Below are 72,089 nucleotides of genomic sequence, written 5' to 3' on the forward strand. Positions count from 1 at the left end.
TCTCTCTTTTCTTTTGGATTAGTGTGGCCAATGGTTTATCAATCTTATTGATTCTTTCAAAAAACCAGCTTCTAGTTTCATTGATACGTTCTACTGTATCTCTGGTTTCTACCTCATTGTTCTCAGCTCTAATCTTGATTATTTCCTTTCTTATATTTGGAGGAGTTGGTTTGATTTGTTGTTGGTTCTCCAGCTTTTTAACGTGTAGAGACAGCTGCTGTGTTCTGGATTTTTCAGTTTTTTTGAGGGAGGTTTGGATGGCTATGTACTTCCCCCTTAGGACCGCCTTTGCTGTATCCCATAGGTTTTGGACCAAAGTGTCTTCATTCTCATTGGTTTCCATGAATTGCTTCAGTTCTTCTTTGATCTCCTGGTTGATCCAAGCATTCTTAAGCAAGGTGGTCTTTAGCTTCCAGGTGTTTGAGTTCCTTCCAAACTTTTCCTTGTGAATGAGCTCTAGTTTCAAAGCATTGTGATCTGAGAATGTGCAGGGAATAATCTCAGTCTTTTGGTATCAGCTGAGTCCTTATTTGTGACCCAGTATGTGGTCTATTCTGGAGAAGATTCCATGTGTACTTGAGAAGAATGAATATTCTGTTGTTTTCGGGTGGAATGCTCTGTATATATTTATGAGGTCTACCTGGTCCAATGTGTCATTCAATGCTCTTGTTTCTTTATTGATTTTCTGCTTCTATGATCTGTCTATTTCTGAGAGAGGCGTGTTAAGATGTCCTACTATTAGTGTATTCATATCAATATGACTCTTTATCTTGATTAACAGTTTTCTTATGTAATTGGCTGCTCTCATATTGGGGGCATAGATATTTACAATTGTTAGATCATCTTGGTGGATAGTCCCTTTAAGAATGATGTAGTGTCCTTCTGGATCTCTGACTACAGTCTTTAGTTTATAATCTAATTTATCTGATATGAGAATTGCTATCCCGGCCTTCTTTTGAGGACCATTGGCATGAAAGATGCTTCTCCATCCCTTCACTTTCAGTCTGGGTGTATCTTTAGGTTCAAAATAGGTCTCTTGTAGACAACATATGGATGGGTCCTGTCGTTTTATCCAGTCTGCAACCCTGTGCCCTTTTATGGGAGTATTTAGGCCATTCACATTGAGAGTAATTATTGATAGATACGTTTTTATGACATCGTGTTACCTTTGAAGCCTTTCTTTCTGTAGATTGTCCCTATATTTCTGTTCAATGCTATTCTTAGGATTTTTCCTCTTTTATAGAACCCCCCTTAATATTTCCTGCAGTGTCACCTTGGTGGTTGCATAGTCTTTTAAGCCTTGCCGGTCTTGGAAACTCTTTATCTCTCCATCCATTTTGAATGTTATTCTTGCTGGATAAAGTATTCTTGGCTGCATGTTCTTCTCATTCAGTGCCCTGAATATATCTTGCCAGCCCTTTCAGGCTTTCCAGGTCTCTGTGGATAGGTCTGACGTTATTCTGATGGGCTTTCCTCTGTAAGTAAGGAACCTCTTTGTCCTAGAAGCTTTCAAGAGATTATATCTACAATTATGACTCCTCAATTTGACTATCAGGTGCCTTGATGTTTTTCTGGAATCTATAATCTTGCGTGGAGACCATTCGGCCTCTAGTACATGAACGCTGGTCCCATTCACAAGATTGGGAAATTTTTCATGAAGAACTTGTTCCACTATATCTTCTAGATTTCTTTCTTTCCCCTTCCCTTCAGGAATTCCAATAATTCTGACCTTGGAATGTTTCATGGCATCATTTATTTCCCTGATTCTGTTTTTGTGGTTTCTAAGCTGTTTGTTCCAGGCTTCCTCTTGATCCTTTCTCTCTATCTGTTTGTCCTTCAGATCACTAATTCTGTCTTCTGTCTCAGTTACCCTAGTTTTGAGAGAATTTAGATTAGATTGGAACTCATTGAGAGCATTGTGAACCTCATCCCTGGTAGCTTTTAGCTCTGCCCTAACATTGTGAACATCCTGTCTGGTCGCTTTCAGCTCGACCCTAATCAATTCCATCGGGTCATCCATGGCTTTCTCCAACCTAGCTGTTGCCTGTTTAATTGTTAGCCTGAATTATCTTTCTGACATTTTGTCTATGTTGATAGCCATTAGCTCTGTTGCAGAAGGTCCATCCTCTGTATTTTTCTTCTGTTGGGCATTCCTCCTCCTAGTCATTTTGGTGAGATGACTGAACAGATGTAGCTGGATGTATCAACCTTGGTGCAGTCAGGGTGCACCCTGGAACACTTCTGAGCAATCAGGATTCCCCACCCAAACGAGAGAAAAAGAAAAGAAAAAGAAAAAGAGAGAGAGAGATAGAGGGACAGGAAAGAAAGGGAAGATGAAAGAGAAGGTTCAGCCCAAATGGGTCCCAAGGTAAAATTTATGAAGTACACAAACAAAAACAGACCAACAAAAAGACTGATAAAAGTATGCAAATAAAAGAAGAACCTCATCAAAAAGAATCCCAAGTTTAAGATTTATATACTATCAGGACAAACACAAAAACACAGAAACAGTGGTGGAAGAAAAAGATGGAAGAGTGGTTATAAATTCTCAGTGTGGGCGAGGAAGGTTGTTTTGATTCTTCCTGGATGTATCTTGATATATTTGTTAAAGGACTCAACTTTCCTAAGATAAAGGGGGATTAAAAATTGGTTTACCTATAGGAGTAGTATTGATTGGGGAAAGGGGATTACTTTGAAGTTTAACTCTATATGAATATTAGAAAATAAAAATAAAAAAGGAATAAACTAGACTAAACTAAACTAAAATTAAAAAAAAGAAATTCAAAAAATAGAAATGCAACAGAGAAACACAGGTGTATGTATCAAAAAGTTCAGGTTAGAAGGCTCTTATGGAATTTGATGTACTGGACAGCTCACTGCGATGGTAAATAGGTTAAAAAATTATCTATATAATCTCACAAAACAAACTGAGGGTTGCCGGGGGGAGGGGGTTGGGGAGAAGGGGGTGGGATTATGGACATTGGGGAGGGTATGTGATTTGGTGAGTGCTGTGAAGTGTGTAAACCTGGTGATTCACAGACCTGGGGATAAAAATATATGTATATAAAAAATATATGTTTATAAAAAATAAAAATTAAAAAAAAAAACAAAAAAAAAAAAAAAAAAAAAAAAAATGAGCGAGAATAGTGGGAACAAATTAAAAATAAAAGTTGTCCTATGAAGTAGTGGTGGTGGTTCTCTTGTAGTCTTTTTTTTTTTTTTTTTTTTTCTTGGTTTGTTTTCTGGGGGAGGGGCCTGCCACGTGGGTTTTCTGTCAATGATGTTCCCTGAGTTAAGTCCTTCCGTTCCTCTCAAGGGGGCGGGCTCTGAGGAAACTTTTTTTTCAGGCTTTTGTTCTCTGGAGGTTTTTATGTTTGTTCACTTTTTTTGTTTTCTCTCGCCTTGACCGCTTTTGATGGTTTTTGTAGGTTTAGAGGAAAGCAAATGGCACCTTGACCTCCCTCTCAGAGAGAAGCCTCAGTCTATTCTTCTTTGGGTGTTTCAGACCCCATATAAATTTCCCCTTGGCCGCTGGTAGAGCAGGTTCCGAGTCGTGGTCCCTGGGGATGCAGTATCTTCTGCTTGTACCCAAAACCAGGGCAGCAACAGCTATCTGGGCAGCTCCAGACTGCCAGAGAGGTTCCAAGCAGCAATCACACACTGAGATTTTCCCGCTGGCCTGGGCTGGGAGTGCCTGGTCTTCTGGGTCTAAGAGCACCCCGCTTGAGCGCACCTCTTTCAGGGGAGGCTGTGGGTCATGGGCGGTCTCAGGCTTTGAGAATGGGCTTAGGTCCGAAAGCACCAGGATGGGCCTTTGTGCACCTCTCTCAGGGTAGATTTTGGGGCGCATGTCTTAGGCTCTGAACCAATGGCACGAGTCAAAGAGCACCAGGTGGGCCTTTGTACCTCTCTCAGGGGAGCATGAGGGGCGTGCGCATCTCCGGCTCTATTGCAGGGCTCACAAGTTCTACCATCTGGTGTGCCTCCCAAACCCTCACAGGAGCCAGAGGCCACACAATCTCGTGCCTGCTGGCGGCTAAGGGACCAATCTGGTTTCTCCGCCACACTCTCTCTGGCTCAGCACCAGGGGAGGCTGTCCTGGGACCAGGGACTTAAGCCCCTGTCCCTAGCCGGCTGGATTCCCACAATTTCCCCCTGCGATCCTTTGTTCTTTTGGAGTGTTTCAGTCAGTCTCCAAGTTAATGCTGGTCCCCAGACGCAGGGCACTCTCGCTCGTATTAGGGGTATTACTTTCCAACTGGTCACCTCTGGTGGTTCCCTCCCCCTTTTGTTTATCTTCCAGTCTCATTCTGCCATTCCCACTCCACTTTACCTGCCCACTGGCGTCTTCTGCCCCTGTAGAGATCCAGATGTGTATAATTCTGATCTCAGGCTGATTTCATAGGTGATCAGAGTTCTTTGGTAGGTAATCTTTAGGGTACAGGTTGAAAAGGCACCTCCTTCTACTTCCCCGCCATCTTGTCCCCAAGGCATGACAATTTTTGATAATAATCCAAACATTTCTGGTAGTCTAGAAGGCTGTCTGTGTCCTTGATATAGTGCTTGGGAGAGTCAAGAGGAGGTCCTAGTGGAGCACCTGGTTGGTTTAGTTGGTTAAGCATCTGACTTCAGCTCATGTTGTGATCTCTGGCTCCTGTGTTGGAGCCCTGAATCAGGCTTCCTACTCACTGCTTGTCTAGTTCTATCATTTCTTTATCAATGTTTTATCATTTTCATTGTGCAAATTTTGGTTAAATGTGTTTCTGAGTATGTTATTCTTTTAATGTTAATATAAAGGGAATTGTTTTTTACTTTTTGTATTCCCCATTGAGAGTGTTTAGAAATATATTTATTGGTTTTGTGTGTTTCATTTTTTCTTGAAATTTTGCTGAATATTTTATTATAGATAAATATGAATATGTTAATGTGGCCATTCACTCTAATGGATTTTTTGTACGTATTGGTAATTGCTCTGGCTAGAACTTTCAGTACTATGTTGAATACCAAGAATGAGAACAAGCATTCTGTTCTCATTCTTGGTATTCCTGTTCCTAATGTTAGGGGAAAACTATTCAGCCTTTTATCCCTGAATACATTAGCTGTGGAATTTTCATAAATGTCCTTTATGGTCCTTTATGGTCCTAGTTTGCTGAGCATTTTATTATGAAAGGGTGGCCTGTGCTCTTTAAAAAATACTGACACTACACTCATCAAAAAGTGTCTGATTCTTCTCTCTCTGAGTTTGAGGAGGCAGATGGCTGTTTAAAACAATACAGTATGGTGAAGGCAGTGCTATGTAATTTGTCAGAATTGGTTTTAATAGACCATGAAACTTCCATCTTATGCTACTGAGAAAACTACTTGTTTGGACCTTTGAAAGAAAGGAGATCCTTAGACCACCATACTGAAGAAACCACATGTAGATTCTCTGGACAAGAGTCCTAGTTGAGCCCTCCAACTATCCTGGCCTAGAAGCCAGACAGACATGAGAGTTGAAATTACTTGAAAACCCTCTAGTTTTAGCTACCAGTCATATGGGTCACTTTCAGAAATCTGAATGATTAAATCTGAGATCCTAAACAGTATGAAGCAGGGAACAGCCCAAGATTAACCTTTCTGAGTTCCCAGTCAATAAAACTTATGAGATGAGTTAGCTTATTTCCTTTTATTTTTTATTTTTAATAAACATATAAGATATTTTTTACAACGTTATTTTTTTAATTTTTTATTTTTTATAAACATATATTTTCATCCCCAGGGGTACAGTTCTGTGAATCACCAAGTTTACACACTTCACAGCACTCACCATAGCACATACCCTCCCCAATGTCCATAACCCCACCCCCCTTCTTCCAAACCCTCTCCCCCTGGCAACATGTGGGCTTAAGGGGGTAGGAGAAGAATAAATGAAACAAGAGTTAGCTTATTTCATGCCTTCATGCCTCTAAACAGAAAGTTGATTAAACAGTAATAAGTAACCAAGCCGCTTTGTCTCATGTGAGATAAGGAAATGGAAAATGATATAGAAGCAGTATTTTAAAGGATTTCTGTTACATATTTATTTTCATAATATGGAGTATTATGCCTCCATCAGAAAGGATGAATACCCAACTTTTGTAGCAACATGGACGGGACTGGAAGAGATTATGCTGAGTGTAATAAGTCAAGCAGAGAGAGTCAATTATCATATGGTTTCACTTATTTGTGGAGCATAACAAATATCATGGAGGACAAGGGAGGAGAAGGGAGTTGGGGTAAATTAGAAGGGGAGGTGAATCATGAGAGTCTATGGACTCTGAAAAACAATATGAGAGATTTGAAGTGGTGGGGATGTGGGACGTTGGGGTACCAGGTGGTGGGTATTATAGAGGGTAGAGGGCATGGATTGCATGGAGTACTGGTTGTGGTGAAAAAATAATGAATACTGTTTTTCTGAAAATAAATAAATTTTAAAAAATTAAAAAGATATAGAAAGACTAATTTCATTTAAAAAAGACATAATCTCATTCAAACTACATGGTTTCCTTTACTATGCAAAAGCTTTTTATTTTGATGCAATCTCAAAGATTTACTTTCTGGTTTTGTTTCCCTTCTCTTAGGAGACATATCTAGAAAAATGTTGTTATAGCCAATGTCAAAGAAATTACTGCCTATGGTCTTGTCTAAGAGTTTTTGGGTTTTAATTTTCACATTTAGGTGTTCACCCACTTTGTTTATTTTTGTGTATGGTGTCAGAAAGTGGTCCAGTCTCATTCTTTTTTATAATTTTCCCAGCACCATTTATTTAAGCAAGCAAAAGAAACCATCAATAAAACAAAAAGGCAACCTACTGGATGGGATGCAAATGATATATCCCATAAGAGTCAAATATCCAAAATATATAAAAAAGCTATACAACTCAACACATACACACACAAAAATTCAATTTAAGAATGGGCAGAAAATACAGACATTTATCCAAAGAAGAACACATACAAATGGACAATAACCACATGAAAAGATACTCATCATAGCTTATCATTAGAGAAATGCAAATGAAAACCACAATGAGATATCACCTCACAACCTCCAGAATGGTTAGAATCAACAATACAGGAAACAATAGGTACCACAACTTCTTTATCCATTAATAAATTAATGGACATATGGGCTCTTTCCATAATTTGGTTACTGTAGATAATGTTGCTATAAACATCAAGGCGCCTGTATCACAGAAATAGACTCTTATCTATAGAGAACAAAGTAATGGTTACCAAAAGGTAGATGGGTGGGGGTATGGGCTAAATAGGTTATGGGGAGTAAGTAGCAGGGCACAGTTTGTTGTATGGACATGTTAAATCACTATATTATACACCTGAAACAAATATTACAATGTATATTAAGTAATTGGAATTTAAGTAAAAACTTTAAAAAATAAAAATAAAGCTACCAAGGAAAGATATAAGCAAACTAGCATGCTGGGCCCATAAGCATTTGTAAACTATGTGTAGTAGCATGTGGGAGTAGCTTTATGCTTAACTCATTAAAACTGCAGTGGAAATTTTTAAAAAGTCCAGACAGAAATATAAAACAAAACAGAAACCAGTAAAAAACAAAACAAAGAAACAAACAAAAAAGGGCAAACTGAAAATATAAAGCATGACACAAAAATATTGAAAATACATTAAAAAATAAATATCTTTGTCAACTTGTTTCAAATAGCTTCTGAGATGGAGAGTTTCATATAGAAGATACACTGAGAAGTACTCTCAGGAAATACGCCTTTAAGGAAGTTTGTATAGGGCAGGGAGAGGGGCTGACGTTCAACACTATGGTTTTAATATTCATATCCATAGTGATGAATTATAAAGCATTTTAAGGTACTTACTGACTAGTTATTTATGTTTTAACAAATGTATGTATTTTTTATTTAAAGCAAGTAATTTGACACTTATAATTGAATTACAAAAGTTATTAGTATATCTTTATACAAGCCCTTTATCATCCACAAGAGGTGTAAAAATTTTCTCTCATCTTATGGCTTCCTTTTTCATTCTATTGCTAGTATCTTTCAAAGAAAAAAAAAAAAAAAATATATATATATATATATATATATTATTTTAATTTTAGTGAAGCCCAATCAATCATTTAAAAATATTTCTTGCTTTTGTTGTCAGATCTAAAATTTTATGTGAGCAATATTACAAATAATTTTAATTTTGGTTTTTGTACTTTAGCTCTCTGGTCCATTATAGGTTAATTTTTCTATGGCGCAATGTAAGGATCTAAATTAATCTTTTTGCATGTGGATATCCAATTGTCCCGATCTGATATTATCAACCTACATATTATTAACTTTAAATATAAAACCTGCCATTCAATGATAATGATACTTCTCTCAACACCCCTGCTCAATTTTTCCTCTTTACTACTGGGTTAAACATAAGGTAACTCTACTTTTTATAGTGCAGGAAACAGGAAATCTAACACAGACCTTCCAAGACCTCTGACTGGTTAGCTCTCTGTCTTGTTGAGGAAAACCCTCAGGACTCGCTCCCTAATCTGCTTGGTCCGGACCCCATAGATTACAGGATTCAGGGCCGGTGGAACAACCACATATTGGTGGGCCAAAAAAATGTGGATATATTGAGGAATATTGTGGCCAAATCGGTGTGTCAAGAAAGAGAAAAATGCTGGTGTGAACAAAGCTAAGATAACACCAATGTGGGAGCCACAGGTGTTGAGAGCTTTGAGTCGAGCCTCCCTGGAAGGCAGGCAGAACACAGCATGGAGAATCCTGACATAGGAGAGAATTATAAGCAGCACATCCAATAATAAGAGAGAAATGTTGCCACGGCCAAACAGAATGTTCACTTTGATGCTGGCACAGGCCAGACGGGCAATGCCCATGTGTTCACAGTAGGTATGAGGGATGATACGGTGGCCACAGAAGGGCAGCCTCAGGAGGAGAACCACCGGTGGGGCCACCATGTACAGGCTCCGCAGAATAGCAATGGCTCCAATGATGCTGATAATTTTGCTGGTGAGGATCATGGTATACTGAAGGGGTTTACAAATGGCTATGTAGCGGTCAAAGGCCATGGCCACCCACACAATGCTTTCCATGGCAGTGAAGAAATGGATGAAGAACGTCTGGGAAAGGCAGCCTTCAAAAGATATATCCCTGATCCTGAACCAGAAGATGCCCAGCATTTTGGGGATGGTGGCTGTGGACAAACCCAGGTCGATGGAGTCCAACATGGCCAGAAAATAGTACATGGGCTCATGGAGACTCTGTTCAGTCTGGATCACAAACAGGACAGCGGCATTCCCCAGTATTGCAACAAGATATACAAAGAAAAAGGGAAATCCAATCCAAATGTGCACACCTTCCAAACCTGGGATACCCAAGAGGAGGAATGAAGAAGGAAGGAACTGGGTGTCGCTAAGTATAGCCATTCTTTCTGACACAATATTTGCACACTTCTGTTGTGGATACAATTATTGACTTCACATTAGTGAGTTTTTCTCCTCTTCTCCCTAAGCCCAGATTTCTGATAAAATGCAAAAGAACATTTTTTTAAACTTTCTATTATTATGTTCAATTTTGATTCTCTCATTCTAGCTCAGAAAGAAGTAATTATTTTAGTCAACAGTACAATATTATATACTTTGAAATTGCTAAAAGACTATATCTTAAGTGTTCTCATCCCCCCCAAAATTGATAATTATGTAATGTGATAGGAAAAAACTATGGTCATACTGTAATATATAAATGCATCAAATCAACACACCATATACCTTGACCTAAAAAGAGACTGACATAAAAGGAAAAATTGGGGAATGTATTGACCATACAGAGTTTTTCGACGTTCTCAAATACTCCTAAACTATAAAGCCACATACATGCAATGACCATGTACATGTCCAGGAAGGACCTGAGAAATCCCTAATCTGTCATCTCTGCCTGACCTTGAAGAAATAATATTAAAATACAGAATACAGTTCATTATACTAGAAAATACCTGATGCATTCAAGAAGCCATTTCCACCCCCCCCCCAATCTCTTTCCTCTGTCTCTCTCTCACGCACACACACACACACACACACACACACATACAAAAGTAAGGGGTGTTTGGGGTTGACGTTACATTGCAGAATGTAATTTTTCTCACAAAAGAACAACAGAAAAATATCACTAAGAATATAGATTTTTTTTAAAAAATCAACAAACTAGTGAAATAAATCAAGCAGAGAGAGTCAATTATCATATGGTTTCACTTATTTGTGGAGCATAACAAATAACATGGAGGACATGGGGAGTTAGAGAGGAGAAGGGAGCTGGGGGAAATTGGAAGGGGAAGTCAACCATGAGAGACTATGGACTCTGAAAAACAATCTGAGGGGTTTGAAGTGGCGGGGGGTGGGAGGTTGGGGTACCAGGTGGTGGGTATTATAGAGGGCACGGATTGCATGGAGCACTGGGTGTGGTGAAAAAAATAATGAATACTGTTATGCTGAAAATAAATTTTTAAAAATCAGCAAACTACTAGCAAATGAAAGGCAACAGCATGGTAAAAGGATCATATACCATGACTAATTGTAGTTTATCGCAGAAATGCAAGGTGGTTCAGGATAATCAATAAATATATTACCTAACATTAATGAAATAAAGAAAAAGGCACATAAACCTCTCAACTGATGCAGAAAAACAAATGACAAAACCTAGAAACCTTTCAAATACTCAATAAACTAAGAATAAAAGAAAATTTCCTTAAATGATAAAGGGCATTCATTGGGGGGGAAAACAACAAACTACAGTTTGTATCATACTAATGATGAAAGACTGAAAACATTCTCCCTAAGATCATACCAAGACAAGAATGCCTGCTTTCAACATTACTATCTAACATTGTACTGGGAGTTCTAGCTAGAGAAATTAGGCAAGAAAAGCTCATTCAAATATGAAAGGAAGGAGTAAACTATGTCTATTTATAAATGATATAATCTTATGTGAAGAATATTGTAAAGAATACACCCAAAAAATGTATTAGAGGTAATAAATAAATTCAACAAAGTTACACAATATAGTTTTAACATACAGAAATCAGATGTATTTCCATATACTAGCAATGAATAATCTAAATAAGAAATTGAGAACTAAATTCCATTTATGACACCATCAAAAAATAATAACATATATATTAAGGAATAAACTTAACCAAGGAAGTGTGATATTTTTATATTAAAAGCTATGACATACTGCTAAAGGAGAGCAAACTCTATCCCCTTACTATATCAGGAGTTTAGAAATGAAAATACATATTGGAAATACACAGGATTAATAAATTATACTGAGATTGTTCTGAACTTGATATCAAGACTGCCTTTGTGCTTAACCAAGGAATGATTCTGATTTCTATTTCCAAATTTTCTGAAATCTTTATGCGTGAGGATCATGGTGTACTGGAGGGGGTTGCAGATGGCGACAAAGCGGTCATAAGCCATGGCCACCAGGAGAACAGTCTCCATGCCTGTGAACATGTGGATAAAGAACATTTGAGCAAGGCAGCCCCCAAAGCTGATATCTTGGATCTTGAACCAGAAGATGCCCAGCATTTTGGGGATGGTGGATGTGGACAGACCCAGATCGATCATAGACAACACGGCCAGGAAGTAGAACATGTTGGAGACTGTGTTCGGTCTTGTTCACAAAAAGAATGGGGATGTTCCCCACGAGGGCAATCAGGTACACGATATAGAATGGGAAAGCAATCCAGATGTGGACAGTTTCCAGTCCTGGGATTCCTAGCAGGTGAAAGAAGGGGGGACGGAACTGGGTGTCATTGGTGGAAGTCATGCTCTGAGGAAGTGTCGCTGAATTCCTGTCAAAGTGTTGGGATCTTATTCTCTTTATGGTCTTTTTCTTATTAAGCTCCTAAGAAATGAAAAGAACTTTAATTCATATGCTAGAGGCAAGGCAGAAGAGTTTGGTTACAAACATTAGACAGTCTCTTCTTTCCAGAGGGTAACTCAACAAAGTAGTGCTCTTCATACACATTGTAGTTCTGAGATTTTTTATTGGCAATATTATCTGTGCCTTAAATTAATCATAATATGAGATATTTGTAGGAACTGAAAATACTTCACACTGCAGTACATATCTACTCTCCTTCAATACCAGGTCCTCCATGATAGTCTTCTGTATGAAACATTCAGATATGATCTCTACATCTCTTGTAGTTTCATATAACATACATATTTTTCCTTTCCATTTTTCCCATTTTTTTCAATTTTTATTATGATAGACTACACATAACATAAAATATACTATCTTCACCATTTTTAAGTCTAAGTTTCAGTAGTATTAAAGATATTCTTGTTTTGTACACCATAACCACTACCTCCAGACTTTCTTCATTTTGCAAAAGCTGAAAATCTGTACTCATTTACAGTAATTTCTCCATGGTCCCCTCTCACCATCTCTAGACACTACCAATATACATTTTTTGAAAACTATCCCCTTTTCACACATGTTCCAAGTTCTGGTACCCACCATTCTACTTTGTTACTGTTAGTTTTGTCTTTTTTTTTTTTTTTTGAGATTCCACATAAAACTGAGATCATGCAATATTTATCTATGTTACTCGCTTATTTTACTTTAGTATGATGTCCTTAGATTCATCCATGTTGTTGGAATGGCAGGATTTCCTTCTTTTTTAAGGCTGGATAATATCCTATGGTATGCATAGTGTACAATTTTAAATTTTCTATCCCCAAATAGGAATTTAAGTGGGCAAAAGTAAATGTTAAGCTGTGAAGTTTCTTCCCCATAGCTGTTGACTTCTGCAACCAATGAGACATATGAGACAGCAAATCTGATCTGATGCCTGGAGCTGGAAGAATGGGAAGTAATTATTTAATGCACACAGGATTTCATTCTGGAGTGATGACATTTTATACAACTAGATAGTGGTAACAGTTGCACAGTGTTGTAAATGTACTAAGTGCTGCTGAGTTGTAAACTTTAAAATGACTAAAATGCTAACTTTTATGTATATTTCACAATAAAAAAGAGTTGCTGGAGATATATATATAGCTATATCTATATCTAGATTGATCTATATATATAGATCTATCTATAGATAGATCTATCTATATCTAGATTGATCTATCTATAGATAGATCTATCTATATATAGATTGATCTATCTATATCTAGATCTATCTATAGATAGATCTATATATATAGATTGATCTATCTATATCTAGCAACTTTATATATATATATATATATATATATATATATATATATATATATACCTATCTTCCAAAGAATTAGACCAAACATTTCATAGACTGAAAACAGAATGAGAGTTGCTGGAGATATAGATATAGAGAGATAGATTATAGATATAGATATAGATATAGATATAGATATAGATATAGATTAGATAGATATAGATAGATACAGATATATTCCAAAGAATTAGTCCAAGCATTTCATAGACTGAAAACAAAATAAGGAAGAAGGAAGGAGAGAAAAAGAGAAAATATTAATGATTATAAATATTATGTGAAATAACAAAAACTGGCAATTGACTGAGTAGCAGACAGCAAGGTTCACTGAAATTTCCCTAGAGCTTTCTCTTTGTCTGGTGTAATGACCAAAGGGAATCCCTATTCATTTTCATTTCAATGTCTCAGACTACCTGGCACCTGAAGACTTCATTACAAATCCCCTCAACATACACAACAACATTTTGTTAATACTTCTTAGTATTAAGTATATATATATATATAAATTTCAGCATCTGAATTCAGAATTGTTAAATGACTCCCTAAGATGGAAGATAGGGAACTTGGTAAGTTTTTCTGATCAGTGAATCTGCAATATATGCTTAAGATTGCAATATATACTTAAGATTGCAACTGGTTTCATAGAAATTGAGTTAAGACGGTGAATATTGGGGCAGGGAATGAAATGGCACAGATCACTGGTCTGGGGAGATGTAGGAAGAAGACTAAGTTGGGAAAAATTTGGAAAGGAAATATCTGCTAGGCACCGACACTCTTTCAGACACATAAAACCTCATCCGGCAAGAATAGAATCAGAATCCATTCCATACCACAGTGCCAGTGATATTAAATGCTATTACTTTTGCTTCTTTTTCCTATACATATTACCTTCATAGTGAGTGAGATACAAAGAAAAAAAAGTCATAGTAAGCAATTAAGGATAGAGTAATGAGCTTGAACTCCCTTATATTATAGTTAGACTGATTCCACACATATCCTTGATATAAAAAAGGATACAATATGCTGATCAGCTGTTGGTCTCTCTCTATACTTTACATTTCAAAAGGATTAAACTGAATTCAACCTTGATTATTAGGAGACCTGACTTTACAACTGATACCATGACCGAAGAGAAGAGAAGAGGTGAAAATCATAGCTACAGCAAAAACAAAAAATGTCTTTGGAACTAAATAAATAGATGTATAGTAAGGAATTTTGCTTTACCTAAGAGAGGTCTGGCCTTTGTTCTTGGCTTCTAGGAAGTAATCTGTCATATCTGATAGGAGTTTAGGGGGGGGTGCTGCTCAAACCAGATCTTAGTGTGAAGGGACTGGCCATACCATAAATAACAACAATATAACTTAGGAGTAAGACTTTGGGTCATGTGGCATCAGTCTGAAGATTGAGTTCAACCATCTGTGCAATTAATCAATCATGTATACATAATGAAGATCCAGTAAAAACTATGGACACCAAAGCTAAGGTGATCTTCCCTGGTTGGCAGTACGACTCTATACATATTGTCACACATTAATGCCAGGAGGGTAACTCATCCTGACTCCATGCAGAAGGACAACGGATGCTTCATATTTACAAACATCACACTCTGCCCTGAGCATCTCTTCCTTTGTCTGATTTTAATTTTTCCCTATAATAAACTGTAACCATGAGTGTAATAGTTTTCAGGGAGTTCTGGGAGCCCTTCTAGTAGATTACTAAACTTGGGGGTAGTTTGGGAAACTTCGTGAACTGGCAGTTGATGTCAGAAGTGAAGACTGTATCAGGAACTATGCCTTCAAAGTTTGCTGTGTAGCCAGCTCCAGAGCGCAGATCAGATTTAATTATCACATTGTCCTCTCAACAGCTATAGAAGTCAACAGGTTCTTCAGAAAGAACTTCATCTGGGAAAGATTATCATTCCTCCTTGACAATTTATCTTAATTTCCTACTTGGGAATATCTTAATTTTGGATATCTGAACCCTAAGAATTTTGTGGGTCTGCTGCTAGATTCTCAGTTCTGTTCCATTGTCTCTTTTTCTTTTTCTTCTTTTAACGGTAACACTGCCATAATCATCACAGTTTTGTAGAAAATTTCAATAGATGATATGGCAGATCTTCCCAATTCTTAGCTCTGAGGTAGTTTGGTTATTCTAGGTCCTTTGTTTCCCTACTCCTTATTTTTCCTTCTCCCTCCTTTCACTATTTCAATGAACAAGTTTGCAAAGACAGATCCACATCAGTGTCACAAAGCTTAGTTTCACCTAATTTCACATCTTGATTCTGCTGCATATTAGTGTAGTAAGTAATGGGAAGTTAATGAACCTGGCAAAATCTCACTCTTCCATAAACCAGACACCAGCAGAACTTGTGCTATGGAACTGTGGGGTAGAACTAAATGAGATAATATTGGAAATAATGACAACAACAATGCCAAATTAATGATAGCCATGACTATTGTGGCAGTTTTTATTATTCCCAATTTTATTATATCCTAATATTGTTTATTTAGTTCGTTTAATTCCTCTGAACCCATAATTTCAAAAAAGACATAGTGTTAGCCTCTACCTGGCTCATTAGCTTATCTCACTTGTGGTGCACATCAGGAGTGATACTGGAATTACTTATGGAGAGCTGAAAAGGGCGAAAGAATCAAAGGTTTTTAGAAAAACTTATTTCCAAAATTAATCTTTTGTTAGGAAATATTTTTATTTTTAATTTTTGTAGATCTCAGTTCAACGTGAATGCATTGTCCAATGGGAAACAGCAATAACTTTTGAAAATCATGCTATCGTCAGCCCACAGAAGAATGTCTTCTTTCAACGTCACTGACTCTCACCCTTCTTCATTCCTATTGCTGGGGATTCCAGGGTTGGAAATTGCACAAATCTGGCTTGGATTTCCCTTCTGTGCTGTGTATTTAATTGCTCTTGTTGGAAATGTTATCATTCTGGTTGTTATCTGGATTGAACGTAGCCTTCACCAACCCATGTTCTACTTTCTGGCCATGCTGTCAGTGATTGACCTAAGTCTCTCTACTACTACTATCCCCAAGATGCTGGGTATCTTCTGGTTCAACCTTCAGGAGCTGTGCTTTGGGTGCTGTGTTGCTCAAGTCTTTTTTGTCCACTTTTTTACAGTCATGGAGAGCATTGTACTTCTTGCCATGGGTTTTGATCGCTATGTGGCTATTTGCAACCCCCTCAGGTACAGTATGATCCTCACTGACAGAGTCATTGGTGTGATTGCTGTGGTGGTGGTTCTAAGAAGCTTATGCATGATTGCACCCATCATTTTTCTCCTCCTGAGACTGCCTTACTGCGGACATAGAATCATCCCTCATACCTATTGTGAGCACATGGGAGTGGCACGTCTAGCTTGTGCCAGCATTAATGCCAATGTCTACTATGGTCTTGGGAATATTTCTATCTTGTTTCTGGATGTGGTTCTCATCATTATCTCTTATGCTAAGATTTTATATGCTGTCTTCCACCTCCCCTCCCAAGATGCCCGCCTGAAGGCTCTGAATACCTGTAGCTCCCATATTTGTGTCATCTTTGCCTTCTTTGGTCCAGCTCTCTTCTCCTTTCTCACTCACCGCTTTGGTCATGGCATCCCCCAGTATATCCATATCCTTCTGGCTAATCTCTATGTAGTCATACCCCCTGCCCTCAACCCAGTCATTTATGGCATCAGAACCAAGCAGATCCAGCAGCGGGTACAGAGTCTGTTTGTTGAAAAATGATTGAATGAGGGGTAATTCATTCAGTTTATGAAGGCATAGAGTCTGAAAAGACAAACATTTATGATGAAATTAATATAAATTTCTTTCACCAAAGTTAATTTTGTGTGTGTGTGTGTGTGTGTGTGTGTGTAATCATAAAAGCATATTGTTTGTAGTTGTTGGAAGCATGTATGTGTCTGTCTAACTGTGTACCTGCAATGATATCCTCTATTGACCCCTGGCATAGAATATTACATACAAGAGTAAATTTGAAGGGGGAGAACTTTGATTCAGTAAAATAACTTTCTGTTAAAACTGTGTGGTGTTCTAGATATCTTACAAGTAATAAGACTTCTTTCATACAGGTGTTCAATTAGAGATCACATAGTCAATGACAGGTATTGAGTGAAATGCAAAAATGTTCTATAAGTAATAAAGTACTGCTTAAAAATAAGTAGTATAATTTTTACTAAAGATTTTGGAAGCAAAAGATGGAAATTAGACTAGACCTTTTGGTATTTATTTTTTCCCTTTCTGTGCTTTCAGGTTCCTGATTCTATGAAGTTTCTTATTAGCTTAATCCCTATATCATACACTTTCATTTTTGAACTGGCAAATTTAATACATGTCATATGGATAGCCCTTTTTGGAGTTAACAAATACTTATGGAACAAATGAAAATTGTAAAAGGGAATATTTGTCAACAACTAATAAAGTAATTTAGTTTAAAATACAGACAATAAAAATAGATAATATTACTTAACAATTAGAGTCATATTTTGGATGAAAAGCATACAGTAATGCAACAGAATGTATGTTACATATCATTTGAAATAGAATTATTGGAAAAGACAGACTCCAGAAAATTAATAAACACAATAAATCTATCCTTCTTGACATAGGAAAATATCATTAGCAATAAGACCCAAGAAAACAAGAGCAAAGAGTCAAGTCAAGGGAGTTGAGGGAAACTGGAAGGGGAGGTGAACCATGAGAGACTATGAACTCTGAAAAACAACCTTAGGGTTTTGGAGGGGCAGGGGGTGGGAGGTTGGGGGAGCCAGGTGGTGGATATTAAAGAGGGCATGTGTTGCATGGAGCACTGGATGTGGAGCAAAAACAATGAATTCTGTTACACTGAAAAGAAATTTTAAAAATATTGCATATGAAAAAAAAGCATACAGTGGTCTGAAGTTTATTGTATAGAAAACTGAATAGTACTGAAGTTTATGAAGTGGTGAGTAAAATGATTGTGTGGAATTTTAGAAAGTCTTATCTCGCACTAGATTTGGGAAGGATAAGATATTGAAATTAGTGAAGCACAAAGTTAATTTTCAGGTATCTTTGTGATTCAGGAAGAACTAGAATTTGGATAGTGGTAATGCAAATGAAGATGAGGTATCTGGTGTGAAATAGGAGACATAGCATATTCTTTAGCTACAAAGTAGCTGGAGACAGCAAGGATGAATACTTATTTACCCTTTTTTTAAAAAAGATTTTATTTATTTGACAGAGATCACAAGTAGGCAGAGGGGCAGACAGAGAGAGAGGAGGAAGCAGGCTTCCCACTGAGCAGAGAGCCAGATGCAGGGCTGGATCCCAGGACCCTGGGATCATGACCTGAGCCAAAGGCAGAGGCTTAACCCTCTGAGCCACCCAGGTGCCCCCTATTTACCCATTTTTAACAGGATGGCTTTTGCTGGGGGTTGAAATATATAAGAAGAAAAAAGAAAATTATTCATGAACATCAAAAATGCAAACATAAGAAATGGGATGGAAAAATAAACTGGACTGTAAAGAACCTTAGAAAATTTGGAATGTTTAAAATTGAGTATAACAGAGGTTTCTGAAATGGATGAAGGCAGTATAAAAAAAAATGCAATCTTGGTTTTCAAAAACAGCAACAGAAAAGAAAAAAATATGATAAATAAGATCAAATACAGTGAAATTTTACTCCAGGAGTTACCATACTAATCACTTCACCCAATTCTATGCTATTCCCAGTGATTTTTCTTAATTTAATATACAAAACAAATGTTTTTAAATTATATTATTAATGATGATCATTCAATCTCAGTGAAATGAGTTAATATTGAGGTAACAGTAGAAGAGAAACAGTAAGAACGAACATGTCCACAAGTTTTTATAATCATCCAATTAATTTTACATGTAGGAGTTAGTTTCATATTCTTTATCCCTTAAAGTAATGAGGTACCAAATACCCCTTGACTTAACCATGGAATCTCTCTGGTCAGTACCTAGTATGAAACTAAATCATACATGGAATCTTACCCAGCCTTAAAAAAGAAGGACCTCTTAATTCTACTCCTGAAACAAATATTGCACTGTATATTAACTAAAATTTAAATTAAAAAAAGAAATTAAAAAAAAAGAAGGTAATCCTGCCATTGAAAGATCACGGATGAACCTGAGGACATTATGCTAAAGTGAACTATGACAGTCATATAAAGACAAATGCTGCATGATCTCAGTTTTATATGGAATTAAAAAAAAAAAAAACAAACTCGCAGTAACAGAAAGTAAAATGGGGTTGGGGTAAAAGGAGAGATAAAAAAATTAAAAGTAGTTGCCAGGGGAAAGGGTGAGGGGACTATGGGGAGTCATTATTGAATCAATACAGAGTTTTAATCTTTGCAAATGAAAAAGTTCTGTAGATAAATGGTGGTTATGAATATGCAATGATATATAAATGTACTTAATACTACTGAACTGTACATTTAAAAATGTCCACTTAAAAACTGTACACTTAAAAATTTTATGTTACATATATCCTACTACAATAAAAAATTAGAAAAAATTAGGAAAGGTAAGAAACACTAAAACCCGAGGAAAAAATGAGTATGTTATAATAGCAGTACACAACGATATAAAAATAAGAGACCTAGAGATGGTATCTGGATGATTTTTTAAAAAGGTCATCATAGAGGGCATGGGAATTGGGGAGAAAGCAAAAGGAAAGTGGAAATGAGCAGCAGCCTATTTCCTAAGTAGGACTTTTGATCACCAAAGATGGTGTAATGGTTTGGAGAGTCATGAAGTAGAATTAAAGGGTGTGTGGACATTCACTGAAGGACTTTCCCAACAGTGGTGGTCATAATTTATCATTTAAAGCCCAGAGTATATAATGGATCCACAGAGGGCATAAAAAGAAATATTAAGTAGAAATTAGATTTGATTTGGAAAGATAAATGTTGATCAGTAGGGAGGATGGATACCATGAAGGAGTGACCAGAGAGAGGCTAGGGAGTAAGGTTTTCATTCATCAAAAAGAGAGGAAAGAAGGGCCATCTGTACCCCAATGTTTATAGCAGCAATGGCCACGGTCGCCAAACTGTGGAAAGAACCAAGATGCCCTTCAACGGATGAATGGATAAGGAAGATGTGGTCCATATACACTATGGAGTTTTATGCCTCCATCAGAAAGGACGAATACCCAACTTTTGTAGCAACATGGACGGGACTGGAAGAGATTATGCTGAGTGAAATAAGTCAAGCAGAGAAAGTCAATTTTATGGTTTCACTTATTTGTGGAGCATAACAAAAAGCATGGAGGACATGGGGAGTTAGAGAGAAGGGAGTTGGGGTAAATTGGAAGGGGAGGTGAATCATGAGAGACTATGGACTCTGAAAAACAATCTGACGGGTTTGAAGTGGCGGGGGGGTGGGTGGGAGGTCGGGGTACCAGGTGGTGGGTATTATAGAGGGCACGGATTGCATGGAGCATTGGGTGTGGTGAAAAAATAATGATACTGTTATGCTGAAAATAAGTAAATCTTAAAAAATTTTTAAAAAATCAAATCCTTAAAAAAAAAAGAGAGAGGAAATGCAAAGGAGATCATAGCAGCAGATCTCACCAGAATTCTTTTGGACCACGGATATTTTCTTCTCTTTCTTAACCACTGAAAATTATTTGAAGTTAGAAGATAAGAAACTGGTTTTCTAATGTATTCAATTGTCCTCCAGTCTTCCTGTCTGTACTCAGGAGAATTCTGCATTATGGCCTATGGTACTAGCAGGTCTACTCCATCATCATCCAGGGCAGGAGACTCCAAGTAAACTAGACTTTGAGCTCTAGCTAGATTCTGTTTTCTCAGGAGAATGTAGTTTCCTTCATCTTCTGCCAAAAGAGCTAAAACACATGAAATCCTCTCTCCAAGGACTGTTTACAATTAGTTAGAGTGTAAAGGAACTCTTGTTGACTTGGAAGAGAGTTGATACTATTATCGACAGGTACAAACACTGTTTAAATAAAATAGAGTTGCTGCCACAGTCTAATATATTTATTTTAGGGGTCCTCATCTTTTGAAACCACAGTCAGAACCCCAAACTTCAGCAGGATTCACACATTTATTATATTAAACAAAGCAGAAGTGTCACTAGTGGCAGTTTCCTAAGAAGACACACTTTGAAGACTTAATGGTGTAAAACTTAGTATTTTCATGGCTTCTGAAGGGAGCAGAATCAATATCATTCCACATACAGACTCCCCTTCAGGTTATTTCCCTTCCTAACAGCTCAGGAGACATAATCTCCCCTGAGCTAGGAGTTATATCTGGTCTGGTGATCTGTTTCTGCAAAAGCAGTAGGGAGGAACAAAGAGATGGGCTTAATGACCCATGAGCCCAAGTTTATGCCCAGAGGACTCTCGGGATTCTGGATCATGCCTAGAATTAGGGATGTCCACATCATTATAAAGATTCTCTCCATGTGATAGGATGGTCTTTGGACCCGGAGGCCTGAAGGGGCTCCCATCACCATGTGTAAGCACATGGGCTCATGCTGTGCTACTGCTCCAAGCAAGGGCCGGGAGAGGAAATATTAGAAAGGTAAGGATACACGGACAGGGGAGATGAGATCCTACAGTGAGGAGGAGAAAAGGTTAATGAGGACAGAGAGGACAATGGCCTCTCCTCTGCTTAGGAGTTCTCCAAAGCCTCATTGTCTATTCTCATCACAAAAGAACATAACAGAGCACATGGGATTGGAACAGACATCAGAGGTGGAGCACAGAGATATGCCAACAGGTAATATGCAGAATCTCTCTCTTGTCTTGTCTCCCTATCTCTCTCTCTCTTTCTCTGTCTCTGTCTCTCTCTCACTCACACACATACAGCTCACATAGTATACTCCTCACAGCTAGAAACCCACAGATAGCTTTACAGTAGCATAACCTCATCTGCTATCACCAAAGAAATGAAGACTGCTCTGATTGTTGGTAGGGAAGCAGACAAAGCAACTAGGCTTGCTGCGGTTCATATGAAGCAGAAGGAAGCTACTGCAGGCCACTATCTTATGTTTGAGGTTAGATGTGGAAGTGTGACTGATGTCACATCCAAATAAAATGATGTCGGCATTATACATTTGCTCTGCATTATTATCTTATTTTTTCTCCCACATAATCCTGCTTTAGAGATTGTCAGTTCTAACGTGTCCACCTCGTGGGCCCACTACTTTATGGCAACATATCCAAGCCTTTTTTATTAGAGCCCAATACATCTGCTAGTTCAGCCATACCCAATGTTTTCTGCCAAGTGGCCCATTCATGCCAGTGCCTGAAAGAAGGTACCCACACCCATCAACTCTTAATTCCACCCAGTTTGACAACTCTGTAAGAATGAGAAAGAAAACAGTTGCTTTCAAACTGAACTGTATTGGTTTATGTGTGCTTCTCTAGAGTTCTAGAAAATATGTCTAAATGTGAAGCCCCATCCTACTCATTCATTTTGGGATATTCTGTGTCATCCCTCCCTCCATAATTTCTTAATTTCACCTTATAGACACCATGAGTTATTTATAAATAATAAACTTTTTACAATCAAGTAAAATAAGTAATAGGTAACATTTTTAATGTTTTAATATTTAATAGGTAACATTTTTAGCTGTTTAGAGTTAAAAGAAAAATAAAATTTGGGGAAAGACTAATAATTTAAATAACTACAATTTACTGAATATATCCTAAGAGCTAGTCCTTTACATGCATTGATCTTATTTGTGTTTAAGACAAATCACATTAGATAGAATTTATTCACCCAATTTTACAGAAAATAAAACTGACTAAAAAGTAACTTGTCCAAGGAGCCTCAGTTAACAGATGACATAGCAAGATTTCAAGACATATTTAAATGAATCTGAAGCCCATATAAATCATCTATAATATTATAGTATTAGAGGCAATGGAAAAGGAGCCAGCAGGTTAAAATAAAAATCACAACTTCAATAAATTGAGAGTTGGTGGGCACTAAAACAGAAAGATCTATAACCATTATCAATTAAGCTTTTAAAGTGGACTTTGGGTCTGGGCTCTTTGTCAATGTGCACATCTAGAAAAAGATGAACTTACTGTCTTGCCCTCCAGGAATAATCCTCGAGCTTATTGGCCCCAAACTATTTGCCATTATTTGTGGCACACAGCTGCAGCGGAAGGAAGTCAAGCTTTCTGACCAAAACTGTGAGAGGGTAGATGTCCTCTTGAATTTGAACTCTGCTGTCAGAAAGAGTTCCCTCTGCCACTCTCCTGGAAAACTCCTCCTCAGCTGGAAGTCCTTATAAAGCAGCTGCCCTGAAGATGGGGCTGACTGCAAACTGTAAGTCTGTTGTGTCCTCCTTAGCTGCTTCCTCAGACTCTTCTAAGCTCCAGCAACCATTGCTCTCTGGTTCTCAGCCTTGTATTGATCCCTCAACACTGGTAAACATTGTTTTCACCCTATACATGATCAATTTTATCTCTAGATTCTTTGGGGACAAGAAAGGCTCCTTTCTCACATAGAATGGGAGACTATTAACTTGCTTACCTGTTACTACTCTGCAATAACTAGCCAGCAAAGGTATATACAACCACATACATGAGAAGAATTAGTTTTAATAACTAACTCTGTCTCTCTCTCTCTCACTTGCGCATGCGCGTACACATGCGCGCGCGCATACACACACACACACACACACACACACACACACACACAAAATCCCAATTCTGTTCAACAGCTAAATTGTAAACTGGGACCCATATCTTCCTAAGGCAGTGTTAGGAATATTAAAATGAATATCCCCTGCTGCTTTGCCCCAAAGCAGTAACATTTCTATTGGTAGAGAATAGGTAAATACATAAAGTCATGTTATACTGGATGCATCAGAATTGTAAAATATACTCGCAACACAAAACTTAAAAGAAAATAATTTTTCTTTATTCATTTTAGGGATCAGGGAAGAATCATTCACAACACCTTCATTTCTGAGTTATTGAAATTTGTTAGTTATTTGATCTATTCATACAAGAAGCTAGGCAAAATTTCAGGACTGTGTAATTCTGTATGGTCATTATTCATGTTATATGTTTTAAGGAAGATGAACATAATCTAACTGATTAGCAAAAGGTGATTTATTAGAAGAATATCAGGGCAGAATAAACTGGATTCTGGGGTGGAAAACCAAGTTTTTCCATAAGATTAGAAAGCATCAAAAACAACAAAGGTCTCAGAGTAAAGATAGAATGAGGAAAATTCAAAGGTCATCTGATTAACCTCCCTTATGTCATGTGACTATATGAGATCCATGAGGCAAATCCTTACATTTATATTAGATCAAAAGACAGACAATGGTATGAGTCAGCCATTTTCATTTGACTTTGGATTCTTTAACAATTTGTATAGCAATTTCCCAAAAGTTAACAATGGACTATTTGGAAAAGAAATGGAGATAAACCATGAGAGACTGTGGACTCTGATAAACAATCTGAGGGTTTTGGAGGGGAGGGCGGTGAGAGTTTTGTTGAGCCTGGTGGTGGGTATTAAGGAGGGCACGAATTGCATGGAGCACTGTGTGTGGTACATAAACAATGAATTCTGGAACATTGTAAAGAAATTAAAAAAATAAACATTTTTTTAAATGGAAAAATACCAAAACAGTAAGTATACATTATAATGTGAAATACTGTCAGTTTCTTCAAAGATCTCACATTATTACAAAACCTAAAGACAGACTTAATAGCCCTATAATGAATCTCAGAATAATAATGTGTATGAAGAGCACTACTTTATTGAGTTACCCTCTGGAAAGAAGAGACTGTCTAATGTTTGTAACCAACCTCTTCTGCCTTGCCTCTAGCATATGAATTAAAGTTCTTTCCATTTCTTAGGACCTTGATAAGAAAAAGACCATAAAGAGAATAAGATCCCGACACTTTGACAGGAATTCAGTGACACTTCCTCAGAGCATGGCTTCCACCAATGACACCCAGTTCCATCCCCCCTTCTTTCACCTGCTAGGAATCCCAGGACTGGAAACTGTCCACATCTGGATTGCTTTCCCATTCTGTATCGTGTACCTGATTGCCCTCGTGGGGAACATCACCATTCTTTTTGTGATCAAGACTGAACACACTCTCCACCAGCCCATGTTCTACTTCCTGGCCATGTTGTCTATGATCGATCTGGGTCTGTCCACATCCACCATCCCCAAAATGCTGGGCATCTTCTGGTTCAAACTCCAAGAGATCAGTTTTGGGGGCTGCCTTACTCAAATGTTCTTTATCCACATGTTCACAGGCATGGAGACTGTTCTCCTGGTGGCCATGGCTTATGACCGCTTTGTCGCCATCTGCAACCCCCTCCAGTACACCATGATCCTCACGCATAAAACCATTGGCATCCTGGCCTCTGTTGTTGTTGGAAGAAACTTAATTCTGGTGACTCCGTTTGTGTTTCTCATCCTGAGGCTGCCCTTCTGTGGGCATCATATCATCCCTCATACATACTGTGAGCACATGGGTCTTGCCCGGTTGGCCTGTGCACCCATCAAGGTCAACATTATCTATGGGCTCATGGTGATTTCCAACATCATTGTGGATGTGATCCTGATTGCCTCCTCCTATGTGCTTATCCTTCAAGCTGTTTTCCACCTTCCTTCTCGGGACGCCCGCCTAAAGGCTCTCAATACCTGTGGTTCTCATGTCTGTGTCATGCTATGCTTTTACACACCAGCATTTTTTTCTTTTATGACGCATCGTTTTGGTCGAAACATCCCCCGCTATATCCACATCCTTTTGGCTAATCTCTATGTGGTTGTCCCACCTGCCCTGAATCCAGTCATCTATGGAGTCAGAACCAAGCAGATCCGAGAGAGAGTTGTAAAGATATTTGTACAGAAATAAGAGTTCTGTGACAACACTTGGAAAACATAGGCACATACCACCCACATTTTAATAATCTCACCTCTGTTTTAGATTTCCTTTAGAGTAGGTAGTAGTAGCCAGACTTTTATTTGCTACTGGAATTCCTTTAGAGTTGGCAGATAAGGCAACGTCACCTTTGCTGCCCACTCTGCTCACCCACCCCATGTAACTGGGCAAAGGGAAAGCGCTGATGGAAAAGGAAGGTGTTCTGGAGGCAGCAGTGGTTTGGGAGTAGAATGCCTGATGGGAAAGGGTGAGAACTCTCCCCATTACTCTGTGTCTTCTCTTTAGCTAAGCTTAGACCCTGAAGGGACACTGATCCAACAATGTCATTCTGTAGATGAAGAAAATAAAGTGCAAGTCATGGCTGAGAGACATTTTTTGAATTAGAACATCTGTTCCATAGATGTATATTCTGCATATTAATCCTCAAGCTTTGACTTCCTTCTCCAGAGTCATTACTCATTTGCATTTTAATGCTCCCTTTCTTGTTCTTGCTGTCATTCTTGCTCCCTTTCTTCTTTCTAATCTGATTCCTTCCATCTCCATCCCTTCCTCCCTTTCTCCCTTACTCTTTCTCCCTCCCTCTTCCTCCTGCCTTCTCTCCCTCTCTCTTTATCTCTTTCTATCTCATCATCACTGTTTCTCCAGTAAACTAAGTATCTGTGACTTGAAGAATGTGCGAGACTACAGCTTAGGATCAAGGATAGATGATATTTTCTCACTTGACACTAAGTCATGTTAGATATCAATAATTGTATATGTTCTGTATCTAGTTCCAATTGAATTCTACCTAATATTTATCTTGTATGTTGTATCATTTACCTTTAGATATAAAAGATTTCAGAAAATTTGGAAATAGAAATCAGAATCATTCCTTGGTTAATCACAAAGGCAGTCTTGATATCAAGTTCAGAACAATCTCAGTATAATATATTAATCCTGTATATTTCCTATACATAGTTCCATTTCTAAACTCCAGCTATAGTTAAAGAATGTGGTTTGCTTCAAACTAGATCAAAGGAGCACTGAGCTTTAATTTGTGACTGACCATGACACTCTTCCTAAGAAATCAGAAGTTTCCATTATATCCTCTGTTTTAGAACCATTCTCTAGTTTTTCATGACAATAAGTGAAATACTCAAAAGCATATCAGGAATATCAGAAAATCATGCAGATATAGGCAAGAATACAAGGACAGCAACAATACCTATTTCAGTTTCTGTAAGTTGGTCAATTTCTCTGAATCTGGCCAGCTCTTGGCCTGAGATTTGACCCTGGCAAAGCAAAATTCTTACATTCTATAGTACCCTATGAAATTTCCTTCATCATGGGAGCATGAATAAGTGGTTTGTTTGTTTGTTTAGGGTTGTTGTTGTTTTTTTTTTAGCCTATCTCATGGCCCTAAAATTTTGTGGGAACAAAGTATTTTAATGTTGGAAAGTCATTAAAATTCTCCTAATCTTTTTCTTTTATTTTACAAACAAGAAAACCAAGGTCCAAAGAAAAGCAAGAACTTGTATACATAAAATAAATGTACTTTTACCATCATTTTGATGTAACAAGAGTATATCACTGATATATACGTATCTCTTTGGCCACAAACTCTTGGCCTTTTAAGACAATTAAGCTGAATACATTTTATGTGTGTATGTATGCGAGGCTCCACTATTGGTTCCATGTAGAGATATCTAGGAAAGTGGGAGAGAGAGCAAGTAGCCTAGGATTGGTATTGGTGATTAGAGAGAGGTGACTACAGGGGCGCCTGGGTGGCTCAATGGGTTAAGCCGCTGCCTTCAGCTCAGGTCATGATCCCAGGGTCCTGGGATCGAGCCCCGCATCAGGCTCTCTGCTCAGCAGGGAGCCTGCTTCCCCCTCTCTCTCTCTGCCTGCCTCTCTGCCTACTTCTGATCTCTGTCTGTCAAATAAATAAATAAAAATCTTAAAAAAAAAAAAAAAGAGGTGACTACAGAAACTCTAAGTGCAGGAGCAAGTAAAAAACTTAACAGTGACTGAAATTGGTACAGTCCTCACCCGTGTGGTCCATCGGTGGTGAGTGATAAAGATTGGTCAGTTTCCTGCTCATCCATATGTGTACCACATATAAGCTCACTAAAGACAGAGCCTTTTCTTCTGTCAATCATATGAAAGGCATGTTAAAGTAACTTTCTGGTTAAATCTATATTTGATATTGGGGAAATTCAGTATAAAAGTAATAGTGTACACAGTGTGAGTTGGGGTTCACAATAATGCTGGCCCTGAGATGGATCATGAGCACACTATTTAGACCTCACTCAGCAGAAGCACTGTCTTATGTTCCCTTCCCAGGGCACCTCTCTGCTTTGGAGAAGCTTCCTCAAAATTTTCTAAGTCTGCTTCTGGTACATGGAACTAGCTAGGAACAGCAATACTGTTTGGGCAGGCTGCCCTGAGCCTAGACAAAGCACATTTGGACCCAGACCTGAATTCTCTTCTTTAGAGAATTCTATGACTCTCCTTTTCCTATACTCACCAGCTTGTGAAATCAGTCATTTGCCCTAAGGAGCTCTGTGACCCACATCTTTGGGGTTGTCCTGAGATCTCATGGCTCAGACTTGGTTTCAGTAGAGTGGCTTGGTGATGAGCAGGTAAGATTTTTCTAGAAAAAAGTTTTTTCTCTCATGGAAGTTCATGAGATGGAGCCAGCACAATAGTGCTGCCATATTGATTGGACGTGACACTCACTCATCACTTATGTCAGACATAGGAGTTCAGGCCTCTGATTTAACCAATGGTCCTCTCCTGAACCTTAGGCTTGAGCTACATGTTAAAGCTACTCACTGACTCCCACCCATCTGTGTTCAACTTATCCTGCTGCCTCATAGCTACAGCACCCAAGCATGGCAGTGGGAGCAGCAGATATCGCCTACCTCAGTGCCTCCCCTACCTTGGCACTGGTAACTAGACTGATCATCCCAACCCCTCCACAAGCTCCACACCACTCATCAGGTATTCCTCCAGAGGTGGTTGCATCTACCTACTCCAGTGGCTTTTGAGACCACTGTTCGACAATGATGTCACCAGGTACTTGCAATCTATGTCTTATTTTATCTCCAACTGATATGATGACATGCTTTCCTGAGTTAATGTTAAGTAATGTCTGATGAGGTAGGTGCATTCATTGTATGAAAGGAAGTGCTCTTCTCATTCTTCCCATGTGCCTCACCTATACTCCAAGCTGGTGACACTGTGTGAAAGGGAGCAATGTGATAAGAATTGAAAAAGATCACCATCTAGAACTTTAAAAAGAGTCATTGGAAGCTGCTCTTCATTAGAAGTACAATGTATGATGCAGCATCTTGAGTAACGGTGCAATCAGCATTAAATAAATGGAATTTGGAAATGCTAGAGGCAAGATAATCTACGTTGTTATGAAAAACATGGCATTATAAGTGATAACAGTGTTAGTACCTTCTCTCTGTGGCAGGAGATATGAAACAGCAAGACATGGCCTATTTGACAATTAAAAAAAAAAAAAAAAAAAAAAGATAGCTCATGGAACCAAAGAGAAAGAAGAAATTACCTGGAAACTACAAAGAATCTTTATGTGCAATGATTGGAAAACTACAAGTATATAATTAATTCTATACCCATTATCCTAAATCTTCACTGATAAATTATTAATATCAAATAGATCCATGATTATTAGAATACATTTGTGGTCGAACTGTTAATATATTCAGGAAACCCACAAAGATATTTGTCCAGGCACTACATATAATGTAGGGTAGTCCCTGCATATGATTTTCTTTTTTAAATTTCATTCTGAATTTTTATTTTTTATTTTTTAAATTTCTTTTCAGTGTAACAGTATTCATTGTTTTTGCACCACACCCAGTGCTCCATGCAATCCGTGCCCTCTATAATACCCACCACTTGGTTCCCCCAACCTCCAACCCCACCACTTAAAAACCCTCAGATTATTTTTCAAAGTCCATAGTCTCTCACGGTTCACCTCCCCTTCCAATTTCCCTCAACTCCCTTCTCCTCTCCATCTCCCCTTGTCCTCCATGCTATTTGTTATGCTCCACAAATAAGTGAAACCATATGATAATTGACTCTCTCTGCTTGACTTATTTCACTCAGCATAATCTCTTCCAGTCCCGTCCATATTGATACAAAAGTTGGGTATTTGTCCTTTCTGATGGAGGCATAATACTCCATAGTGTATATGGACCACATCTTCCTCATCCATTTGTCTGTTGAAGGGCATCTTGGTTCTTTCCACAGTTTGGCGACCATGGCCATTGCTGCTATGAACATCGGGGTACAGATGGCCCTTCTTTTCACTACATCTGTATCGTTGGGGTAAATACCCAGGATTGCAATGGCAGAGTCATAGGGAAGTTCTATTTTTAATTTCTTGAGGAATCTTCACACCATTCTCCAAACAGGCTACACCAACTTGCATTTCCAAAAATAATGTAAGAGGGATCCCCTTTATCCACATCCTCTCCAACACATGTTGAATCCTGTCTTGCTAATTTTGGCCATTCTAAATGGTGTAAGGTGGTATCTCAATGTGATTTTAATTTGAACCTCCCTGATGGCTAGTGATGATGATAGCCATTTTTCATGTGTTTGATAGCCATTTGTTTGTCTTCATTGGAGAACTGTCTGTTCATATCTTCTGCCCATTTTTTGATATGATTGTATGTTTTATGTGTGTTGAGTTTGAGGAGTTCATTATAGATCCTGGATATCAACCTTTTGTCTGTACTGTCATTTGCAAATATCTTCTGCTATTCAGTGCGTTGCCTCTGTATGGTTGACTGTTTCCTCTGCTGTGCAGAAGCTTTTGGTCTTGGTGAAGTCCCAAAAGTTCAATTTTTCGCTCTTGTTTCCTTTGCCTTTGGAGACATATCTTGGAAGAAGTTGCTGTGGCTGATATCGAAGAGATTACTGCCTATGTTCTCCTCTAGGATTCTGATGGATTCCTGTCTCACATTGAGGTCTTTTATCCATTTTGAGTTTATCTTTGTGTACGGTGTAAGAGAATGGTCAAGTTTCATTCATCTACATATAGCTGTCCAGTTTTCCTAGCATCATTTATTGAAGAGACTGTCTTTTTCCCACTGTATATTTTTTCCTGCTTTGTCGAAGATTATTTGACCATAGAGTTGAGGGTCCATATCTGGGCTCTCTACTCTGTCTATGTGTTTGTTTTTATGCCAGTACCATGATGTCTTGGTGATCACAGCTTTGTAGTAAAGCTTGAAATCAGGTAACGTGATGCCCTCGTTTTATTTTTGTTTTCAACATTTCCTTAGATATTCGAGGTCTCTTCTGATTCCATACAAATTTTTGGATTATTTGTTCCAGCTCTTTGAAAAATACCAGTGGAATTTTGATTGGAATAGCATTAAAAGTATAGATTGCTCTAGGCAGTATAGACATTTTAACAATGTTCATTCTGCCGATCCAAGAGCATGGAATGGTTTTCCATCTTTTTGTATCTTCTTCAATTTCTTTCATGAGTGTTCTGTTGTTCCTCGAGTACAGATCCCTTACTTCTTTGGTTAGGTTAATTCCCAGGTATCTTATGGTTGTTGGTGCTATAGTAAATGGAATTGATTCTCTAATCCACTTTCTGTATTTTCATTGTTAGTGTATAAGAAAACCACTGATTTCTGTACATTGACTTTGTATCCTGCCATGTTACTGAATAGCCATATGAGTTCTAGTAGTTTGAGGGTTGAGTCTTTTGGGTTTTTCATATAAAGAATCATATCTTTGAAGAGAGAGAGTTTGACTTCTTCAGTGGGCATCCACAGCAAATATCATCCTCAATGGGAAAACGCTTGAGATCCCATTGAGATCAGGAACATAACAAGGATGCCCACTCTCACCACTCTTGTTCAACATAGTATTAGAAGTCCTAGAAACAGCAATCAGACAACAAAGAGAAATAAAAGGTATCCAAATTGGCAATGAAGAAGTCAAACTCTCTCTCTTCTTTATATGGAAAACCCAAAGACTCCACCCCCAAACTACTAGAACGCATATGGCTATTCAGTAACATGGCAGGATACAAAGTCAATGTACAGAAATCAGTGGCTTTCTTATACACTAACAATGAAAATACAGAAAGTGTAATTAGAGAATCAATTCCATTTACTATAGCACCAAGAACCATAAGATACCTGGGAATAAACCTAACCAAAGTGTTAAAGGATCTGTACTCGAGGAACTATAGAACACTCTTGAAAGAAATTTAAGAAGACACAAAAAGATGGAAGACCATTCCATGCTCTTGGATCGGCAGAAGGAACATTGTTAAAATGTTATAATCTCTTCCAGTCCCATCCATGTTGCTACAAAAGTTGGGTATTCGTCCTTTCTGATGGAGGCATAATACTCCATAGTGTATATGGACCATATCTTCCTTATCCATTCGTCTGTTGAAGGGCATCTTGGTTCTCTCCACAGTTTGGCGACTGTGGCCATTGCTGCTGCAAACATTGGGGTACAGATGGTCCTTCTTTTCACTACATCTGTATCTTTGGGGTAAATAACCAGGAGTGCAGAGAGAGTCAATTATCATATGGTTTCACTTATTTGTGGAGCATAACAAATAGCATGGAGGACATGGGGAGTTAGAGAGGAGAAGGGAGTTGGGGGAAATTGGAAGGGGAGGTGAACCATGAGAGACTCTGGACTCTGAAAAACAATCTGAGGGTTTTGAAGGGGCGGGGGATGGGAGGTCGGGGTAACAGGTGGTGAGTATTATAGAGGGCACGGATTGCATGGAGCACTGGGTGTGGTGCAAAAATAATGAATACTGTTATGCTGAAAATAAAAAATAAATTAAAAAAAGATTTAAAAAAAATGTCTATACTGCCTAGAGCAATCTATACTTTTAATGCCATTCCGATCAAAATTCCACCAGTATTTTTCAAAGATCTGGAGCAAATAATCCAAAAATTTTTATGGAATCAGAGGAGACCCCGAATCTCTAAGGAAATGTTGAAAAACAAAAATAAAACTGGGGGCATCATGTTACCTAGTTTCAAGCTTTACTACAAAGCTGTGATCACCGAGACATCATGGTACTGGCATAAAAACAGACTCATAGACCAGTGGAGCAGAGTAGAGAGACCAGATATGGACTCTCAACTCTATGATCAAATAATCTTGACAAAATGGGAAAAAATATACAGTGGAAAAAAGACAGTCTCTTCAAGAAATGATGCTAGGAAAACTGGACAGCTATATGTAGAAGAATAAAACTCGACCATTCTCTTACACGGTACACAAAGATAAACTCAAAATGGATAAAAGACCTCAATGTGAGACAGGAATCCATCAGAATCCTAGAGGAGAACATAGGCAGTAATCTCTTTGATATCAGCCACAGCAACTTCTTTCAAGATATGTCTCCAAAGGCAAAGGAAACAAAAGTGAAAAATTGAACTTTTGGGACTTCACCAAGATTAAAAGCTTCTGCACAGCAGAGGAAACAGTCAATAAAACAAAGAGCCAGCCCACGGAATGGGAGAAGGTATTTGCAAATGACAATACAGACCAAAGGTTGATATCCAGGATCTATAAAGAACTCCTCAAACTCAGCACACACAAAACATACAATCATATCAAAAAATGGGCAGAAGATATGAACAGACACTTCTCCAATGAAGACATACAAATGGCTATCAGACACATGAAAAATGTTCATCATCACTAGCCATCAGGGAGGTTCAAATTTTTTTTTAAAGATTTTATTTATTTATTTGACAGAGAGAAATCACAAGTAGATGGAGAGGCAGGCAGAGAGAGAGAGGGAAGCAGGCTCTCTGCTGAGCAGAGAGCCCGATGCCGGACTCAATCCCAGGACTCTGAGATCATGACCTGAGCCGAAAGGCAGTGGCTTAACCCACTGAGCCACCCAGGCTCCCCTAGGGAGGTTCAAATTAATACCACATTGAGATACCACCTTACACCAGTTAGAATGCCCAAAATTAGCAAGACAGAAAACAACATGTGTTGGAGGGGATGTGGAGAACGGGGAACCCTCTTACACTGTTGGTGGGAATGCAAGTTGGTGCAGCCAGTTTGGAGAACAGCGTGGAGATTTCTCAAGAAATTAAAAAGAGAGCTTCCCTATGACCCTGCCATTGCACTACTGGGTATTTACCCCAAAGATAGAGATGTAGTTAAAAGAAGGTTCATCTGTACCCCAATGTTCCTAGCAGCAATGGCTACAGTCATCAAACTGTGGAAAGGACCAACTTGCCATTCAATAGATGAATGGATAAGGAAGATGTGGTCCATATACACTATGGAGTATTATGCCTCCATCAGAAAAGATGAATACCCAACTTTTGTATCAACATGAACGGGACTGGAAGAGATTATGCTGAGTGAAATAAGTCAAGGAGAGAGAGTCAATTATCATATGGTTTCACTTATTTGTGGAGCATAACAAAGAACATGGAGGACATAGGGAGAAGGAGAGGAGAAGGGAGTTGAGGGAAATGGGAAGGGGAGATGAAACATGAGATATTATGGACTCTGAAAAACAACCTGAGGGTTTTGAACGGCGGGGGGGGGGTAGTTTGGGAAAGCCAGGTGGTGGGTATTATAGAGGGCACATATTGCATGGAGCACTGGGTGTGGTGCAAAAACAATGTATACTGTTATGCTGAAAATAAATTAAAAAACAAAAACAAAAACATAGAGCTCTACCCACAGGGATATGGAAATTTTCTGTCCCATACTCCAGGTCCAGGGACATGGACCACTGTGAGAGGTTCTTCCCAGAGGACTAGGTTCTTATATAAATCTTTGACCCTGGCTATTGGGAACTCTGTCACAAGCAGTTTGCAGTCTGTGGTATCCAGTTCTTGGTAAACGATTTCTCAGATGCTGGGCAGAGGTAGGTGAGTAAGTCACTATTTGAGCTGGGTTCACAGTGGCAGTAACAGAAGTGGCCCATGGGACAAGGGAGATCTGGTGGCTCAGGCAGTCTTTGTAGTTGGAGCCATCTCCAAGTGGTGCAGCAAAAGATAGAGGAGTTGTGTAAAGAACAACTTGGATTCATAACTGCATGTTAGTGACTCACAGAAAAATACACAGCAAAATACTCACAAGGCTAAATGACAGAAGGACATCAGTGAACCCAAGAACCTATATATAAGTACAAACATTTAACAAAGAATGTCATGTACAAACATGAAGGGATGCCAATGGCAAGTCTCATTACCTGGCCCAAATGAAATCTTCCCTTCCCTACATCCTTGTATTTTGTCATCTCAGAGGTGAACCTCCTACACTGGGAACAGGGATCCTAGTGGGAAGAGGTTATAGCATATCCAAGAAAGCAGAACAGACAGGTTGAAAGAAGGGAAGCCTGGGAACCTTATACAGAAGTTATTTAATTCTGCAACAAAGAATAGAAGCCAGTCCCTGGTTTCTGGTTTCAGTCCCAACAGTTTACCAGAAAGTTGAGTGTCTGAAAGAAAAAAGAGAGAAGTTTAGAAAGAGAGAGGAAGACAGTGCCCCAGAGTTACTCTGAAGATAAACTTAGAAAATATACATGGAAGTTCTCATTAAACAGAAAAATTATTAAGCACCCAAAAGGGGAGGGTGACTGCATAAGCAATGTTAATGGTTACAGTAGAGGCAATGACCTAAACAGATAATAATTTTTGGCAGTAACAATAAGATTGTTGACCAGGAACATTCTGAATCCATAGTATATTTAGAATACCAAAGCATATTTTGGAAAGTTTCCCTATAAATACTGGTTTAAGAAAAATGGAAGGAAAACTACAACAGCAGAAACCTTGTATAAACCAAGAAGCAAAATTCTGGCATTACTAGAATTTAAGCTTCATGAAATTGGGGAATTCAACTCAATCCCTACTGCATGCCCACATCTGGAGCAATGATTGGTGGATAGTAAGCACTCTATAAATAATTGCAAAATGAATTAAAGGACTCAGAACTGGGAACTTATATAATGGATGAAGGCAGAGGGTGGTAGTAGTGATAAGTTTGCCAACGATATTAAATATAGAAGGTAAAAAACAAATGATTGGGAGAAGTTATTAGAGCATATAACAATCTGCAAAATTTTAGAACCTTGATACATAAGCTTAATCTTTTATTTTAAGAATGGTACAACAAACCCAGCTAGGTGCAATAACCTCCATACCCCTGCTCATCTTAAGTGCCATGCATGAGGAGTTAATGGAGGACATCTCAAACTGTGTATGAGTCCTCAATCCCTTTCCCCTAGTCTTGCACAGAGCCCCTTGTTCCCTTCTCTTAGGATGTGAATCACTACTTACACTTTATTAACAGTCACATTTATTAATAGTCACATTTTATTAACAGAATTATATTAATTAGATACATGTTTTTCAAAAGGAAAAATACCGAGAGACTTTGGTGAAGAGGGATGAATTATGGAAAAAGTAAGACAGAAGATTACGGAAGTTTTACTCTACTCAGTTGTTGTAAAGGGGAGGAAAAATAAATTTGACAACTGTTTCTGAAGGCTAACCCTATTAAACAGTTATAAAGTTGACTTACTACAATCTATCTTCATCACTAACATCATCCCTAACCTGGATGTCTGCGATAAACTTCTAACTGACCTGACTACAAATGCACTTGCTGCCTTTAATAATACATTTTTAAAAAGATATTATTTATTTATTTGACAGAGAGAGAGAGAGCACAAGTAGGCAGAGCTGCAGGTAGAGGGGGAGGGTGAAGCAGGCTTTTCACTTAGCAGGGAGCACAATGCAGGGCTTAATCCCAGGACCCTGGGATCATGACCATAGCTGAAGGCAGCCACTTAGCCGACCAAATCACCCAAGCGCCCTTTAATAATACATTTTGACAGTGAACCAAAGTGATTTTTTTAAATGCAAATCATGTTACACTACACTTTATAATCCTACAGTTTCTTCTCATTGTTTCTAGGACAGAGAGAAAAACTTGAAATTAACCACAAGGGCCTACAGGATCCCATCACTCCTCATTTTTTGCACCACCTTTCCCATTGACTAGAAATATTTTTCTCCACTTATTCCTCTCTTCCACTTACAATTACTGGATTCTTAGCCTTCAGCTATCAATCGAGTTAATGCTTCCTCATGAAAACATTCCCTATGAACCCTGTCCTGGTTAGATAACCTCGCAGTGCTCAGTGACTCTTCTTTGAGCCCAATTGTTACTTTTCACTTATTTAAATGATTAACGTTGGTCTCTCCCATCAGACTACATGACCCATGAAAGCAGGACCTGGATTTGGGTTGGGTCACCTAGTACTTTAAGCACTAATACTAGGCACGTCATATTTGTCCAGTTATAGTTAATCATGTTCAAATGGAGAATTGCCAGGAATTGATGACTGAATTTGAAACATGAGAGAAGAGAAAAGGATGTCTCCAAGATCTCTTGCCTGGGATAACAGGTATATAGCACCATTACCCAAAATTGAGGAAAAGGAGCAGAAAAGATTTCAGAATAGAGGTGACCATTACTACAGAGCTTGTTGGATAAGATGGGCCTCAGTTATATGTGGGAGAGACATCTTGTAAAGTAAATGGAGATATATAGAGAATTTGGAAAGAAATCTTGTAGAAACAGATTTTTGAGAATCACCAGGAAAAGATGTAGCACTTGCAGTTAGAAAAATTCATGGAATCATCCTTAGGAGGCACCTAGGTGAGTAGACCCTACAGACAAGGACAAAATACTGCTTAAAGGAAAAATGAAGGAAGATGGGAGCAAGTACATTTCAAAGAGTATTATGAGAGTTAGAATGAAAACAGAAGGAAGAAGTGTTTTAAATGCCAAAAGAGTCTTGTTGTTTTATCCAATCTGTAACCTTGTGCTATTTTATGGGAACTTTTAGGCCACTCACTTTGAGAGTGATTATCAAGAGATACATATTTTTTGACATCGTGTTTACTGTGAAGTCCTTGTTTCTATAGATTGTCTCCATAAATTTCAGTTCAATGACACTCTTGGGTTCTTTCTTCTTTTATAGAAACCCTCTTAATATTTATTGTAGTGCCAGCTTGGTGGTCACATACTCTTTTAAACCTTGCCATTCTTGGAAGCTCTTTATCTCTCAATCCATTTTGAATGTCAGTCTTGCTGGATAAAGTATTCTTGGCTGCATGTTCTTTTCATTTAGCACCCTGAATACATCTTTCCAGGCCTTTCTGGCTTACCAGGTTCCTGTGGACAGGTCTGACGTTATTCTGATGGTTCTTCCTCCGTATGTATAGACTCTTTCCCCCCTAGCTGCTTTCAAGATTCCTGTCTAAAATTATGATTCATCATTTTCACAATCAGGTGTCTCGAGGTCTTTCTAGATCCTATGATCTTGGGGGCAGACCTTTCTGCCTCTAGGACATGAATGCTGGTTCCATTCCCCAGATTGGGAAAATTTTCATGGAGAATTTGTTCAACTATATCCTCTAGTCTTCTTTCTTTCTCCTCCCCCTCAGCAATTCCAATAATTCTGATGTCAAAATGTTTCAAAGCATCATTTATTTCCCTAATTCTATTTTCATGGCTTCTAAGCTGCTTGTTCCAGGCCTCCTTCTGATCCTTTTCCTCTATCAGTTTGTCCTCTAGATTACTAATTCTATCTTCTGCCTCAGTTACCCTAGCTGCTAGAGAATTTAGATTAGATTAGAACGCATTGATAGCATTGTTAACATCTTCCCTGGTAGCTTTTACTTCTGCCTTAATAAATTTCATTTTGTCATTAATGGTTTTCTCCAGCCTAGCCATTGCCTGGATAATTGTTAGCCTGAATTCCCTTTCTGACATTCTGTTTATGTCCATATCCAATAGCTCTGATGGAGAGGACACAGTCTCTGAATTCTTCCTCTGTTGGGCTTTCCTCCTCCTAGTCATTTTGGTAAGAGATGGCTGAGGGGATGTGTAGTTGAATGTATAAGAGAATAACAACAACAACAACAAAAAAAAAACTAAGAGAGAAGATTCCATGAAGATGAGAAGGATGTTAATAGATGAAGAATTTATCACTCCCTGGTTGTAGCCATGCCACAACCAGTTAACTATCTTTAGTTATTTCTTGTCTCCAGGCAATGGAGTTATAAGGTCTGCATGAGATGCAGTCTCAAGTCCAGAAAAAAAAAAAGAAAAACAGAGCATGCATTCTCAAACAGTAGCTACTTGCAATGGACTAAAATTTGTAAGCTTTACTGCAATATACTAAACTCTGTGTGTGTGTGTGTGTATCCGTATACATGCTTCATTGGGGAGTGAACATTATTTCTAGTGCATCACCAAAGGATTTTTTGTTGAACGAGGGATAAACATGAATTTTATTCCAAGCCACAGACAGTAGCAAGTTTTTAAAAATTTAATTTAATTTAATTTTCTTTCAGTGTTCCAAAATTAATTGTTTATGCACCATACCCAGTGCTCCGTGCAATACATGCCCTTCATAATACCCGCCACCAGGCTCACCCTACCCCCAATTCCCTCTCCCCTCCAAAACCCTCAGTTTGCTTCTCAGAGTCCACAGTCTCTCATGGTTTGTCTCCCCCTCCAATTTCCACCAACCCACAGCCAACGGCAAATTAAAGTTTTATCCCAACCATAGAAAAGAGAGAACATTTGTAGTGGAGAAAAAAGACAAAGTGAGATGTGAAGTTCAAATGCAGAAAAATAAGTAAGAAAAGACTAAGTTTCCCGAGGCTAAAGTATAAGATAAGGCCAAGGGAGAATAAAGGCACAAAGCCATCTGTAGTATATACTATGGTATCCCTCTGAGATCTGCTTTTGAAGGCCTATCCCCCTATCCTTCAGCTGCTGGAAATATCAGATGCTGAGAGTTCACATCCGTACTCCTTCCTGGAAGGAACTACCTCATCCAAAGTTGTGCCCCATCACACAGGGTAGCCTATGGCAAGTGACTAGATACCACAGGAATACAAATAACTGGCTTCCTTGCCTCATTGTGGGTTAACTTAGAAGGGCTATTCCAGCTCTAGAGCTTCCATTGTATCATTGGAGGTATCAGATGCAACCTCATGAAAGGTCAATTTCTCCTTTGAATTAATCTTACCTTACTGACTTGTTTACAGATATATTTCTCTAAAGAACTCAAGCCTCCTTCTGCACACCATGCTATACCTCTATCAACAGAATTCAATTTGAGACACTATATATAATAATAAGAAAGATTGTTATTTCTACTCAACTTTCATTTGCTAATTAGTGCCTTCTATTAATTAATGATCACTGCCTATCATTATATCATGTATCATGATACCATGGAGATAAATCTAACATTGGTTTTGACCCCAAGGAAATTAGAGTAGTAGATATCTACCAGTTTTCCAGGCTAGAGCAAGCATCAGAATCACCTGAAGGGTTTATTAGCATTTATTGGGCCCCACACCCAGAGTTATTGGTTTAGTGAATCTGGAGTAGTGTCTAAGAATTTGCATTTATAACAAATTATCAGATGATGCCAATACTTCTGGCCTAGGGACATAACTTAAGAACCACTGATAATCAGTGATAATTAACATGACAGATAAATAGACCTCTGGAAAAATACCAAAAAGAATAATCCTGAAATAAACCAGTTGGGGAAGGCTCTCTGGATGGTATGTCATTAAATCTGGGCTAAGAAATATTTTGCTGACTGGAGCTGGTAGGGAAGATTTCCTCATCAGGAGAAATAAGAAGAATAACATGGAAATGAAACTATGCAAAAAATCTGAAGTTCAGTTTGACTGAGGCATGGAGGTAAGAAGACTACATGGGTAGGTAATAGTTGATGTTTAAGAGTCTTTGGTGCCATTTTATAAAATAATTGACTTTTTTCACAGAGGGCATTATTTCTGGTTTTATTCGTATAGATCAGAGATGGCAAACTTTCTCTAAAGGGAGAGAGAATACAAATTTTTCGCTTTGCTGGCCAGAGGTCTTGATCACAACTGCTCAGTTCTGAGATTGTACAGTGGAAACAACCATAGAAAACATGCAAATTAATGGGAATGCTCATGTTCTGAAAAAAAAAAAAAAACTTTATTTACAAATACAGGTGCTGGGTCAGAACTGGCTTATAGGTCATAGTTTATGTCCCTAGAGGACAGAGATTTCACTTGCTTATGATAATGACTCTGATAAAAATAGAATTTTTATTTTATTTGTGCATTCACTAAAAAAGAGAAGCTAGCTTATACTTTAAGTCTAGAAATTATTTTCTTCATTCACAGGAGAACCTACACAATTTTTCAGTTGTTCAGCTTAATTATGATAAGAACATTTAAGTCATTATGAGATAATTGACTAATTATGACAATGTTAGTAAATAAATTCAAATCCCTAAACAAGAAGTTTAAAACTATAAGTGAACAATATAATTCTCCAGAGACAACATTTTAGAAAACATAATTTCTAAAACAAGCTAATGGTCTTAAGGTTAGAAATAACAATCATTTAGTTAGAAGCTGCATGTCCCAAAGACCCGTGTTTATGTCACAGGAACCAGTGAATACATAAAATTAAACTTAAGCACGAGTTTGCTCCTTTCACTAATTGTTTCCCATTGCATTCTTATGGTAAATATTCCTTATTCCTTCCTATTTCACTGATAGATTAAATCAGTTAGCCCTGTAGTTTAAGTTTTGTACCAATGAAATTTTCTCTATAGTTTCCTAATTAATACTATTGTGATATATAACCTCTATTTTTCTTTAATTTTCAAAATAGCCATGGAGGAATTAAATATTTTTAACTAATACTAATTGCATTCCACATTTAGTGGTATGATTATCATATTGGTATTTGTGGTTCGTCCTCTAAAAGCATCACATGGGAGGAAACACAAAAACTGAAAAACCAAGTAAGACAATTAATAATAGATCAGTTTCACAATGTTGGTCAATCAAGGTATCTTGAAAAAAATAAGAATAGGGAGAAAATAGGAATAAAAATGTAGATAGAAATATAAATATGTAGGGACACCTGGGTGGCTCAGTCAGTTAAGTGTCTGCCTTTGGCTCAGGTCATGATCCCAGGGTCCTGGGATAAAGTCCCTCATTAGGGTCCCAGCTAGGTGAGAAGTCTGCTTCTCCTTCTGCCTACAGCTTTCCCCTGCTCATACTCTCTCTCCCTAACAAATAAATAGATTAATTAAAGAAATACAAATATGTATAAATTTCAAAAACAGAAGCAGCAGGGCTTAATAATTAGTTAGAAGTACTTAGAATGAATAAAAACTTATTCAAAATTTTCTTTTTTTTTTTTAATTTTTTATTTTTTATAAACATATATTTTTATCCCCAGGGGTACAGGTCTGTGAATCACCAGGTTTACACACTTCACAGCACTCAATTGGAAAGATGTTACATGTTAATAGAAATAAGAAATACATTGCATGAGAAGTAATAGGAAATTAATGGCAGGAAGTGGCAAGAAGCATAGAAAATGGTGGTCTCGGGAAATATTTCTCCTTCTCCACCTCTTCCTCCTCAGTGCTGACATTTATGTAGAATCTATGCAGGGCGGAGTAGGAGTGACACATGTCTACAACTTTGAATTCTCAGAACAGCCCACATGATAGGTGTTGTCATTCCCAATTTACATATTTTAAAAGTTGATGACTAATAGAAGCAATTATTGATTTGGATATTGTTACTTTTTAATTAACATACAGTGTATGATTCGGATGTAATTTTTAATACCTTGGCCTGAGCTTCATTTGCCTCCTCTTTAAGTGGGGACAATAGTGTTACCAATCTTGGACCTGTTTTAACCTTTATAGAAAATAATACTTGCAAAGCCCTGAGCAAGTACTTGGTGTATAATGTTGGCCAGACATTTTTCTTCCTAACAACCTGAGTTATTTTTCTTCTTATTAGAATGCAAAATGACATTAATTCTCTGACAGATGAAATATCATACAGGGAATAGAGGGGCATAGACAGGTGAATCTAGTTAAGTATCATTGGAGGGGGGTGAATGGTGTGCGTACTGACTTCCTTGGGATCAGACCCCATTAGAAGGAAAAAACTGGACTAACACAACCAAGGGGGTAAACACCTCATAACACATTTTCCCTCCTTCAGCAGAATTGTAGCACATCTTTGGAAGCAACTCCACAGTACATTATTTTTTTTAAAAAATTAGACATGCAATGAGCAAATGCCAATCCAAATGACATATCCACAGCAGTTCTTGAACCCTTTCAAGAGGCCATGTCACGAGAACTTTATTTCTTTAAAATTGGTACCACCATATTAGAACCCATTGCACTAAAAAAAATACCAAGGCAAAACATGCAGCACTGCCTTAGATGTAGCACTGCCTACATGCAACAAGCCCAGGCCCTGTAGGTATCCCACCCAAGGTGCAGCGTACCCCATAGAATATATCCAGTAACAGCACAGTTTCTAATGGTTGCACACATCTGATAATCCCACAGGATCTACCATGTTATAGATTACGTCCATGGCACAGGGCCAGTTACAACCTGACTCAATCACATGGCACACCAGATGGATTCCACTCTTATAGTAAACAAGCCCGCTGCCAACTTCAAAACATTAGCTTCCATCACTGTATCAGGGAAACTAGCTGTAGCCTTAATATAACCTACACTGTTCCCAAATTGAGGCAAGTATCTGGCCTTGGTATTGCTCTAACTTTAGGAAAGATAGACATATCATAACTATCCAGGCTGCATAAAGGATTATCCATCAATATAATATAGTGTGAAGAAGGCAGAAAAGAAGTTTAAAAGCCACAATAGACCCTTTAAAATTTCTGGGAACAACCAGTGTTAAACTGTTCAGGAATGGGAATGTAATACAACCCAGTGAGTGATAAGACTTGGTAGTTCTAGGAGGGGTATTACTTCTCTAGAATCACATAATAGTCTCTCAATGTGTCTATATTTCTTTTTTTAAAAATTTTTTAAATTTATTTACTTTCAGCATAACAGTATCATTATTTTTTCACCACACCCAGTGCTCCATGCAATCCGTGCCCTCTATAATACCCACCACCTGGTACCCTGACCTCCCACCCTCCTGCCACTTCAAATCCCTCAGATTGTTTTTCAGAGTCCATAGTCTCTCATGATTCACCTCCCCTTCCGATTTACCCCAACCCCCTTCTCTCTAACTCCCCATGTCCTCCATGCTTTTTGTTATGCTCCACAAATAAGTGAAACCATATGATAATTGACTCTCTCTGCTTGACTGATTTCACTCAGCATAATCTCTTCCAGTCCCGTCCATGTTGCTACAAAAGTTGGGTATTCGTCCTTTCTGATGGAGGCATAAAACTCCATAGTGTATATGGACCACATCTTCCTTATCCATTCATCCGTTGAAGGGCATCTTGGTTCTTTCCACAGTTTGGCGACTGTGGCCATTGCTGCTATAAACATTGGGGTACAGATGGCCCTTCTTTTCACTACATCTGTATCTTTGGGGTAAATACCTAGGAGTGCAAAGGCAGGGTCATAGGGAAGTTCTATTTTTAATTTCTTGAGGAATCTCCACACTGTTCTCCAAAGAGGCTGCACCAACTTGCATCACCAACAGTGGAAGAGGGTTCCTCTTTCTCCACATCCTCTCCAACACATGTTGTTTCCTGTCTTGCTAACTCCATTCCTTAGCTTAGATCCAAACATCAGCTATCCAGTCCTCCACATTTACGGGGTTTCCTCCTACATAGCATCTCCTTAATTTTTCAGGTCTGCTTGGCAAGTATCATTTCCCTGAACCATCCATCTCACTCTCAGTCCTGTGATATTTTACACATGTGCATACACACACACACACACACACACATTCTTGTTTATGCTTTATATCCTGATTAACAGACACAAATAATAATAAATATTTGCCATGTGCAGGTTCTTCCTTAAAGAATGAAGGGAAGAAAGATGGGAGACATGCAGGAATTTGCTGTATTTGGAAATGTTCTACATGACTTTCTATGTAGGTCAGACAAATACTTTGAAGTGAGAGTGTCTTTTTAACTGTGCCTCATATCACCTTTCTAGGTTTCCTCTGCTATATTATGGAATTAAAGAATGGATTTTCTGTTTCTCCAGAAAATAGGCAACATGCTATGAAAGACGCCAGGGTCTCTCTCTGGAAACAAGAAAAGTCCTGCAAGAAATGTGTCTATAACCAACTCCCAGCGATATGCTGTGTTCCAACAATACACAGTTCCACCCTCCCTCCTTCCTTCTGGTGGGGATTCCAGGGCTAGAAGATGTGCACCTCTGGATTGGCTTCCCCTTCTTTGCAGTGTATCTGATAGCGCTCCTAGGGAACATCACTATCCTATTTGTGATCCAGACTGAACACAGCCTCCACCAACCCATGTTTTATTTCCTGGCCATGTTGGCCTGCACTGACATTGGCCTCTCCACAGCCACCATCCCCAAGATGCTGGGAATTTTCTGGTTCAATCTCAGGGAGATTGGGTTTGGTGCTTGCATCACACAGATGTACACTATCCATGTATGTACTGGCTTGGAGTCTGTGGTGCTGACGGTCATGGCTATAGATCGCTATATTGCCATTTGCAACCCCCTGAGATATAGCATGATCCTCACCAGTAAGGTGATAGCTATTTTGAGCATAGTCATCATAGTCAGGACCTTGGTGTTTGTGACTCCATTCATATTTCTCATCCTGAGATTGCCTTTCTGTGGTGTCCGGGTTATCCTGCACACCTATTGTGAACACATGGGCTTGGCAAAGTTGGCTTGTGCTAATATTAGGGTCAATATTGTCTATGGCTTGATTGCTTTTTCAGTAGGATACATTGATCTTTCTGTGATTGGGTTCTCCTACGTCCAAATCCTCCGAGCAGTCTTCCACCTCCACTCCTGGGATGCCCGGCTCAAGGCTCTCAGCACATGTGGCTCCCATGTCTGTGTCATGTTAGCTTTCTACCTACCAGCCCTCTTCTCCTTCATGACACACCGCTTCGGCCACAACATCCCTCATTACATCCACATTCTTCTGGCCAATCTGTACGTGGTTGTTCCCCCTGCTCTTAACCCTGTTATCTATGGGGTCAGGACAAAACAGATAAGAGAACGTGTACTAAGGATGCTTAACCCTAAAGGCTATTGACATTTTGCCCCAGGAGAATTTTCTACGACAGTTAAGGGAAATAATAATAAGATCAAAGCAGAAGTAAACAGTGGAAATATTTTTGTAAAACTCCAGCACTCCCACACAGGCCAATCACACTGTACTTCCCCCATTTCTCCTATTTGTACACCTACTGGAAGGCATAGTTCAAAGCTTCTAAAATTCTCTCTACTTTGCCACAAAAAGAATACAAAACAAAACATAATACTCACATTTAAACCACAGTGATATTACAAAATTCCTAAAGGGAGAAAAAGGTTTGCAAAAAGGTGTGGCCCTGGTAACTGCCTTGAATAACTTCTTTCCACATGGAGTTTCTCTTCATTCACATTGTCAGAAGAAGTTCATGTCTTGAAATGATCTGGGGTTTCATCAGTATCTAGTAGCAAGAGAAACCAACTTGGAGTCATAAGATCTACATTTAAATTCAGGCTCTGGCCTTGCTTGGAAGATTTACCTGACAGTTTCACTTAGAGCTCTTTGAACTTCAATATCCTTGCCAATAAAATGCTATAAAGCAATATTAATCTGTCACTGTGAAAAAAAAAATGGTTGAAAAAATCTTTGCAGATTGTAAAACATGAAAATATTTGGAAACAAACAAATGTGCTTCTAGCACAGTTGTTACTTCTACCATATGTAGGTTTAGCTTACTAAACCCAATTCTAATATATAGTCACTATTATGAAGTAAGGGTGCTAACTCCGTATTACCCCCAATGTTAGGGGCCTTTTAGGACCCTCAGCCCTTACCTTGATCAGAGGGTATATCAGGAGACTAGAAAGCCCAAAGAATTAAGAGGGCCCAACCTAAGATGCTCTTATACTATTGGTGGGAATGCAAACTGAGGAAGAACTCTGGAAAACATTATTTCATGTTCTTCAAAAAGTTAAAAATAGAACTACCCTACCGAGCAATTGCATTAATAGGTACTTACCCAAAGGCACAAAAACACTGATTTGAAGGGGCACATGCACCCTGATGTTTATTTATATCATCATTATCAACAACAGGCAAATTATGGAAAGAGCCCAAATGTTTACTGATTAATAAATGGATAAAGAAGATGTGGTGTATGTGTGTATGCGTGTGTGTGTGTGTGTTCCATATATATATATATATATATATATATATATATATTCCATTATTGATATATATCTATAATGGAATATTACTCAGCCTTCAAAAAGAATGGAATCTTGCCATTTGCAATGACATGGATGGAGCTAAAGTGTATTCTGCTAAGCAAAATAAATCAGAAAAAGACAAATACCATATGATTTCACTCCTATGTGGAATTTAAGAAACAAAACTAATGAATATAGGGAAAGGGGGAAAAAAAAAGAGAGAGGGAAGCAAACTATAAGAGACTCTTAATTATAGAGAACAAACTGAGGGCTGATGGAGGGAGATGGGTGGGGGATGCACCAAATGGGTAATGGCCATCAAGGAGAGTACTTATGATGAGCACTGTGTGTTCTGTTTAAGTGAAGAATCACTTAACTCTACACCTGAAGCCAATATTACACTACATGCTAACTAGAATTTAAATAAAAATCTGAAAAATAACCCACAGAATGAGAAAATATTGCAAATAATGTAAATGATAAAGTTCTAGTACCTGGAGCATATAAAGCCTCTTACAACTAAACAGTAAAAACCAAGCAGCCCAGTTAAAAATGGGCAAACATATTGTGGTTTAACCTTACAAATGAATTATTTTTCAGCCATAATGAAATACTGATATAGGCTACAAACGAATGAAACGAATGAAACATTATGCTATGTGAAAAGTCTAATGGCTATATATATATATATATAGTATGATTCTAATTAATTTTAAATTAATTTAAATTAATTAAAATTTAAATTAATTTTAAATGTCTGAAATTGGCAAATCTATGGAGATGGAATGTATTTAGTAATTACCAGGGACTGAAGCAGAAGAAGAATGAGAAACATACACTTGGGTCATTAACTTAAAAGGTTGAAGATAGGCCCATGGGACTAGGTCTCATAGCTCTCTAGGGAGGGTGCTGCTTTCAACTGGTACTGCTGTCACAGGAGCTCAGAGGAGGTGCCTTCAGAGGTGGGGCTAAAATGTCTGGGTGTGGAACTCTGTCCTGCTGCTGCTGATACCTCAGAAGAAGTTCAGTGAGGCTGATTGGATCCTGGGAGTTCCAAACCCAAATCTAAATCAAACTCAAACCCGACCAACCAACAAATCCTGGGGACTACAATAAACTCCACCGCCAGGTGAAGAGTCATTGCTCAGGGGTACTGACCAGACAGGGATAGAAAGAAGCAAGTATTCTCTGCCCTGCTTTAGGCTTCCAGTCTTTTCCTGCTGTTCTCTGGGGGTGGAAACTAAAAGGGAGCCAGCTGACAAAGAAGAGTCCCAAAGTCCAAGTCCCAAGTCCCAGCATCCCAAAGCAGATCTCTGGATGTTGGGTCTGGGGCTGAGAGACAAGAGTTAATGACCATGAGGCTCCTGTTAGTTCTGAGTCTGAGGGCTTGTGACCACACCAGGGACAGCTGAGGCAGCATCCTTCACTGTACACCAGCTCCTTACAGCAGCAGCTTACAGAGAATGACTATCTTTTTCAGGTACAAGTTAGTTTCATGTGACATTTGCGATGAGATTTTCCAGCTTCCAAGTCCCAAATGTTAACTGTCTGCTGCACGTTGCTTTGCTTATGTGATGATCAAGGCCTTATTCTTTAAGTCCTCTTTAATCTTGGATATTCTGCTTACTTTGTGCGGTACTTTATGTATGGATTTGGGCTCAACAAGCATTGCTGGGTGAAATTTTAGGAGTCTCAAATTGTCCATGCTTGATGAGGGAGAGGAGGATGGTAGAATATAGCTTGCCATTTTGGCCAAATTTGCATTGCTGCTTCACCACCTCTGAAAAACTGCAGGATTTTCTGGTTTTCATTTGTGATCTGGATGCTCTGTGTTTCAGGAGGGGGCAGGTATGAGACCCTCAGATACTTCTGAAAGGAGCATGAATTTTTTTCACTTGCTGAAAGGAGGTATCACAGGGGATGTCAGCACTGTTGGGGGCTTATTAACCCTGGCTTTACAAGCAGCCATGTGCCCTGATGTCCACAACCTATTGGACTGAGGTCACTGGTTGAAAGACCACAGTAGGCAGGAGAAACCATATTTGGTACAGAAACACTGGCTTAACAGGAAGCAGAGACTGCAGCCAACTGGATGGAATGTGCCTCTTCTAAAAATGCATTCGGACGAGTTTCTGTGACAGTGACTGTAGGATCAGTCCTGATCAGGACCTCCAGGCATATTTATCTTGAGCAGGTAAAGTCCTTGTCAGAGAAAAAAATAACAAATAAAGTAACCAAAGGTTAAAAAAAAAAAAAAAACTGGGGGTGGACTGGACTGGACCACGACTGGACACAGATTCAGGTCCTCCCGTGTGGGTATGCAAAGAGACATGGCATCATAACATGTTGTCACAGGGGCAGCTTTCACAGCTGTTGCAGAGTCGGGAGTTAGCTCTGAGGAGGAACAGAAAATGAGCACATCACCCTGCAGGGATTCCTCAGAGTAATGGCAGCTCAGGGCTGCCTTGGGCTCCAGGGCAGACTCTTCCAAAGCTACACTCAGTAACAGAAAAATGACATCTGTTTGCCTACAAGAAGAGGCTCTTATTACCCTCCAGCTTAGCTCTCCTTTCCTTAAGCAGAGCCATAGGTGTGACTCAGCATTTGTCTTTTTTTTTTTTTTTTAATATTTTATTTATTTATTTGACAGAGAGAGAGAGAGAGCGCGATCACAAGTAGGCAGAGAGGCAGGCGGAGAGAGAGGGAAGCAGACTCCCTGCTGAGCAGAGAGCCCAGGGCTCCACCCCAGGACCCTGAGATCATGACCTGAGCTGAAGGCAGAGGCTTAACCCACTGAGCCACCCAGAAGCCCCAGCATTTGTCATTTTCCACAAAAGACTTCTTCACAGGGCTCCCCTCCATCTCACAGCTGCCGGAAGACTTTATCCACCACCACCTTCCTCCTGTCCCTCAGAGGCTGGAAAGGCCAACTTCACTACTGATGACCTCAAGTGATACCAATAATCTCAACATCCTTGCATACTGATAACAGTGATAGTAATGACAATGAATACGAAAGCTCAAATGTTTTGAGCACCTGCAAATTACCAGTATCTGTGCATGATAACATTAATTTTCTTTTCTTTTCTTTTCTATTTTTTTTTTTTTTTTTTTTTTTTTTTTTTTTTTTTTTTTTTTTTTTTGGTGCAAAATGGTGGTTTAGTAAACCACAGGGACAGGACTCATGGGCAAAAGGAGCCACTGGACTGGGGCTTGAGGAGTGGCTGATTACACACTCTTAAGAGTTGGGGGGGAGTAAGGAAAAGGGAGGTTTCAAAAGAACTTTTATATGCTAAAGAGAACCTACAAGATAATGGAGTCCTAGCCATTGTCAAGTTAAGGTTGTTTACCCCTCTAGCAAGGTATTAACATTAAGATAGTTGGGAGAAAAAAAAAAAAGTTGGGAGATTCCTGGAAGAATGTCACACAGGTCCCACCCAGGAGTGGAAGTGGGGGCTGCAGGGTGTCTGCCTACACTTTGTCCTCATCTAGCCTTCTGCTCCCTCATCATATCCACCTGAACAATCTTGACCCTTAAATCTTTAAGGTTGTTGATAATGGAAGGTCTCATCTTCTATAACATCTTCCTGCTGAATAACATTAATTTTCATAAGGCCTTTGTGTGGATGATTAGAAAAATTAGTTGTGAAAACATCTAATAGAAAGGACACAGTTCCTAGGAATAGGATACATATTGTCAGGTGTTATCGCCCAGAAATTGGTCCACTCTGTCGGTCTCTCTGGGAATACTTTCTTCACCTCTGCTATGCTTCTCGCAGGCGCAAATCCACAAGGGACTCAAAGAGGAATCCTGTTAGTTGATCATATTTAGATCTTAATTCCTGCACTAGACTTCTCTAGATCAGTGCAAACAGCCACCATAATTATGAGACGTTTAACTCAAACTGGGTGTACACGGTTCTAGAAACTACAGCTGGTGTTAGGGATTTGTAAGGGATGTAGGGGCTAGCACACTTGTCATCCTTCAGAGTGATGAGCATAGCTTCTGGAATATCAGGGGGCTCAGCAAACATCCCTTGCTTATGAAATTGAAGTGACTAAGAGAAGAATTAACCAACAGTGTCTACAATGCATCTTTCATTTCAAGTAGTAGAGCCCTAAGTATAAGAACAGACATGACATGTACTTGAGGTTCGCTCTCAATTTGGTCCTTAGGAGACAGGTTAAGAGGATGACAGTTCCTCAGAGAATTGTCAAGCCCAGTGCAGGTGGCTCAAGAAACTGGGCACAATGGTTCTAAGACAGGTGTTGGGGTAAGTCCTCATACAGATAAAGGGGATGGGTGAACAGTTATCCAAAAAGCCAGATCTTAAGGGGCAGACACAACCTTGCCATGAAGTTCTTATAACCAAAAATAAATAAATAAATAAATCCTCTTAGTACAGTCTTTGAACATGTCTTGTTGATAGAATGAAGTAGTATAAAGTCATTTCAAATTGGTAAGAGTACAGATATTTCATCAGTTTAATAAGAAAATCTGTGAAGTGACTTTGTTAGCATGACAGACCATGGTGTAATTGTACTGGAAGCAGGTGTATTAAAAACGAGAATGAGGCAGAGAGAGGCTAACCACTAGCCGCTCACCTCACTCTTTGGTTTGCTTGTTATCACATTAGAATGAGAAATCTGCATAAAAAACACAGCCTTTTGAGAATGAGATCTGTGCATTTTGAACTGAAAACTACATTGAACATTGCCATTTAGGATCAATGACAATTTAAATCAAGACTCAGTATCCAGAGAGAGCAAAAATTAAGTCTGGAGCGGGGTGCCTGGGTGGCTCAGTGGGTGAAGTCTCTGCCTTCGGCTCGGGGTCATGATCTCAGGGTCCCGGGATCGAACCCCACATCGGGCTTTCTGCTCAGCGGGGAGCCTGCTTCCCCCTCTCTCTGCCTGCCTCTCTGCCTACTTGTGATCTCTGTCTGCCAAATAAATAAATAAAATCTTAAAAAAAAAAAAAAAAAGACATTGTTGAGAAAACAAAACTACATTTTCCACATATGACAAAGCAGAGTTTGGGAGCTTCGTAGTACATAGTCATCCTGATATGCTAATTCTAAGTCAACAGGTATTAGCAATGAGAGCTAGCTGTAACCTCAGAGGCCTGGTGTGAGACTGATCAAACTGTGCTGCCAGGGAGTCTATAAAGCCTGGAGATGGTGCCAAGAGAAAACAATGCTTCACAGCTACGAGTCAACACTGCCCTCTTGTGGCTACTCAGGGTATAGCAATACTGGTATGAAGTCAGTTCTCAACCTCCTCTTGGTGTTTTAAAGTGACTGACAATTTGGTATTATGAAAACTCCCCGGATCTCCAACATTTAGCAGAGAGTTAGTGAGTAGCTTTAAGAAGAAGATACTGTACTTCCTGCTCATTATGAATGTGGGGCTTTGAATGATTAATTTAAAGATAAAAGCAATATAACAATTATTCTGTGATTTTCTCTTCATCAGTAATATCCAAGATCAATATCAAATAAACTGCATGGATCAGGTATTCACATTTACCTTTATCTCCATATTTAATAAGATGTTGCATTAGTACTACTGGCCAAGGACTATTTGTAATAATAACATTTATTAATATCTTTATCTACTCAACCAAAATTAGTTACTGAGTGCTTGATATGTGATGAGCGTAGAATGGATTAACATAGTTAATTACTAAGAGGAAAACTGCTTTCAGAGTGATTACAGTCAAAACAGCCCAAGAATTGTTATTATTATTCTCATCTTTGCAAATTAGACAACTGAGCAGAAAGATTAGTGGTCATTCAGCTACCAGCGACCAGAGACAGGAGAGAGACTCAGGCATGTTTGCTAACTAAATCCATTTTTCCTATCATATTATCTAGGGATTGAGCTACATCTTTGGACTTCACCTGGACAGCTTTGTTGTTTTCTGAAGTTTTTCATGCTTCAGATTATAGATAGCTGAGGCAGTGCGCATCAAAACCCATCATATGCTGAATTAGTCAATGCAAGTAAAGTTAAAGTTAGTTACTTCCACAAAGACACCACAGTAACTTAAGAGGATAAAAGTTTACCACCCATTCAGATCCCATTCCAGTGCATGGGGGCTCTGCTTCATGTCAACATTTTGGGAACCAAGCTTCTCCCATATATTAAGCCCTTCAGGATCTCCTCAGGTATTTCTGCTGGCTGTAATGCCAGGGAAGGGAGACAGTGTTCCTGATCTTGTATGACATTTTAGTGGCTCAATCTGAGAGAGATTTATGTCACTTTTTCTATCATTCCATTGGCCACACTGCTCACATAGATCCAGCTGTCTACAGCTGAGGCTGGGTCACTGAATCATCATTTCTTAAGAGAAGTGATACAACAGAGACTCTCGCAAGTAAAATATACTTACCTTCTCTCCAAGAGAGACCACCCAGTCTTTCACACAGTCCAAGATCTCAAGCAGGGAGTGTCTTCTCCATCAGGTCCTGATGTGATTCCTTGTGGACCAGTCATTTTCCTCCTCTCACCACATAGGTAATGGTGGAGTACCGATACCCATCATTAAGATTCCCATTTGGAGGGAAGGCATGGAATTCGTTCAGTAGGAACTTGTCCATGGTAATGCTGAAATATTTTGAGGGCAGGCGCTGCTACCTTTTTACCCACTGAAGTGGTGGAAGTTCCTTGACTAGACATGGGCTATGTTCTCTGGAAGGAACTTGCCATTGTTTCTATGACTCCTTGTTCTGCCTTTGGGGGACTGTGTCTTCTTCATCGTCCCCCATGGCATTATGACATGCAGGCATTGGAATATGTGACTTCTTTTGCATTACTGCATTTGGAGCCTGCTTCCAGTTCATAAAATATTAAGATTAATAACTGCTTTAATTCTTAATCAAAAACTTTCTTTAAAAGTCAAGCTCAGGTGTCTTTGTCAACAAACACCCTCAAAACCCAAACAGGTTTCTGATCTATTTGTATCAGGCAGTTCCATGCACTAGTAATCACACACACAATTTTTTTTTTTCTTTTGTTTCTTTATTGTCTTTTCCAAGTCACCATGCCACTCCTTTGTAAGTAATGGTGTCTATCTAGGACCACTGGGCTTGAGTTCATCAACTATACACATAATCTACTCTTCTTAGTTCTGGTTTCTATGAGTCTGTGTTTTTCAAAAGCAGTCTAAAACTTTCTCTTAACTTCTGACACTCCAAGCAGTAGGACAGTTTTTTAAGACTCTGTATTATGGACTTTCTATATTATAAGTAATTTTTGCTTGAAAACCAACCAACTTTCTGCTAAGCTCATCTACTTATCAAAATAACCTGTCGGGCGCCTGGGTGGCTCAGTGGGTTAAGCCTCTGCCTTTGGCTCAGGTAATGATCTCAGGATCCTGGGATTGAGCCCCACCTCAGGCTCTCTGCTCAGTAGGGAGCCTGCTTCCCCCTCCCCTTCTGCCTGCCTCTCTGCCTACTTGTGATCTCTGTCTGTCAAATAAATAAATAAATAAAATATTAAAAAAAAATAACCTGTCAATGGAATCAACAGTCACAAACACACACAATTACTTACAACTGCAAACAACCATTTCCCCTAGACTTACTGTTTAGTAGACATGTCAGTTTTCCTTGCTGTGTGATCTTTTGAACATTGGTTGTCCATTTTCTCAGTGTCTGCAGCATTAGTCAGGATAATTTGCTGGCTGTTGAAACAAACAATTCCAATGTGTTAGGGGTTTAACACATACAACTTGCATTTCCCATCCAATGCATGTGGAAGAGGGGGCTCTCTTCCATGCTGTCCTTTGGGGACCTAGCTTCATCCATTGTGTGGTTCCAACATTTCTAGGCCTTCATGTCTTCAGTGGATTAAGTACAACTGGCCAGAGGTGAGGAGAGAGTGTAGAGGACATTTAAGGTCCAAGGAAGTTACGAATGTTGTGTCTAGAACAGTTGTGTGCCATGTCCTCGGCCAGACTCAGTCTTATAACTCCATCTAACTTCATGAAAACCTGGAAAATGTAAATTTATCTGTGTGTCTAGAAAGAGGAAGAACTCAGTTGAATAAACTTAGCCTTGTCTCTGTCATTTATACACATTGATTGCCAGGTGAACTCAAGCTGTGCAGTGGGAAGGGTGAGAAGTAGTAGGAGACCTCTGGAGATTTTGTGGCTCTCCTGGGTTCTCTGAGATGGTCAGCCCTGCAGCCTAACCTGCTGCTTATTTGCCTCTTCCAGGCAATTAGTAAGTAGATCATCAGGTTTTGTTTAGACTCATAAGAGGGAAGCAAAGGGGTCCTTTTGAGCTCCTTCCATGTTTTCTGTCATTCCCCTATCAGTGGTAAGAATGAAAAGAGGGACATTGGTATCTGCATCTCAGGACTAGAAGCTCGATGGATGGATGCAGGGATTTGAACTCAGATCTGACCCTAGCCCAGGACTGCCCAAACATATTCCTGGAAACCTCCTAGACATTTGCTAGGATGTCATAAGGAGCCTGACATGGGATTTAAATGAGCAGTCCATATTCTGCTCAGTCTTTGAGTTTGGGCATAGTTCTTGTGGTCTATAAAGAGACACTGCTGTTAGGACATAGTGGGTGGGGGGATGAGTTAATATTCCAGGGAAGGACAGACCTTGGTAGATTTCCTCCACAAAGTCACTGAATTTATTGCCTTCACTTGGATGTTTATAATAAAATTAAAAATTGTGTCCTGTTTAAGAGGACTGTGAGTTTTCTTAGATCCAAACTTGCTCCTGAAAAAGTAAATATTGATTTTCTGTAAATGGAGCAAGAAAAAGGTCTGTTTATGGGTCCATGTGCTGTGCTTTCCTCAGAGCTGGGTGAAAGCAGTTTCCTCAACTTCCCGGGTATGCTGCTGCCTTTAGAGGAGTCTAAGGAAGTTTATACACTATGTTTATCCAACCAGCTACTATCTGCTATAACATATTTCTGAGACTGTAAGATCATGTTTCTCTGCATGTCATTTTCCTGATGTGGGGAAAATACTGCTTTGGTTAGTATCACCACCTTCACTTTCCTTTTGCACCATGTTGTAATGATCACTGTGCCTCACTCTTCCTGGTCCCCACACAGTGAGGGAATGATCCATGTGCCCAAATGCTCATGAGAAAGAAATTTTGATACTCACTTTTAGCATAAAACATCTTGGATTTCAAGTGTGAAAGTCAGGTTTAATGTCCTGGCTAGAATACTCAGCCATTTGCACTGTGTATATGATTTTCAGTAATATTGCCCCACAAAGATAAGACAATTATTTCACTGTGAGATTTTACTCAATTATATGCATAAAAACATTATATGCATAAAAAACATTAACTACAGTCACTCAATATCTTTGCTCTTTTTCCTTCCTTATATTCTGTTTTCCTCTTTCCCCCTTTTCTTTTCTTTTTTTTTTTTTTTTGAACTTCTGCTGCTTTTTTTCTCTCTCCAATCTATGACTTCCTCCATTCTCTCTTTTCTTCTATTCTTTCACAGGAAGTTCAGGTAAGTTATTCTGCTCTAGACTATGACACCAGGGCTTTAGTGTGTCTTTTCATAATCTTTTCCATCTAAGTGGTCAACAGTATAACATAATTCAAGATCAGTGATTGTTTTGGATAATTTCAGTACATGTTTTGAGCTCAGGTAGATAAAGCACAGGTAACCAGCTTAATTACCTGTGTCAGCTGGATCCAGGAAAGAAGATAATTACACAAACAGAACTAACATCGTTATAGAAGGCAAATACTTGATTTTTATGAAATTTTCTTATATTCCACACTAAAGTTTTATTCCATACACAACATATAGTATGTCATAACATTTTGCTGTAGTGTTCAATGATTCATTAGTTGGGTATTACACCCAGTGCTCATTCCAACACCAGCTATCCCCATCCCCCCACCACTCTCCCTTCTGAAAGCCTCAGTTTATTTCCAGGAATCCAGAGTCTCTCATGGTTCATCTCCCTCTGATTTCTCCCCCTTCAGTTTTCCTTCCCTTCCCCTATGATCCTCCCCTATACTCCTTATGTTGCACATGTGAGTGAAACCATAAGATAATTATCTCTCTGGTTGACTTATTTCACTTAGCATAATTCCCTCTAGTTCCATTCATGTCAATGCAAATGGTGGGTATTTATCTTTTCTGATGGCAGAATAATATTCCATTGTATATATGTACAACATCTTCTTTATCCATTCATCTGTTGAAGGGCATCTCAGTTCCTTCCACCGTTTGGCTATTGTGGACATTGCTGCTATGAACATTGGGGTGCAAGTGCCCCTTCTTTTTTACTACATGTGTGTCTTTGGAGTAAGTACTTATTAGTGCAATTGCTGGATGGTAGGGTAGCTCATAAGATACCCAGGAATGAACCTAACCAAAGAAGTAAAGGATCTCTACTCTAGAAACTACAGGACACTTATGAAAGAAATTGAGGAAGATGGAAAGAAATGGGAAAACATCTCATGCTTGTGTATTGGAAGAATAAACATCATTAAAATGTTTATGCTGCCCAGATCAATTTACACTTCCAAAGCAATCCCTAACAAAATATTATTGACCATTTTCACAGAGCTGGAACAAACAATCCTAAAATTTGTATGGAACCAGAAAAGACTGCAAGTTGCCAGGGCAATGCTAAAAAAGAAAACCAAATCTGGGGGCATCACAATGCTATATTCAAGCTATATTACAAAGCCATAGTCATCAAGACAGCATGGTATTGGGACAAAAACAGACACATAGATCAATGGAACAGAATAGACACCCCAAAACTGGACCCTCAGTTTTGCAGGGTCAGCAAATCTTCAACAAAGCAGAGAACACCCAATGGAAATAAAAAAGGCTCTTCAATAAATGGTGCTGGGAAAACTGGACAACCACATGCAGAAGAATGAAACTAGACCATTCTCTTATACCTCACACAAAGACAAACTAAAAATGGACAAAAGACCTCAATGTGAGACAAGAATCCATCAAAATCCTAGAGGAGAACATAAACAGTAACCTCTTTGACATCAACTACAGCAACTTCTTCCAAGACATGTCTCTAAAGGCAAGGGAAACAAAAGCAAAAGTGAACTTTTGGGACTTCATCAAGTTAAAGAGCTTTTTCACAGCAAAGGAAGCAGTCAATAAAACAAAAGGCAACCCTTAGAATGGGAAAAGATACTGGCAAATGACATTTGGATAAAGGGTTGGTATCCAAGATCAATAAAGAACTTATCAAACTCAACACCTAAAAAAGACTGTTAAATAGATACTGAATCTATGGCTGTAATGGAAACATTTATCAATTTTTACAACAAAGGGGTTTGCATTTTAAATGATAATACAAATAAAGAATGCAAAATTTGGATACTCATAAGATTAGGAGAAGAATTAAGATACACAGATTTCCAGAGTACCAGGGAACTCAAAGGGACATACCTTTAGTGAAGGATCAGACAAGTACAGCTGATTTATGTGTATTTATTTTATATCCTGTTGCATTGTTGAATTCCTGAATGAGTTCTAGGAATTTTGGAGTGAAGTCTTTGGGTTTTCCACATAAAGTATCATGTCATCCCTGAAGAGTGAGTTTGACTTCTTCTTTGACAATTTGAATGCCTTCTATTTCTTTCTGTTGTCTGATTGCTGAGTCTAGGACTTCTAGTATTATGATGAACAATAGTGGTGAGACTAGATATCCCTGTTATGTTCCTGAACTTAAGGGAAAAGCTCTCAGTTTTTGCATCATTGAAAATTATACTTGCTGTGGGATTTTTGTATATGACTTTTATGATGTTGAGGTATGTTCTTTCTATCCCTACACCATGGAGAGTTTTAATCAAGGAAGGATACTGTAGGGGCACTTGGGTGGCTCAGTGGTTAAGCCTCTGCCTTTAGCTCAGGTCATGATTTCAGGGTCCTGGGATTGAGCCTTGCATTGGGTTCTCTGCTTGGCAGGAGGCCTGCTTCCCCCTCTCTCTCTGCCTGCCTCTCTGCTTACTTATAAATAGTAATAAATAAACAAACAAACAAATAAATAAATAAATAAAATGAATTTTAAAAACTTAAAAAAAAAAGAAAGGATACTGTATTGTATCAAATGCTTGTTCTACATCAATTAAGAGGATCATAGAGAAAGGGGAATGCTCTTACACTGTTGATGGGAATGCAAGCTGGTATAGCCACTCTGAAAAATGGTATGAAGATTCCTCAAGAAGCTAAAAATAGGGTTACCCTAAGATTCAGCAATCGCACTACTGAGTATTTACCCTAAAGATACAAATGTAGTGATCTGAAGGAGCATGTGCACCCTGATGTTTTTAGCAGCAATGTCCACAATAGCCGAACTATGGAAAGAACCCAGATGTCCATCAACAAATGAATGGATAAAGAGGATGTGAAATATATTTGCAATGACATGGATGGAGCTAGAGGGTATTATGCTGAGTGAAATAAATGAGACAATTATCACATGATTTCTCTGATATGCAGAATTTGAGAGGCATGGTGGGGGGTTGTGTGATGTAGGGAAGGAAAAAATGAAACAAGATAGAATCGGGAGGGAGCGAAACCATAAGAGACTCTCAATCTCACAAAACAAATTGAGGGTTATTGGGGGTGTGGGGATAGGGTGGCTGGGTTATGGACATTGGGGAGGGTATGTGCTATGGTAAGTGCTGTGAAATGTATAAGCCTGATGATTCATAGACCGGTACCCTTTTGGCAAATAATACATTATATGCTAATAAAAAGAAGAAGAAGGAGGAGGAGGAGGAGGAGGAGGAGAAGGAGGAGGAAGAGGAGGAGGAGGAGAAGGAGAACATAAATACAATGGAATATTATTCAGCCATCAGAAAGGATAAATACCCCCATTTGCATCAACATGGATGGAACTGGAGAGGAATATGCTAAGTGAAAGAAGTCAACCAGAGAAAGACAATTATCTTATGGTTTCACTCATATGTGGAACATAAGAAATAGAGCAGAGGACCATAGGGGAAGGGAAGGAAAACTGAAGGGGGAGAAATCAGAGAGGGAGATGAACCATGAGAGACTCTGGACTCCAGAAAACAAACTGAGGCTTTCAGAAGGTGGGGGGGGGGAGGATGTCATGCTGTGATAAGCACTGCGTTTTATACACAGCTAATGAATTATTAAACACTACTTCATAAATTAATGGTGTACTATACAGTGGCTAGCTGAACAGTATGCACACACACACAGAGACACACACACACAGAGACACACACACACATACACACACACACATATGCATGCAATGGAATATTATTCAACCATCAGAAAAGATGAAATCTTACTATTTACAATGACATGGATGGAACTGGAGGATATTATTAAGATGAGCAAAATAATCCAATATCAGAGAAAGACAATTATCATATGGTTTCACTCATATGAGGAATACAAGAAATAATGCAGAGGATCATAGGAGAAGGGAGGGAAAACTGTAATGGGAAAAAAAACAGAGAAAAAGAAAAACCATGAGAGAGTCTTTTTTTTTTTTAAGATTTTATTTATTTATTTGACAGAAAGAGATCACAAATGGGCAGAGAGGCAGGCAGAGAGAGGGGAGGAAGCAGGCTCCATGCTGAGTAGAGAGCCTGATGTGGGGCTCAATCCCAGACCCTGAGATCATGACCTGATCCAAAGGCAGAGGCTTAACTCCCTGATCCACCCAGTCACCCCATGAGAGAGTCTTAACTATGGGAAGCAAACTGAGGGTTACTGGAGGGAAGATGGGTAGGGGGCCAGGGTAACTGAATGATGAGCATTAGGGGGGCACTGATGTGATGAGTTCTGGGTGTTATATGAAATTGTTGAACTCTACATCTGAAACTAATGATGTTCTATATGCTGGCTCAGTGAATTTAAATAAACAAACAAACAGGTTAAAGAAACAAAAAAAATAAGTGACTCTTAATCTCACAAAACAAACTGAGGGTTGCTGGGGGGAGGGGGTTTGGGAGAAGGGGGTGGGACTATGGACATTGGGGAGGGTATGTGCTTTGGTGAGTGCTGTGAATTGTGTAAACCTGGTGATTCACAGACCTGTACCCCTGGGGATAAAAATATATGTTTATAAAAAATAAAAAATTAAACATGCAAAAAAATACATGAAAAAAGGAGCATTAAATTATCAGGTTTACTTGAATAAATCAAAACTAAACCTTATAGAAAATTTTAAAAGTACATAGGCAGTAACCTCTTTGACATCGGCCACAGAAACTTCTTTTAAGACATGTCTCCAAAGGCAAAGGAAACAAAAGCAAAAATCAACTTTGGGACTTAATCAAGATCAAAACCTTCTTCACAGCAGAGGAAACAATCAACAAAACAAAGAGGCAACCCATGGAATGGGAGAAGATATTCGCAAATGGCACAACAGACAAAGGGCTGATATCCAAGATCTATAAAGAATTCCTCAAACTCAACAAATACAAAACATGTAATTACATCAAAAAATGGATAGAAGACATGAACAGACACTTCTCCAAAGACATACAAATGACTAACAGACACATGAAAAAATGTTCATCATCATTAGCCATCAGGGTGATTCAAATCAAAACCACAGATGTGGTCCATATACACTATGGAGAATTATGCCTCCATCAGAAAGGATGAATACCCAACTTTTGTAGCAACATGGATGGGACTGGAAGAGATTATGCTGAGTGAAATAAGTCAAGCAGAGAGAGTCAATTATCATATGGTTTCACTTATTTGTGGAGCATAACAAATAGCATGGAGGACATGGAGAGTTAGAGAGGAGAAGAGAGTAGGGGGAAATTGGAAGGGAAGGTGAACCATGAGAGATTGGACTCTGAAAAACAATCTGAGGGGTTTGAAGTGGCAGGGGATGGAAGGTGGGGGGAACCAGGTGGTGGGTATTAGAGAGGGCATGGATTGCATGGAGCACTGGGTGTGGTGCAAAAATAATGAATACAGTTATGCTGAAAATAAATAAAATAAAAAAAGATAACATCTTACACCAGTTAGAATGGCCAAAATTAACAAGACAATAAACAACAAGTGTTGGAGAGGATGTGGAGAAAGGGCAACCCTCTTACACTGTTAGTGGGAATGCAAGTTGGTGCAGCCTCTTTGGAAAACAGTGTGGAGATTCCTTAAGAAATTAAAAATAGAGCTACCCCATGGCCCTGCAATTGCACTACTGGGTATTTACTTCAAAGATACAGACATAGAGAACAGAGGGGCCATCTGTACTCCAATGTTCATAGCAGCAATGGCCACAGTCACCCAACTGTAGAAAGAGCCAAGATGCCCTTCAAAAGATGAATGGATAAAGAAGATATGGTCCATATATACTATGGAGTATTATGCCTTCATCAGAAAGGATGAATACCCAACATTTGTATCAACATGGATGGGACTGGAAGAGATTTTGCTGAGTGAAATAAGTCAAGCAGAGAGAGTCAAGTATGACATGGATTCACTTACTTATGGAGCAAAAAGAATAGCACAGAGGACATTGAGAGATGGAGAGGAGAAGTGAATTGGGGGAAATCAGAGGGGGAGACAAACCATGAGAGGCTGTAGACTCTGAGAAACAAACTGAGGGTTTTTGGAAGGGAGTGGGAGGATGGTTGGGACGGCCTGGTGGTGGATATTAAGGAAGGCACATGTATTGCATGGAGCACTAGGTGTGGTGCATAAACAATGAATCTTGGAACACTGAAAACAGAATTAAACTTAAAAATAGTAATAAAATAAAATGGGAAAAAATAAAAATAAAAAATAAAACTACAGTGACTGATATTTTTAAAAAAGAATAGATTACACTACATTGATACAGCTGAGTTGACAATTGGTAAAATGAAGCTGAAGTTGGAGAGTTTCATCTAAAGCAGTCCAATTTGACAGAGAAGAGAATGTGAAATAGAGGTGAAAAATAAAAATAATCGAATAAGAAAGGCCCAATATACACCAAACTGGATTTGCATAAAAACACAGAAAATGGGAGAGGGGAGAGAGTCTTCAAGAGGATTATGTCTGAATTCAGATTCAAAAAGCTGAATTAATTATAAGCAGAATGACTTTTCAAAAAAAAAAATCTATACACATTTGCTAACACTCCAACATCCCAAAGACTAAAAGAATAACAACATACTTCTCAATAGCAACAATAGACATCAAGAAGTTGTGGAAATATTTATGACATATATATTATATACAACTATATAATATTTATTATTCAATTAATATATGTTAAAAGTATTTCTTGATATTCAAATTTTAGCCAGCTAAATTGTCACTAATAAAACCTTTTTGAACTAATAAAACAAATACATATATTTAAGCACACTAAAGAGTTAAGAAGGAAAGGTCAAAATCTAAAAGAAGGTTAAAAAGAAAGATAAACCCTGGATTTAAAGCTACTTCTGCTCTGAGGACTTTGCCAACACTGAAAAAAAAAGATAATCAGTATGAAATAAGGCAAAAATCTGGCAATTTCCTGACAGGAGAAGATAAATTTAAAGCCCAGGACCCACTAAAAACAGACTCTGGTAATTCTCCTCCCATACACACAAAGAGGCAACCCACAGAATGGGAGAAGATATTTGCAAATGACAGCACAGACAAAAGGTTGATATCCAGGACCTATAATGAACTCCTCAAACTCAACACACAGAAAACAGGCAATCATATCAAAAAATGGGCAGAAGATATGAACAGAGACTTCTCCAATGAACACATACAAATGGCTATCAGACACATGAAAAAATGTTCATCATTACTAGTCCTCAGGGAGATTCAAATTAAAACTACATTGAGATATCACCTTACACCAGTTAGAATGGCCAAAATTAGCAAGACAGGAAACAACATGTGTTGGAGGGGATGTGGAGAAACGGGAACCCTCTTACACTCTTGGTGGGAATGCAGGTTGGTGCACCCTCTTTTAGAGAACAGTGTGGAGATTCCTCAAGAAATTAAAAATAGAACTTCCCTATGACCCTGCAATTGCACTCCTGGGTATTTACCCTAAAGATACAGATGTAGTGAAAGGAAGGGCCATCTGTACCCCAATGTTTATTGCAGCACACATTATAAAGTAGAACCTCGGGCTATATATACTCTCAAGGTATGGTTGAACTGAAATACATCAGTATGTGTTAAGTAGTAATTCTCGCTCAGATCTACAAAGACATTACTTCTAAATAAGGTCACATTCACAGGTACCTGAGGGGTTAGATCTTCAAAATATCTCTGTGAACGGGGTGCCTGGGTGGCTCAGTGGGTTAAAGCCTCTGCCATCAGCTCAGGTCATGATCACAGGGTCCTGGGATTGAGTCCCGCATCGGGCTCTCTGCTCAGTGGGGAGCCTGCTTTCCCCTGCCTCTCTGTCTGACTCTCTGCGTATTTGTGATCTCTGTTTGTCAAATAAATAAATAAAATCTTAAAAAAAAAAAATCTCTGTGAACACATTTCAACCCATAACATATTTTTTTTTATCCTGCACCAGGAATTGTTAACTATGGTTGTTGACTATAATCATATGCATCTCATTAAGTTGTTATGAGAGTCAAATGAAATATCAGATGTTAAGAATAATATAACACATTAAGAACTCTGAAGATTTATTGTTATTACTAGTTACCCTTGGTGTAACTTTATGTAAAGTTTTGGTCTCCCTCTCTAGAGTAAAAGAAACCCTTTCTGATAATATTTAAAATGTGTGGTGTTCTCTAAAAAGGAGGATCAAAATGTTTGTTAAATGAGAAAGTAATTTTATCCTTGCATGACCCTCTCTCAGAACGTTCATGATCCCCATATTTCAGATGAGGAAAGTGTGGACTTGGGAAAATTATACAAGGAGAAGCAACCAGGCAGTGGTAGGACAAGAATTCAAACTTGAGCTTCTAATCATCTTTTCCCAACCTCCTTATGACCTGACAGTGAAGATGGAATAATCATTTCTAAGAAACTCTGAGAATAAGGACATTTTGCTTAGAGTAAACTGTATGCTCTAGCAACATTCTTTCATTGAACAATAATTCACTCATGAAATAGTTTTCTTCAATTTAGTGTGTCCATCAAGCTTATTTCTGCTGACAAGGATACCAGGACCTCCAGGTAGCAAAACAGAGGTGGGAGTAGGACAGTAATTAGTCTGCAGAGGAAACAAGATTATATTCCACCTATATTCCTGCTCTAATATCTCCCTTCCAGGTGTGGGTAGGAAGACCAAGAACAGTCACAAAGGTTAAATATTGGACATGAGACCGCATGTGTGCAAACAGGGCCCCACCCAGGGATTTGCCCCACCCACCCACTCTGATACCAAAGTATGGTTGCATAAAGATCAACAATCTTCACCTTCCTCACAGCAACACTTGGCATTTTTTCCTTGGGAACAAGTGTAACTGCCACCAGTGCAGCCCCCACTCTAAAGGGATGCACAGTAGGACTTAGAAGTGCAGATTACTGATGCTCCTACTGCAGGAGAGGGGCTCACAGAGAATGTGCTCCATGGCCCCCTGGTGGCCCATGGTTCATGCCCTTCTGAGATCCATGCTCCTTTTATGGCTGGAGGTGTCCCTGTGTCACCTCTTCCACAGACTTAAAAGGCTGAGGAGAGTAGTCAGTTCTTCCCCACAGGTGCATGTACATAAAGTTTCCTGGAGAAGATTCTCATCACACAGTTTCCTTACCTTTATTTTCTCAGGGTTTCTTTATTTAGACTTCTCAAGAGCCTTTGACCTCTCTTACCCTTATTTTATTGACAGTGCTGAAACAAGCCTTTTACAATTTATTCTCTTGGGAAATAGACCATTGGGGCCTCAAAGCCCTAGTGCTTAACAAGACCACCAACTCCCGTGAGCAATGGGGAGAGGGGCCACAGCGGAGGCAGAGTTCATAATACCAGCCTCCAGAGCCCATGGAGGGGCCGGTTTAGTGCTTTCTCCAGCAGCCAGAAACAGCAGCAGTACAGCCTTCTGAAGCTGGTGAGTCTCAAGCTGGACCAAGCAGGATGATTGTGAGGAAGGAGATAACTAGGATAGGAGGGACTCCAGGACCTTAGTATGTAAAGCAAAAAGAACTCTTTCAGTAGGACCCGGTATATATACTCACCCTGCCAAGATGTTTAGAACTGGTATAAGGCTGAGTAGCAGGAACTGATCTAATGCTATTAGAGATGAGGCTGAGTCATTTTGCATCCATCCAGGGTTTGCAAACTTTTTAGACTCAAAGATTGCTGCCCCCATTGCATATCATGGCTGGGACACCAAGACCCTGTGCCTGGTTGGTCAGAATCTTCCTTTCTGTGCTCATCTAAATTAATCTATGAGCCAAGGTGATCAGTCTGTTTTCTCATCTGGGCTTGGGTATTCTGTTGTAATTTTGTTTATGCAAGTCGTGTCTGATCTTTCCAGACTGTCAATATATCATTGGCAGAGATCATGTTTGTTCAATAGCACTTAGAACAAGGTTCACCCCTCCATAAATGTCAGTCTGTCAGTACAAATGAATGGAATTGAATATTGAATATCAGAACAATGCCCCAGATGGCCAATGAGTCCTCATATCTCAGATTAGAAGACCTCAATTTCACTGAGGAGAATGCAGAAAGAGAGGAAGGATGGTCCCAGCTCTTAAGGGATTTACTAACAGAAATGAAAGTATATTACCACCTGGGAGAAAATATCAGTGTTACAGGAGTTCTGTATCAGTTAAAAGGTCTTGGTGATGTTCTGGACTCCAGTCTCTCTGTCCTCTCATCCTCTCTTACATTAAACCCTGTAGATCTCCCCACACCTCAGATATATCCTTTTTTTTTCTTCTTTTCTGCAATGGCCTTCCTTCAGATGTTCAACGCTTTTTCTTCAGACTACTCAGGCCTCTCCAGAATCTTCCACCCTTCTGTGTGATCCATTGTGTCCCATCTACAGCACATCACTTCCCAGCCTCAAATCCTATGTGCTTCCTTACAGTGTACATGATCATGCCTACTCTCAGGTGGACCACACACGGTTGTGCCTGCACATCTTACCCATGTCTCCTGACACTCTGCTCTCCTGCCTGCTTCCCCTGAAGAACTTAGGATCTACCAGCCCCTAGCACCTTTTTACTGGTCATGCTGAACAACCACATAGATGTTTCTTCTCTTGCCATTGCCTACAGAGTGCTCCTCTCCCAGGTGATGTGGCCTCATTTTTGTATCCTTCTCTGGGATGCCCTCAGCTAATAGTGTCTCTTGGCCTAATAGGGCCTCAGGAAATCATAGGCTTTTTTTCTACCCACAATAAAATCTGAAGCTAAATATCATTTTTCTATGTCATAAATGAGGAATGTATGTATCACAGGGTTTAAATAGCTCTCAAGGTCTTCTATGGGTTTAATAGTCAGGCATCATTTCTTTCCAAAGCCAACTTTTAAACCATATCACATTGCTTTGTTCATCTATGTATTTATCTCTTTCCCACTGTTTGTAAGATCATCTCTATTACCACAACTATACTGTCTTATAAGTGTTTGTAAGTCAATTTTCCTCTATTAATAAAGATACCAGTTCTTGCCTAATGCATGCTATACATTTGTATGTCTAACATTAAGACCAGGTTTAGGGAAGTCACTGACTATTAATTTGCTTATTCAAATAGATTAGGTCATGCCAAGTTTATAGAACATAAGGTTTATGGAAAGGATAAGTCTTTTCCAAAAAAAGTGGGAATGTTTTCTATTTCTCTATTTCATACTGAGGGTCATTTTCCTGATCACATATGTAAAAATGCATTAAATAACTGTCCCTCCCTACCCCACTTTTACCCCTGTATCCTTGGTTTGTCTTGAAAACCTACAAAGGTAGAAAGGAGTGTGTGTGTGTGTGTGTGTGTGTGTGTGTGTGTGTGTGTGTGTTAATAATCTGTATTTGGAAAATCTGGGATATTCAAAGTGAAAGTCCTTGGATCAAAGCAATACCTTCATTATCTTCTCTGGAAGTAGTCTCATACCTTCTCATGCACCTTTCACTCTCCTAGAGGAGACTTGCCTGTGAGAGAGGTGAGCAGGATCAATAATCCCAACTATACTAATTATTTGCCTTCTAGGATCCCTCTCTCAGTCTGCCATGACTTTCCAGGTCACTTCTGCTTCTTTGGCTATGACAGCACTTACTGTCATCCTTCTTAGTACTTGACCCCTTCACCCTTTGTTTAGCAGTGAGGGAGAAAAAGAGTATCAAAACAAAACAAAACTAAACTAACTAACAAAAACCTCATCAAAGCGGATGAGTTTACAGAATATAGATCCCACGTGCTAGGATAATTCAGTCTGAGCCACAGGAACCACAGATAATTCTGCTTACCAGGTTAAAAAAATCCTATATATATTTATATGCCTAAAACTGACTTATTGGCTAGCTTCCATGCCACTTTGGTGAACCTCAACTGTTTTGAATACTTTTCCTAAAGACACCTAGCTCTATTTCTCAAGATATCTCTTATCTGAGAGTTATGGTCTCATCAGCATCTTTTTAAAAATTATTTTTTATTTGAGTATACTTGACACATAGTGATCCCACAAGTTTAAGCATTAGGCTATATTCACTGCCTTTTTCCCTTATTTCTTTTTAATCTTCATTTTCAGACTTGAATTTCCTACTGAATTTTAGGCTATTATTTTGAATGATTGCTTGAAAACTCTACCTGTATATTTTACAAATAGCTCCTGTGTAACTCTTAAAATATAAATTCATATTCTTGCTCTGAAAACCCTTTCCTTTTTCTTTATTCCCCTTTTCCAATTTTTCAGTAAAGATTTCATTCTTCCTGTCACTCAAGTTCAAAAGCATAAAGTCATCCCTAATACGGTGACTTGGGATTCAAGACCCTGTTTTATTCAATTTTCTTTATTTTGTTACCTATCATTTTGCCCAACAGTGAAGAGTAGGTACATGTTTGGGCTATTTTTGGATACTGAAACTTCAGATGCTTTTCTTTACTCATCCCCTACATGTAATTCTTACTGATTCTGATTTTGAAATGTTTGTCAAATCCATTGCTTCCTGTCCATCCTGAAACAAGGAATAGCTCTTGGTATAAAGAAAAGATCACCATGTAAGGAGCAATAGGTATTTGGTGCAGTTTCAGCAACACAGGATAATTCAGAGGACTCTACTGACTCAACCAGAAAATAGAACAGGAAGTGGCCTCCAGAAAGATCCAAGATGCTCTTGGTCTACAATCTTTGGCAGAGTAAACTGTCTAAGCCTATACTCCCTCAGAGTGGAAAAGGAAAGGTTTAACAGTGCATCAGTCAAGGCCCCCCATGATTAGAGTGGCTCAATTTTAGATGGAATTCCTGGGACAGGTTAGTTTATTGCCTAACTATAGCAAGGGTTCCCACAGTCCTTCTAGAGTAGTGCAAGTCAAGGAACCTACATGGGAGAACTGAAGATAACATGACAGTACTCAATCCTTCAGTCACAGAATAGTAGCTACTCTTAGGCTCAAACCCTTGATATCATTGTAGCCTCCAGGCCTCTCCTTCCTGCCTAAGCTAATGGGATATTTTTCTTTTCTTCTAAGTTTCAAAATGTGTTCCTCTTTTGGACCCCATGAAGGACTTGTTTTTATTTAAAAAACACTCATAGCACTTACAATTATTTTTTATTTTTTATTTTTATAAACATATAATATATTTTTATCCCCCGGGGTACAAATTTTTAAGTTTTTATCTAAATTCCAGATAGTTAATATTTAGTGTTATGTCAATTTCAAGAGTACAATACAGTGATTCAAGAATTCCGTACATTACGCAGTATTCATTGCAACAAGTATACTCCTTAATTCCCATCACCTATTTAAACCAGCACTTAAAATTTTTTATACTCTCCTAGTGTACCCCTCAGTACTAACTGTCTCTGTCACCAGAATATAAAATGCAGTCTCATTTAAATTGTCCAAACCAAATAAAACACTCTTGAAAGAAAAGAAAGTAATTTGAAACTTGAAAAGAGAAACTTGAAACTTCCAAAGAGAAACAACAGCAAATAATCCAGTAAAAAAGTGATAAACACTATGTCCAAAGTGAAATCCCCTCTGGGGCTGGAAGAAATAAATGCTGTTGGGTGCAGTCAAGGATGTTCTACCTCTAATTCAATTGTTTCCTGAATAACAGCAAGGAGCTCCAAAGTCAGACCCTGTCCATATCTATGGAGTAGGGGAGTAGACTTTTCTAGGACTTCCACACAGCCAGCTAAAATAGTAACCTGAGCCCTTCTAAACTAGGGCTTAGTTAATTAATTGTTCTTGGTGAGACTAAATAATGTGTAGGGGCTGAAAACAGAGACTCTAGAGTCAGACTCTTGTCACAGTCCTTGTCTCGCTCTTTAATTTTAAATAAACTGTTTTATCCCCTTTTGCCTATACCCTTTCATTAACTGTGAAATTAAAATACCATTATTAAATATTCTTAAGCTTTTATTAAGGATGAAATAAGATAATAATTTAAAGCATTCAGCTTAGAGCTGGAGTGTTCAGCTAAGTGTCAGCAATGATTGGATAGTGATGATGAAGCTGGCAATAATAATGATGATTTGAGAACTTCACTGAGGCAGGTTAAGTGCCTCAATGGAAACCCAAGTTTTACTACTCTAGAACATGTAGTTTTTAAAATATATTTTGTCCTACATTTTTAGGAACTCTGAATTTCCAGCGTGATCAGGATACTTTATATGGCTTCACCCAGCAACTACTCCACTGCTCCTGTTTCTGAATTTCTCCTCATCTGCTTCCCTAACTACCAGAGTTGGCAGCACTGGCTGTCCCTGCCCCTCAGTCTAATCTTCCTCCTGGCCATGGGGGCCAATGCCACCCTCCTGATCACCATTTGGCTGGAGGTCTCTCTGCATGAGCCCATGTACTACCTCCTTAGCCTCCTTTCCCTGCTGGACATTGTACTCTGCCTGACAGTCATCCCCAAGGTCCTGGCCATCTTCTGGTTTGATCTCAAGTCCATCAGCTTTTCAGCCTGCTTCCTCCAGATGTTCATCATGAATAGTTTTCTGACCATGGAGTCCTGTACATTCATGGTCATGGCCTATGACCGCTATGTGGCCATTTGCCACCCACTGAGATACCCATCCATAATCACTGACCAATTTGTGGTTAAAGCTACCATATTTGTTGTGGCCCGGAATGGCTTCTTTTCTCTTCCTGTTCCAGCTCTTTCTTCTCAACTCAGATACTGTGGAGAGAACATCATCAAGAACTGTATCTGCACTAACCTGTCTGTGTCCAAACTCTCCTGTGATGACATCACCTTCAACCGGCTCTACCAGTTTGTGGCAGGCTGGACCCTACTGGGCTCTGACCTTATTCTTATTGTTCTGTCCTACTCCTTCATCCTGAAAGCTGTGCTAAGGATCAAGGCTGAGGGTGCTGCAGCCAAGGCCCTGAGCACATGTGGTTCCCACTTCATCCTCATCCTCTTTTTCAGCACAGTCTTGCTGGTTCTGGTCATAACTAACATGGCCAGGAAGAAGATTCCCCCAGATGTCCCCATCCTGCTCAACATCCTGCACCACCTCATCCCCCCAGCTCTGAACCCCATTGTTTATGGTGTGAGAAC

At 38.9% G+C, this 72,089-nt stretch overlaps 5 protein-coding genes across 5 annotated transcripts in view; 4 read left to right on the forward strand and 1 right to left on the reverse strand.

Annotated features, from left to right (window-relative positions):
* Positions 1 to 8,493: 8,493 nt before the first annotated feature.
* On the reverse strand, positions 8,494 to 9,444 carry LOC131821638 (olfactory receptor 52E8-like). The gene has a single exon (XM_059157866.1). The coding sequence runs from the start codon at positions 9,436 to 9,438 to the stop codon at positions 8,494 to 8,496; it is 945 nt and encodes a 314-aa protein (XP_059013849.1). The 5' UTR covers positions 9,439 to 9,444.
* A 6,640-nt stretch (positions 9,445 to 16,084) lies between these two features.
* Positions 16,085 to 17,020, forward strand: LOC131821640 (olfactory receptor 52E8-like). The gene has a single exon (XM_059157882.1). The coding sequence runs from the start codon at positions 16,085 to 16,087 to the stop codon at positions 17,018 to 17,020; it is 936 nt and encodes a 311-aa protein (XP_059013865.1).
* Positions 17,021 to 25,214: 8,194 nt separating this feature from the next.
* Positions 25,215 to 26,165, forward strand: LOC131821644 (olfactory receptor 52E4). The gene has a single exon (XM_059157892.1). It carries the CDS (start codon positions 25,230 to 25,232, stop codon positions 26,163 to 26,165), a length of 936 nt encoding a protein of 311 aa, XP_059013875.1. The 5' UTR covers positions 25,215 to 25,229.
* A 19,232-nt stretch (positions 26,166 to 45,397) lies between these two features.
* On the forward strand, positions 45,398 to 46,339 carry LOC131821654 (olfactory receptor 52E5). Its single transcript, XM_059157903.1, has one exon. It carries the CDS (start codon positions 45,398 to 45,400, stop codon positions 46,337 to 46,339), a length of 942 nt encoding a protein of 313 aa, XP_059013886.1.
* A 24,833-nt stretch (positions 46,340 to 71,172) lies between these two features.
* Positions 71,173 to 72,089, forward strand: part of LOC131821658 (olfactory receptor 56A4) — a 963-nt gene continuing 46 nt past the window's right edge. Inside the window, exon 1 of the mRNA XM_059157915.1 lies at positions 71,173 to 72,089. This exon is cut by the window's right edge and continues 46 nt beyond it. Coding sequence (XP_059013898.1) covers positions 71,194 to 72,089 — 896 coding nt within the window. The 5' untranslated portion in view covers positions 71,173 to 71,193.

Source organism: Mustela lutreola, chromosome 1, assembly GCF_030435805.1.
Source record: "Mustela lutreola isolate mMusLut2 chromosome 1, mMusLut2.pri, whole genome shotgun sequence".
Taxonomy (NCBI): Eukaryota; Metazoa; Chordata; class Mammalia; order Carnivora; family Mustelidae; genus Mustela; species Mustela lutreola.

What these genes read in the sequence shown, in the direction of transcription:
- LOC131821638 (XM_059157866.1), bottom strand. Translation starts at nt 9,438, where the DNA reads ATGGCTATACTTAGCGACACCCAGTTCCTTCCTTCTTCATTCCTCCTC.
- LOC131821640 (XM_059157882.1), top strand. Translation starts at nt 16,085, where the DNA reads ATGTCTTCTTTCAACGTCACTGACTCTCACCCTTCTTCATTCCTATTG.
- LOC131821644 (XM_059157892.1), top strand. Translation starts at nt 25,230, where the DNA reads ATGGCTTCCACCAATGACACCCAGTTCCATCCCCCCTTCTTTCACCTG.
- LOC131821654 (XM_059157903.1), top strand. Translation starts at nt 45,398, where the DNA reads ATGCTGTGTTCCAACAATACACAGTTCCACCCTCCCTCCTTCCTTCTG.